Here is a 65981-nt window from a genome sequence, read left to right as displayed (position 1 = left end):
CAAATATCTACCTAAATTAATAGGCAAATAATTGTATGTTTTACTCACAAGTGCACAAGGTCAACATAGTAGTATATGGTGTAAGTACAGGATCATTCCCACGAGGATTGCTAAATTTTGCTTAAAATAAATTCCATAAGTAAAACAAAACAAAGATTAATTTTGAGTTGATAATAATAAAAGGTAGGGCTTTGATATGCACCACTAATTATATTTAGATATTATAACAATATGCCAATGCTTTGATCATGTTATGTATACTTAATGTTTGTCAACCTAAGGGTTTAGGTGTCTATTCCTTAAGCTATTGATTTCCCTAAGCAACGAATTAGGCATGGGTGTGTACTAAGTTGTTCTTTAAGAAAGCATGAATTTGTGAAAATCGACAAACACATGAGGCCTAGGGTATGGATATTTACTCTCGGTTCCCCATGTTGATTAACCTAAGAACCCAGCGTGGATTTCTTTTGTTACTTTTATTAAACCCAGGACTCGGTCATCCAAATTGATTTAACTAACTAGTCCATACCACATGCATATGTTGATCAGGCAAACACATATGAGGAATTCATGAAAACTAGAATTAATCAAGTTATATATCACAACATGATCATCACAAAGGCGCCAATATTGAATATTAAATAAACATAATTAGGGCTTCAATCTAACCCTACTAACAAAATTAATTACACATGAGTTTGATGTTAAACATCTTCCTAAAATAAAATAGAAAGGAAAAGAATAAACCCGAAACTTGAACTGGAAGATCTCCAATTCTTCTCCTTGAAAATTTTCTGTCTATTCTAAAGGTTTAAGGGTCTATTTATAAGCTTTAGGAATACTATAGAAACCCTAAAAAACGTAGGGTTTGAGCCCTAGTTCGCACAAAGCTTCAAAACCCTAAACTTAACAATTTCCATCACAAGGCTGGCGGCTAGCTTGCTCCTCACGCACGGGTGCGCTCGATCGCAGCCCGTGTGCGATCGATCGTAGGACTGCGATCGATCCTCCGTGCTGGGTGCTCGATCGCAGGTGCGATCAAGACTGTTGCTTGTATGCACGAGCACACGCCTGGCGCTCGTCTTGGTCTTTGCTTGTAATGCACTCGATCGCAGCTCCCCTGTGGTCGATTGCACTACCAGAACCTCCAATTTTCTCCAAAATAACTCTTTAAGCCCAAAACTTCTGTAATTGCTTCCTTTTCTTTCAAAAGCATACAAAAACAGTGAAAGCACATAAAAGAGCTAAAATGGCAGAATTTAACCAAAACTAAAGGATTAACAAATGTAAGTTAAGGGCTAAAATATGAATATTTTGGCTTTTAACACTGGCCTCGTTGAGTAATTAATTATTTGAGAACAAAAGAACATGCAAAATCAAAACCACATTTAGAAATGCTAGGTTTCCTCTTCAACCAAACATAGAACTAACATAGAAAAAGCCAACAAACCTAAAAGTGTCCAAACTAACAAAGAAAGTCCACCAAATTTACAGAAATTATTGATGCATGTAAAGCAAATGATCCAATCATTGGGTTTTTTCACAGATGATCAAACAGAATAATTTCTCTTTAGGGTGTAAATCCAATGGACGACTATGAGAAAATAGATGGGATACAGTTAAAGGAAGAGTACGTAAAACTAATCCCATTGTACTTTATTTGTAGAGTCCAACACAACTCTTAGTCAGAAGTTGTGTTGGTTCTCTTTTCAGATAACCTCTACGAAAGTTACTATCTTTCATGTGGACAATTGGGTGTGGGGATGACCACACTCCTTTTGGTGTGATTACCACCACATCATCATCTCTCACTTAATCACACTATAATATGTGGTAATAAACTCTAGTTGCACATGATTCCCTTGGTACAAAAAAAAAAAAAAAAAATCACATCAACTCTTATCTGTGAGATCTACAGATTAGCGTCAAATCATGATACGCTTGATGTGTGCACTTTTGTTTTCATTTTATTTGATTGCACCCTTTACCATATGTGTCTTATTGGCACCATAATAAGAGTGACTTCATTTTGCTATGTTTTCAAACAAATGGCATCAATTATCCGTAGTTGGGAACATAGTCCACACCCATTCCACAATTGACAACTTCAGCAGTACACAAAACCATGTATCAACCTCCAGCGTTGAACTTTTGATCAAGTACTCCCTCAAAAAGCTATTATTCATAAGGTCTTTCTTGATACACATCATCAACGTTCTTTTACACTTAACAGAGCATATATATTAAACCAAACTCATCATAATGCCTTTTAGTGGACTTTGCATTAATGTGAGTTGTAATATTTGTAGCTCATTAGTTTCATATGCCTTTAACAGGCTATATATTTCCTATTAGTCAAAAGTGCATATGATTCATCCATGCTATGATGCCCCAAATTACTAAAGAATGATTTATTTAAAAATGACCATTCATTTGAACCTATAAAACCTTTTTATAACTTTCAAAGAAGTTTCTTATCCCTAATCTAACACTCATTTGAAAAATAGTCCTAAAAAAACCCAACCATAACTCTCTGGCCAAATGTTCAGTAGGGGGCCACCGAACATTTTGACCATGTCCTTAGTGCAAACGTTCAGTAGGGGACCACACCGAATGTTCATTTACCAAAGTTTGACCTACTCTGTACTAACCAAACCTTCCACCTACAACCCTAGAATCATTGTGTAATAGTACACCAAACATTTGCCCAATAATACCAAACGTTTGGTGACAGTCTGAAAAGCATTTTTAACCTCTTTTTCACCCTTGCAAAAGGTAGCATGCCTCTATACCCTATAAATATCTCCCCTTCATCCCTAAGCCTCCCCTTACATTAGAAATACCAACCCTAGAGTGAGAGGGGATTTTCTTGAGAGAGAAGGAGAAGGCTTTGGGGAAGTTTGTCATCTTCAAGGTAAACTATTGTCCATTCACCCATCATTCATGTTTGAAAGAACAACTAGGATTGTGTTCTACCCCCAAATCAAACGCATAAGTGATTTATATAACCAAAACAATCGCTTAAGTAGTTTATATAAAGAAAATAAATAGTTATGCTTAAGAATAAACCAACACAACAATAAAGAATATTTACGCAACCACAACACAAGATTTGTTGACGAAGTGGAAAAAACCACTTTGGGGCAGCGAAACCCGAAAAATCATTAAATGAAAATTTAGAGTTATAGACCAAATGATATTCACTCCCTGTAAGACCTCTAGACTTAGTAAGAACAACAAGCATCCTAGCTTGTCTCTATCATGACCATCTTCATGCAGTGCATCTCCTTACCAACCCTTCGGTAGACTTCTTTGCGGTTGAGTGATGTGTATGGTGTGGTTTGAAATCAGCACAAAAACCCCAAGTAAGCGAGAATGCACAAAGCCTTTTAGGCAGCCTTACTTGGTACAAAGAACGGTGAATGGTATCATTTCCATGAGTGATAGTAGCAACCATTTCTTCACTAGGAACCTCCAAATTCAAAAGAGCATAAATGGAAAATTGAGAGGTTCAAAGAGTTATGAAAATAAGACAGGTATTATAGATCTGGAATTTTACTTCTTTCTGTCTTAACGGGGATTATCTTCCGTTAGGACGGGAACGCCAAAATAAGATATTTTGAGCCATCCTCGTCATAACGGGAGTTAATCCTTGTTAAGACACAAAGAATAAAATTGTAGATCTAAATACCTGTCATGAGCCTGTCCTAACGAGACTTCTGACGAGAAAACAGTAGCTTCAGCTCTGATCCCGTTACATCCCTGTCCTAACGCAACTCTTGACGAGGAAACAGTAACTCCCCATTACACACTACAAGAAATTTGGTCATTAGCAACCAAATTATTAGTGGCGACCCAAATGTTGCTGCTAATGAGCGGGTCATTAGCGGCAACTTTTAAAGGTTGCCACTAATGAGCTCTCATTAGCGGCAACAACCAAGTCGCCGCTATTAGCGGATGCTGAATACTAAAATAATTGATATTTAGCAGCAACACCAACAGCAGCAACCATTATTGCCGCTATTTACTACTCATCAACGGCGACATCCGATGGTCGCCGCTGTTAGGCACTCAATAGCGACGACACACGTTGCCGCTATTTTAACACAATTAGCGGCAACAACATATTGCCACTATTATGAGCGTAACAGCGGCGACTTTCAATAGTTGCCGCTATTAATGGGTGAATAGCAATGACATTTAAAGTTGCCGCTAATGGTCCTATAAAAAAACAAATAAAAAAATGGGCCTTATTAGCGGCAACATAAAGTTGCCACTATTAAGTGCATAATAGCGGCGACTTTAATAAGTTGCCGATAATGAAGAGTCAATAGCGGCAACTTTTAAAGTCGCCGCTAATCGACTTGACGAAAAAACAAATAAATAATAGGCCTTATTAGCGACAACATAAAGTTGCTGCTATTAAGTTGCCGAACAATTAAGTGCTTAACAATGGCAACTTCAAAAGGTTGCCGCTATTGAGGGGTCAATAGCGGCAACTTTTAAAGTTGCTGCTACTGACCCTGACAGAAAATAAATAAAAAAATAGGCCTTATTAGCAGCGACATAAAGTTGCCGCTATTAAGTTCCTAACAGCGGCAACCTTAAGGCAACCTTTAAGGTTGCCGCTAGTGGTCCTGACGAAAAAAAAAAAAAACAAATAAAAAATAGGCCTTATAAGTGCCTAACAATGGCAACTTTTGAAGTTGCCGCTATTAAGGGGTTAATAGCGGCAACTTTAAAAGTTGCCGCTAATGGTCTTGACAAAAAATAAATAAATAAATAGGCCTTATGCTATTAAGTGAATAACAATGACGACTTTAAAAAGTTGCCGCTATTAAGTTGTCAATACCGGCCACTTTAAAAGTTGCTGCTAATGGAACTGACGAAAAAAAAAACAAATAAAAAATAGGCCTTATTAGCGGCAACATAAAGTTGCTGCTATTAAGTGCCTAACAACGGCAACTTTAAAAGGTTGCTGCTATTGAGGTGTTAATAGCGGCAACTTTAAAATTTGCCGCTACTGACCCTGACAAAAAATAAATAAAAAAATAGGCCTTATTAGCGGTGACATAAAGTTGCCGTTATTAAGTTCCTAACAGCGGCAACCTTAAATATTGCCGCTAATGGTCCTGACGGAAAAAAAAAAAAAAAAAACAAATAAAAAATAGGCCTTATTAGCGGCAATAGAAGTTGCCGCTATTAAGTGCCTAACAGCGGCAACTTTAAAAGTTGCCACTAATGGTCTTGACAAAAAATAAATAAAAAAATAGGCCTTATTAGCGGCGACATAAAGTTGCCGCTAGTAAGTGAATAACAGCGACGACTTTAAAAAGTTGCCGCTATTAAGTTGTCAATAGCGGCCACTTTAAAAGTTGCCGCTAATGGTCGTGACGAAAAAAACAAATAAAAAATAGGCATTATTAGCGGCGACATAAGGTTGCCGTTATTAAGTGAATAACAGCGGCGACTTTAAAAAGGTTCCGCTATTGATCCCTCAATAGCGGCAACCTTTTTAAGTTGCCACTAATGGTCCTGACGAGAAAACAAATAAAAAATAGGCCTTATTAATGGCGACATAAAGTTGCTACTATTGGTTAACCGATTAACCATAATGGTTCTGAAGAACAAAAAAAAAAAAAAAAATAGGCCTTAGTGTATTAGTCTGATCGATCATGATAAGATCAATTGATCAATCATTAGTCCGATTGATCGTGATAATCTCAATTGATCTATCCAAGTGCATTAGTGTGATTGATCGTGATACAATCAAATGATCGATCCAATTTAACACAATTGAATGTTCGATCGAACATTCGAGTACTCTTAGTATATTAGTCTAATTGATCATGACAAGATTAACCAATCGACCCAAGTGCAATATTAGTGTGATTGATCGTGATACAATCAAATGATCGATCTAATTTGACAAAATTGATTGTTTGATCAAACATCTGATTACTCTTAGTGTATTTGTCTGATCGATCATGATAAGATCAACCGATCAATCATTAGTCCGATTGATCGTGATAATCTCAATCGATCGATCCAAGTGCAATATTAGTGTGATTGATCGTGATACAATCAAATGATTGATCCAATTTGACAAAATTGATTGTTTAATCGAACATTTGATTGCTCTTAGTGTATTCGTCTGATCGATCATGATAAGATCAACCGATTGATCGTGATAATCAAAATCGATCGATCCAAGTGCAATATTAGTGTGATTGATCGTGATGCAATCAAATGATCGATCCAATTTGACACTATTTAATTATGATACATCATATCATAATTACTTTTTCAATCATGACCATCAAAACATTGCTTTTAATTTATTATATTTTGATTCTTAATTTCTTTATATATGAAGTGACCTTAATTTATATATATAAGATGTTTTCAAATGTATATATATTTCATTTATTCCTACGGTTAATTAATTAACAATTAAATAGATTGTTTTAATTTGTCAATATTCATTAAAAAAAAAAATCAATTTTCTTCATTATAGGAAAAAGGGACTCTAATTAATCTCTCACAAATACAAGAGAAGACTAAACCAAACTTTTCAAGTTAAGGTGAATCTAGAAGAAAATTAGGAAGACCCCGCCATAGATTACAATCTTTTCATGATATATATTTTTGTGTATATGAACATCCGATCGATCCTAGTGAATTAGTTTGATTGATCGTTATTTTTATTTTAATTATTGGTGAATTTCTTTTTATATTAATTATTGGTGTATTTTTTATTTTTATTTTAAAATTTTAAGCTATTAATAAATTATAAAAAAATAACTTGTGAATTATATTTTTCCTTAAAAATGACTTTTATACCCTTATAAATGTTATAGAATTTCAAATTTTTTATTTTTAAAAAATTAAAGTAATTAGCTGTTGTCGCCGCTGATGTGAGTGCGAAAAATAGAGCACCAACTAATGGCGCGGTTCTGAAATTTTCGGGCAAAAATTTCATACATCATGTCTTTTTTTCCCTCAAAACACCAAAATCCCTAACACTCCCTCTCACTCGATCACCTCCCTCATCACACTCACTCTCAATCTCACTGTCACTCTTGATCTCTCTCCCTCAAAAACACCCCCCTCTCACTCGATCTCTCTCTTGCTTCTCTGCTGTCTTCAACGGAGTGAGTTTTCTTGATTTTTGATTGGGCGATTTTTAACACTGAACCTTTCTCCACTGACTTCAATTTAAAATCAATCCCAGTCTCTCTAGGACTCTCCACCGACTTCAATCTCTATATAAGTGATCAACCAAGTTTTCCCCACTCTCCACTGTCTCTTGATCTCAGGTTAGTTTCTTTGAGTGATTTTGATTACTGAGAAATATATATATATTCACTTTGAATATATTTTCAGAGATGGGTTTTATATATTAAATTTGTATTCACTTTGAATTGTATTCGCTTATCTGATTGTCTAAATTCAAATCACATATTCTTTAATCACGTGTTCTTACTCTGTTTTTCTAATGATTTTTATGTTCGACGGTACTCTTGTTTAAATGTTCTTTCGTTTTCTTTGAGCTTTGTTGATCATTTCTCATAGCATTCAAGAATCTTACACTAGTTTTAGGCATTTATACAATTGAAGGTAAAAACCAACGTTTCATGCCTACTTATAGGAACTGATCATAAATATACAACACTGCTCCTAAGATGATTAAGGGAGTCAGTAATTCAATCAACAGAACTTTGTGTTCTGTCGCTACAAATCCACAGGATATACAAAAAAAAAAAAAAAAATGTTGAATGTTTCTCAGTATCTATTTGTTTTTCCAATATAATTGAAAATCAATCCCAATATAATACTTGTCAAAGTTATTGATTATGGTTTATTGCTTATGACATGACGAGGTAGTTGTTTTTCTCAAATGAAGCTGCTTGCTTCCCATACATATATGATTTTTGGTTGTCGGTGATGGATTGTTTCTCCATGTACTGGGCAAACAAGTAAAGATTATTATTTGACTTTCAATTGCTTGGTCATAGTAAAATGTTAACTGTGGAAAGAAAGAAGTGAATCGTGCCTAACGAGTTGTTCTGCTTCACTAGTGAGAACATGTGGGTGACGAATTGATGATATGAAAGAGTTTGAATTATAATTGAAGTAAAATAGTTACAATGCTCTCATTGATTGTAAATTTATAGTATCTTATACTTTCTGCTCTTTATGGCAAGCCAAAATGTTGGGTAAACATCTGTTATTGGTTGTGGTCTTAGTTTGGCTTCATTTGGAATAGAAGCAGAGTGCATCACTTCATTTGGATTAGTATGGTTATTGGTTTAGTTGTTAGTTAAATTCATATCCTAGTGTGGGTGACTTTTCTCAATAGTTGATACGTGAGGCATTAGGTCACTCTTGTAGGCCCATCTATAAGATATTTTGAATAGAATGTATCATCATTTTTGCATGAGGTTTCTTATTTCTACCAATTGTTAGGATTGTCAGAACAGCTTGCAGAATCATCATGATATATTATGAGAGTTTTGTTATTCTAATGTATGTTTACAGGCAAATCTGCAGAAGTTGATAGCATTAGAAAAGAAACCTGGGCTCCCTAATGTTTTTGTTAGATGTATCTGTACTTTGCTTGATGCAGTTCCACACTTCAACTTCCGGGAGAGATTGTTAGGTGTTGTTTTCAGAAACTTAGGTTCCTCAGATGATGTCGTAAGGTTTTGATCTATTTTTAGCTTTTGCTTGTTACTTTATCAAATTCTTATTTAGTAATCACATGAAGTGCTGTTATGGGTTACCATAGAAATCAAAATTTGAAAAAGCAGTGTATTTACTAATTGGAGAATTCAACTTCATTCTAAAGTGAAGTAATGTATATAGGACAAAGGGAAAGTCACTTTCAATGTCAATTTAGTTGTTTCTCATTCTCAATTTGAACTTGCTAATGGATTTGTCTACTACTTGGACAAGAAACACTGCTGTGCAACAATTAAGTCTCTTTTTACCAATGAAGGAAAACATGGTGGTGAAGCTACTATGGAGGCTGTAAGGCTGATTGTAGATCACGTGAAAGATAATAATTGCCAGTTGCATCCTGATTTTGTTGAGGTACAAGTTTTTTTTTTTTTTTTAGTTTTAAATTGATTTGTAATTGATGCTTGTGCTTGAGTCAATCCTTTGTTTAGCTGATTTGAATTGGTTTTGCATTCACTAGAAGTGAATTACTTGGGAAAGAAACTTTGGTTCATGCTCCGAATCGAGCTTTCTTTCTAGCTGTTGTATAGATAGATTATAGCTACAAAGAGGTTTCCCTACTTATACAATCCAAAGCTATACAAAATAGACTTATAACTGTTCATACCTTTGGCTGTTTTTCACTTGGAACCCATGATCAGCTATTAAGAAAGCTTATTCTTGGGTTATAGAGTAGCTTATTCTTTTAAAGTCTTGGGTTGTATAGCTTCATTGAGATTTTTCTGATCTTTGCTGTTTATACTTTTATGCATTCATCACTGTTGATCTTTTGGTTTCTTATTGATCCTGTGTATTGACTGAGCTGACGACCAGACACACCTAGCATGTGTGGAAAGTGAGTTGGTTGCATACCAAATTAAGTTTTCTGCTTGGAAAAAGTTTTTATATTCGCACTCCAATTTAATAGATGTAATTTGGAATAAATGCTACATCCTTCGAATAATGACTAATGACATGTATTCATTAGTTATTATTTTACATAATTTCGTAAACTGAAGTCAAGTTCTCTTCCATCTACCCAATGTAAATGCAAATAAGCTATCTTAAAATGTTAGGTATCTTTTAAATAAATTTTTCAGGATGCTAAGAATTATCTTGGATTTTGGTTTGTGGTTGGTTTTTCATGATCCGGCAAAGATTTATGCAAAGTTATCCAAGCCAAGGAAAGATGCGAGCACAAGAAATTTATGTCTTTCTTATCGCTTGGTTTCTCTTTCTAGTAGTGTCTTTCTTGATTTTTCTTTTAAGTTATTTTAGTTCTTTCTTTCTTTTTTCCTTTTTTTTTTTAGTTATTTCTTTTGAAAGAGAAATATGAGCAGTACATTACTATATTTTTGATGCATGATTGTAAAAAGCTTGGTCTGTCCTAGGGGAGCTTGTAAACAGCTTACAATGGTTTCTGTCTCTAAAATATTTTCTCCATTGAAATCCCTTAAATATACCAAATTTGCTCAAAATTTTTGACTCATAGTACTGGATGCAAATATGCCAGGCAGTTTTTGAACCAATTATGTTCTAAAATTTTAATATTTCATACTAGGAAAACCCAGTCCTTTATATTCATCAGTCTAAAGCTTATATAGTAGTTGTCAATGTAAAAGTTGTGCTATGATGTGCAAAAGGACTTGCCAATGTTCTTTGGACAAAATGCTAGCTCCTTCCATAAAACAAGGGGTTGGGGTATCATAGGTTCAATCCCATATAAGTGTATGAGTGCCTACCTATTGAAGAAAAAAATATTGATGTACAGAAAGTGTTGGACAAAGTAACTCCTAACAGGTTGATGCGTCTTGTGGAACAAATTTGTGTGTGTGGTGACACTGGGTTTAGATGGTCAAGTTGAAAATCCCTGATACATACATTCATAAGAATCATAACATGTGCCAGGTTCCAATTGAACTTCTTAAAGTGATATGGTTGTGGAAGTTATCTGATTATTAAGGTAGTAGGATTAAGATGATTGGAAGAAAATGAAAGAACCTGAACCAAACTAGGGGCATTACTGTAATTACGATTGTGAATGTCTACAAAGACGAAAATATTCTTATTCCATATAATCATTCGCACCATATCTTGCAATGGAAGAAAATCTTTGTGATTCTTTGACAACTTATTAAAAATATATGTTAATTGGAAGTCAAGATAAAGATATATAAGATATGTAAGAATTGTTAATATAGTATTTCTCTTATTTGTTTGGGTATATGGAAGATCAGAGATATGGATTTTTTTTTTTCTTTTTTATTCACATCTACAATTTGGGTGGGTGAGAATTCTCAGTATGAGTGATATCCTTGACGGTGGGAACTCTCAAGATCAGAATTAAAAGAATATAAGCTTTTAATTCTGGTTTTTGCAAGTGCATCCCCCACTCTCATTCTCTCTCTTTCTTCCATTTCTTACATTAAGGGTCGTAATGTTGCAAATTCTACCTGTCGTGATGTGTGGACTGAATACCATGACATGGGAATTGAGGGTGTCAGAGCTGTTGCAGAACATAAAGTTTACACTGCTGGTTCAGTTTTTGAGAAAAAGAAAGTCAAGAATAGCTAATCTCTTATATATATATATACATGAAAGTATATAATATGCACATCTATAAGAAATATTGTTCTCTTCTGCTGGTGGGGTCATAATTATCATTTTCTTTTAGGAATAAATGGGCATAACAGTTTTAGGGTGAAGATTTTTGTGACTCTTCTTTCAAATATGGTTGCTAGCCTCTTTTCACTATTGAGTTTAAAGGGGTACAAAAATTGGGCCACTTAGCTCTCTTATATAGTCATAACTCGATTCTTCGCTTCTCTTATAAGGCATGGTAGTGGCCGTTTAACTTCGCTAAGTCATTCTTGATACCATGGATTCTGCCTAATAGATCAATTTTGGCCTTTTAAGTGTCTAAGTTTGTTTGTGTTCGGACTCATTGGGTAACAGACTTTTGTAATACTGGTGTTGAAAGCATATGGGGCTTTGCTAACATGTCAAAATTGTTAGCAAAGCATAATTTGACTGGTCCAGCTTTCATGCTTTATTCTGTCCTCGTTTAGGTTCAACAATGGTGAATTTCTTTTCCTTACTTCTGAATAATATGCAGCAATTTCAAATGAGGTAAATTTTTTCTTGGTTGGGAGGCATCCTTGACCCTTTTCTACCTCGCCAATTGTATTGTGTGAAATTCAGTGAATTGCTGACTATATATATGTCTTTTAATATAACTAATACTTATCACTGAACAAATATTTCAAATAAAGTAAATAGCATGTTAAATTGTGTAGAATTAATCTAAAAATTTGTAGGATACTGAGTGATGTTTGTTTAAAGTAGCTGTGACACTGCAATTTCTATAAAAAAAAAAAAAAAGAGTTATATTTCTTGCAATACCCATTCTTATTTCTAGATAATCAATTAATCATCATTGTATATCAAACGCTCCCTTAGAAAAAAAAAAAAAAAAATACCTTCAACCAAGAATTGAAGGTTGTCTGGGGTGGCAATTTGCAGAATTAGTGTCTTTCCTTTTTTTAAATGTCTTGTTGCAATGAGTTTGAATTCTGAAAATTAATTATATTAATCCTATTCCCACCACAAAATTGGGTGGATTTTGAATGGCATGATGGCCTTTTGCTGCAAAGCTATGACTTCTTAGAGGAGCCACTGCTTTATTAATTTTTCTTCAAAGAAGACATATTTCTATTATAGTTTCATGTAGAAAAGTTTGTTGGTGATTCCAAATTTCTTGTGCACCAAACAAAAAGCAGATTCCCGATAAGATCCTTGTCTTTAACTTACTCAAATATGATTGAATTTGAGTGGTATATACAGTATTTAGCCGGATGTCATTTTCGTAAAAGGTTAATCAGTTGGCAAAATCTTGGTTTGTTTCTTAGCTTACCCTTAACCGAAGTTTAAAAACTTTCGGTTAAGGATATCCAACTTTAAATTACCCAACTCTATTAAATGTTTTTGTGGCGTAGCATCTTGATCACATAAGATTGTGGTATCAAGTCTTATTAAATGTTTCTACTTCTAAAGCATAAAACAGTTGAACAAACATACCAAATTTTCGTGAACTTATTCAAAAATTGAGAAGTAAAATATAATTTTTTACTCCTATTCTAAAAAAATGTTGTGGCTGGTGTGCTGTCGCAGGCACCCAAAAATAAAACCTATACTTCTAAAAATACATGTAGTAGTGCGAGTAAGGGTCGATCCCACAGAGAGTATTTAGCCTAATTTTATGCTACGTGAACAAGGATGGGGGATTTTAGTATAACGAAAACAATTTTAAGGAGAACAACTAAGGAACAATTCAAATTAAAATATTGAAATCAATCAAAAGAACAAACATTGGTCTAAGTCAACATCCACCATCGGAATTTTATGACTGATCATCGATGCAAATATATATCAATTCATACTTTGAATATTCACCGTTGGAATTATTTTCCTATCTCTCCTTAGTCGCAATTAATTAGAAAACAAATGATTTAATTAACCTTAACTACTAAACAACCCAGGACAAGCGCTAAGGGTTTAATCTAGTAGCAGCTTTAAGAATTAGAGAGATCGATGAAGCTAAACAACACAAGCACAAGCGGTTGCATTTAATTTCGTCAAACGTTCTTCCTAAGATCTAATAATTTCTGACGCAGCAAATCATTAAATCTTAGTTGCTTCACAAATTGGAGGGATCAAACAATTACGGATTTGATGTCTAACCTAGCAGTAGATTGCAACGAATAATAAACTAGTAGGCCTCCTAGTAATTAAACGTGACAATCATAAAAATAGGCACAGAAGAACATCCAATACTCAAAGCATAAATTGTACAATAAAAACAAATTAGATCTCACAGTTTTATTGATTCCGAGGCTTCCGTTTCCTTCGACCAATTATGAAAGTTTAGCCGCGCAAGGCCATGATTAAAACTCAAAGGAGAAGTTAGAGAAGAGGGGAGAAGATGCTCTTCTAGTCTGATGATTCCCCTCTTTATACACGTTTATGCCCTATACTAGAAGCTTCCAAAATCTCCTAAAAAAATATTCTAAATATTATCCTAAAATAACAATGTCCAAATTTGACTAATTAAGGAAAATATTAAAAATAAAATAAAGTACTAATATAACTAGGAAGGTGGTATTTGCAGCTGGAATTTTCGTGCACCAGATCAAAACATCCGCAAATAAACTGCATCAGATCCACATATTAGATTTGCATGCTAAGGAACATTCCAGAACGTCAACAGTGTAGATGCCGCAACTTCAAGCCCGATTTCTACCTTGATGTGGTCAGTATCTCTCAAAACTCAAAACATAAAAGTTGTAGAACTTTTTCTTGGTGTTCCATAAAATCTTGAATCATCTTAATCGGAGCTTGGATGAGAGAGTTAGGCCTAGATTACGAAGCGATGTCGAAACTGTCCAAAACCGCCCAATTAGCTTTCTTTTGCATTTAATGCCGCCATTTGCATCCTAAATCAAAATAAAAGAATAATGAGTACATTTAGGCACCAAATAAGTATAAAAGACTAAACATTAAGGGAGAAAAGTTTAACATTTTGCATTCTCATCAGTGGCCAACACACGTAACATTTAGGTTGTTTATAATGTGGCCGAAACAACCACATGATATCAGATTGGAAGATTGCACAATTAGTCTAAGCTCACGAGCATACCTCATATAAAGTTTAAGTATTGAAGAATGCCTAAGAGTTCAAATCTTTTATTTCTCTTGATTATTTCTGTCTTGCTTAGAAACTTGTTGGTTTTGTAAGCAATGCATGGTATGTAGATCTGCTAGGAATTATTGTTTGAACTTCTGGAATTATGCTTATGTTTCTTGTTACATCCCTTTTAGTTCTTCAATGTATATAAGATCATAGACACTTGAGTTTACAAAAACTTGGTTCACTATTACTCCATTGTAGCATGATAGAATCATCTGCTTGTCTAAGTACAAAACATGGAGATGTACTACTTGCACATAATTGATTCACTATTACTCATGCTTTGCAATTTATGCAAGTTATTTATTTTTTAAATTCCATTATTTACAGAGGGAAATGCACAATTTTATGCTCCCTCTCTCTTTTCTTGTTCAAAAAAGCATATAACTCATCTTTTTACTGTACAAACATATCAATTTATCTTGAATCACATATGTTGCTAAATGGAATAATTCAAGTTCTGTAGAATATGTTGATACTATACTTTGAGTTTTGATTTATAGCAAGTTATGATTGATATTGTTATAATGCAATTATGGAGATAATGTGGGATTTATATCTTGTCCACCTGAATTATTACTACACTTTCTACTATGATACAAAGCTTGCTGTTGTGTTTGCAGATTCCTCATTTGAGAGCTGCTGAGTATAAGAGGTCTAGGTTATTGAGGAATAGGACGACTGCTAACCGGGCTTATGGTGGAGTTCTTTCTGGTGGTGCTGTAAGGAAAAGGTTTGTTTTTCATAGACACAAGAATTTACAGTTTATCCATCTCTCTTTCTCTTGTGTGTGCTTGGGTAAATGAGCATCTGTCCCAATTGTTTTGTAGGATTGTTCGAGCCTTTTTGGTGGAATAGTTCTATGATTCTGTGAAGAGAAAACACATAGAACTTGGGGTTTTGCAAAGAACGAAGACTCTATTGACAATCCTTGAAGCTCAAGTAAGGCTTCTAACTTGATGAATGCTTTAATTTTTATTAGCTGTGAAGTTCTGCAGTATGTTATATTGTCTATGCTTGATTAGCAACTTCACTCATAAAAAGATTTCTTTTACACCTAAATTATTGGCATTGCTTGGATGTACCTCTCCTCTACTCACGCATGTTACTCATGTCTTTTATATGATTAGACATATAATTGATCATAAAGTAAAAGCTTTTATATATGCAAAATGAGGATAAAGTTGCAGATATGTCATTAGAGCAGATATGTCAAAATGAGGATAAGGTAGCTATGTAAATAGTAGCCTCCTACCACTCCTTTTATGCACCACCTTTAAACTTTATTTGTAGCTATATTTACTACATATGAGACACATATGATATAAATGTGGTAGAAATCCTCATATGATTCAAGTGATCCCTATATAAACATGTTGAGAGATTAATCAGATGATACTTTGAGCATTAAACCAAAATTAAGTTACAAACTAAAATAATTTATCAAGTGTCCCTATTGTACAACTACCTCTTGGGAATAAAAAAACGACTAAAAAACTTAAAGAGAAGGAAAGACAATTAATAGGATCTCACTATTGAAAACCTAGCTAGCTCCTAAAGATGGCAAAAATGATTGAAAAGATTAAGGAGATCCAAGATATTGACATGAGAGGGTTTGACTAAGGGTGGAACTAAAATTTTTTGCGTGAAAAAATCAAAATTCAAAAGGAATTGTTTGTGAAGTTAAAAATTAGTTTAGGTCACTTCATAGAAAACAATTTTTTTTTTTTTAAAGGACTTCATAAGAAATTAATCCTAGTACTAGTACTAGTATTAATAAGTAAGACTTATTATTACTTTGCATATATATCTTGAATCTTGTACTTAAAAGCTTTCGTGAGTGACTTATAAATTTGAAAATTTGATAATTGTGACAGAAAATTAAAACTTCTCTAAACACGCCTGTGATTAAATGTAGATAAGGAGTAACTTGTGATAGTGAATAGAGATGGATAAGAGTTGGATGCAAGAACCTACTCGATGTTCCGTTCGATATCTAAAAGGTGTTGAAGAATTCCTTAGAATGGTGCGTCAATGTGTGGATGTAAATGGTATTATGAGGTGTCCATGTCGTGATTGTGCAAATCGATATTTTCGTCATATTGAATTGGTGGAGAGTCACTTGTATGAACATGAAATTGATCGCACATACAATCTATGGATATTTCATGGTGAAGAAGATCCGTATAGTATAAACGTGACTGCCAACTTACACACTGATACAAATGTGAGGATAGAGATCAAAAGAATTGTTAGGCGATGTTCAAATGGGACATTTTTTGAAGCCAACATAGGTGAGCCTCTACTACTCCAGGTTTGACAACTAACGGTCACGAATATAGAACCCCTTTTGGTCGATTATGGGAAGATGGCATGGGTGAACTTTATCCAGGCTGTAATAAATTTACAAAAGTAGCTTCCATTTTGAAGATGCTTCATATAAAGACAATTTGCAACATGAGTAACAAGGCATTCGATATGATAATTAAATTGTTAAAGGAGGCCTTTCCTGATAGAGAGACATTGCCACGCTCGTACTGAGAAGCAAAGCGATTTTACCGAGACTTGAGTTTTGGTTATGAGTCGATACATGCATGCAAGAATGATTGTGTGCTTTTTTGGAAGGAACATGCTGATAAAGTAAAATGCCCAACATGCAACACTTCAAGATGGAGTTGTGTTAAGGGTAGTGGCAAGAAAATTCCTCAAAAAGTCTTGCTGTATTTCCCAATAAAACCGAGGTTGCAACGATTGTTTACGTCAAAAGATATGGCCAAACATATAAGGTGGCACAAAGATGAACAAAAAGATGACGACAACACTCTAAGACACCCAGTCGATGGTCTTGCGTGGAAAGAGTTTAATAAAGAACATTAATGGTTTGCTTGTGATTCCCGCAACGTGCGACTTGGTTTGGCAAGTGATGGTTTCAACCCATTTAGTAATATGAGTACCACATATAACATATGGCCAGTAGTAATAATGCCGTACAATTTACCTCCATGGATGTGTATGAAGTATCCAAATATGATATTGTCATTAATTATCCCTGGTTGCACATCACCTGGAAACGACATTGATGTGTATTTGCAGCCTCTAGTTGATGATTTGCATGAATTATGGAATGGAGGTGTAACCACTTATGATTCTGCAACTAAAGAGACATTTCAGTTGTATGCAGCATTACTATGGACTATAAATGATTTTTCCGTGTATGGGAACTTGTCTGGGTATTCTACAATGGGAAAGCTGGCATGTCCGATATGTAACAAGGATACAATGTCTTATAGGTTGAAGTATGGGTCTAAAGAGTGTTACATGTGTCATCGCAGGTGGCTTCCTCGAGACCATGTGTGGTGCCAAGAAAGAGAATTGTTTGATGGTACAGAGGAGCATAGATTGGAACCTGAAGAAATGCCTAGAGATCAACTGTTGCAACAACTAATACATGTTGAAAATGTGCAGTTTAGGAAACATAGTGGGAACAAGAGAAAGCATCGTACAAGTGGTGTTGATCTAAATGAGTCGAATTGGAGGAAGAAAAGTATTTTCTTTAAGTTGCCTTACTGGTCAACATTGAAACTACGACACAATTTAGATGTCATGCATATTGAGAAGAACATATATGATAGTATCTTGGGTACTGATAAGTGCTAAAATATTCATATTTTCAGCCCTTAACTTGCATGTTTTAATCCTTTGATTTTAGTTAATTAGGCCATTTTAATTCCTTTTTGTGTTTTTCATACTTTTGTAGGCTTTTGGAAGAAAATGAAGTAAATCTAGATGATTTGGGCTCAAAGAGAGAAGATGGAGAAAATTGGAGCTCCCTGACACTGCGATCGATCACAGGGTACCTGTGATCGAGCGCAGTACCCGAGAGGATTAAACACAAATCAGGCTAGGAGAGATCGAGCGCATGCCAGAAGAGGATCGATCGCAGACCTGCGATCGAGCGCACACGAGTTGCGATTGATCGCACCCATGTGCAGGAGACACATCAAGTGGCAGCCAGAGTGTCCCTCTTTCCATATTAGGATTTTCCAACTCCCAATTGTAATAGGTCTCAAAACCATACGAAATCCCTAGATTTACTACTTTGCCAAGGACTTCTAAAACCTATAAATAAACCCTTAAGCCTCTAGAATAAGGAGGCTTTTGTAAGGAGAAGAATATGAGCTCTTCAAGTTCAAGTCTCGGGTTTATTCTTTTCCTTTCTTTTCTTTTATGAAGATGTTTAACATCAACTCTATGTGTAGCTAATTTATTTAGTAGGGCTAGATTGAAGCCCTAGTTATGTTCAATTAATATTTCAATATTCGCGCCTTTATGATGATCTTGTTGTGCTATTTAACTTGATTAATACCTGCTTGCATGAATTCCTCATATGTGTGTGCCTGATCAACATATGCATGTGGTATGGACTAGTTAGTTAGATCAATTTGGATGACCGAGTCCTGGGTTTAACATAAGTAACAAAAGAATCCACACCGCGATTCCTGGGTTAATCAACATGGGAAACCGGGAGTATACACCCATGCCCTAGGCCTCGTGTGTTTGTCGATTTCCATTGAACATATGCTTTTCTAAAGAACAACTTAGTATATACCATGCTAAATCCTTTAGGAAAGAAAAGAGTTAGAGTATATACCCATGCCTAACTCGTTGTTTAGGAAAATCTATAGCTTAATGAGTATATACCCATGCCCTTAGGTTGACAAACATTAGATATGCATAACATGATCAAAGCATTGGCATATTATTATATTAGCTGAATATAATTAGTGGTGGATATCAAAGCCCTACATTTTTATCATTACCAACTCAATCAATCTTTGTTTTACTTAAGGAATTTATTTTTAAACGAAAATTCAGCAATCCTCGCTGGAATGATCTTGTACTTGCACCATATTCTACTATGTTGATCTTGTGCACTTGCAGGTAAAACGTACAATTATTTACCTATTAATTTAGATAGATATTTTGCACATCAGGTACATTGATGAATATTCCTGGGAAGACAAAGGACACAACCAACGCACGAAGAGATTTACATGAGATGGGTAAACGTAAAGAATTGCACTTGCGAACAAACGGTGCCACCACCACGATGCCACTTGCGGCGTACGCTTTGACAAGAGATGAGAAGAACCGGTTATGTGAGTGGCTGAAATGTGTGAAATTTCCTAACGGGTATGCGTCTAACATTGGTTGATGTGTGAACAAGCAACCTGGCAGGATATTAGGAATGAAAAGCCACGATTGTCATGTCTTTTTACAGCGCTTACTTCATGTTGCAATCCGTGAAAAATTAATGCCTGAAATAGAAACAACATTGATTGAGATGGGTAATTTTTTTAAGCAGCTGTGTGCACGTACATTAAAAGTAGATATTTTGAAGCAAATGAAGGTTGACATTGTCGTCATTCTATGCAAGATGGAACAAATATTTCCACCAGCATTTTTTGATGTTATGGTCCATCTAGCGGTTCATTTACCTCGAGAGGCTGAGCTTGGGGGAGCAGTACAAAACTGTTGGATGTATCCAATGGAAAGGACGCTTGGTAAACATAAGAGGAGTGTGCGGAACAAAGTGCGACCGGAGGGTTCAATTGCTGAGGCTTATTTAGTTGATGAGTGTTTGACATTTTGCTCAACGTATCTTCGTGGGATTGAGACAAGATGGAACTGTGAAGAGCGAAATGTTGATGGCTGTTTGGAACAAACGGAACAAGGCCTTCATGTGTTCTCTCAGCGAGTTCGACCGTTGGGTGCGGTAAAATATGTGACACTTGATGAGAACATTTTTGCAAGAGCTCGATGGTATGTGCTTGGCAACTGTAATGAAACGGCTTCATACTTTCAGTAAGTGTATAATTGTGGATTCCTTACGTTATGTTCATTCATGACACTAGATGATTACTAACAACATACACTTTTATATGCAGTGAACACTATCAGATAATCGAAAGGGAAGGCGGCCATGATATTGAGAAGAAGCATGAGGCCACATTTGAGCGTTGGTTTCGAGATAATATATATAGTGGTGGGCGTAATGCATAAAATGTCCCAGAACAATTATATCATCTTTCACTTGGGCCTGATCGTCAAGTTAGATCCTATAAAGGTTGCATTGTGAATGGGGTTAGGTTCTACACAAAAGAATGTGCAGAAACTCGTACTGCCCAGAACAGTGGAGTTGTTGTTAAAGGTGGGTACAACACGTCAGACGATGAGTACTATGGTGAGTTGAAGAATATTTTTGAGTTATGTTACCCAAGCCGAAATTGGGTGTATCTATTTGAGTGCGATTGGTGGGACACTAGGATTAATACGCGGGGAATAAGAAAAGAACAAGGTTTTACAATTGTGAATACTTCTCGTAAATGGTATGAGTCCGACCCGTTCATATTAGCATGCCAAGATGCGCAAGTGTTTTACTTGAATGATCCTAAATTGGGTGGTAGTTGGAAAGTGGCGCAGGTGTTGACCAATAGAAACACATACTACAATCCAACAGTGGTAGGGGAAGATAGTGACAATGATGACCAAAGAACCAACAATGAGGTATAACTGGAAAATGAATGTGCTGGGGGGTAATATTGTCATTGTTGAAAACTCTACTATGTTACATAGAGATGATTCAACAATACCTATTGATGAATTATATGTGCAACTTGATGCAAGCATGTTCACTAACGATAACCCTTCGATTGAGGAGCATAATACTAACTCCGATAATGAAGAAGAGTTAAGTAGCAACTATGATACAGATTCTGAACACACAGAGAACTCTAAACATGAGCAGTCATCCTCAAGCAACAATGATACAGACTATGAGACAAAATGACCAAGTACGAATTGGATTAACATATTGTATGAAGCTTTGCTACTAATTTTTTATTTTTTGTTTTTCTTTATTTAAAAATTGCCCACTTATTTGCAATGAACTAAATTAAGTATATGAACAATTTTTTTCGTCCAAACCATTTAACATGTAATATTATGGTTATATGATTGCTCCGCATTTGTTTTGTGTTGTTTGCAGATCTATCATAGCAACTAGAAATGGTGATAGGCCAAAGCAAAGGTCATGGCCGAGTTCGAGACCAAGGTCGAGGCTTGTGCATGTCGAGGACGATATGGACATGCTATCAATGGTGCCCCCCGGCTCGGCGGTGGCCCATCCTTCCGAAGAGCCTTCTGATCACATACACTCATCAGGAGTTGCATCCACCAAAAGCTATAAGTGAATATACGGTCTTTTTCTTATTACTTTGTTGCATACACTTTGCAAACTACTTCGCTAGATACAACTAACTACGTTTCCATATTTTGATTAATAGCTAGCACGTCCGTTAGATGGCCAAGGGGTAAAAACAAGAATTTGAGGTTCAATGCTATGATAAATAAGGATGGTCTGCTTACTTTGGAATTCAATGATAAGTATCAGGTACCTGTGGGCGAAAATGCCGAGGTGTGGTCAAGGATAATTTCTAAGATTGTGTGGGATCATTGCGACCTCCATTATGATAGTTGGAGCAAGGTCCTGAATGTAATGGTGAAGAACTTGGGAGAACGTGTGAAGGTTTAAATCTCATTGTGTATGTGTATTATGTCGCTACAAATAATGTGACAAATGTTTGACCATTATTTTTGTAATTACTATGTCTAAGGGTAAGTTTGCTTTGGAAATGGTGCTAAAGAAGTACAAGGATTGCTTAAATTATCAATTACGTCTGACCTATAGGAGACATCGCTCCGATTTGCACTTAGATCACTACAAAATTTATTTTGAAAATGTGAACAGCGAGGATTTGGTAGCGGTGGCCAATGCTAAACTTGAGGCGAGGGCCAATGTTCCAGGAGGTATTTCTTCGGAACAATAGCCTGCTATATGTGATTCATTCGAAACCGTCTCGTAGAAGGTAAATGTATCTTATTCAAATAAATAGTCAATTATTATTTCTAAGATTTGTATTTAGCTATAAAAAATGAAATGAATATGTTTGGTTGAATTTGCAGAAAAAATCTGAGCGAAATAAGAAAAATAGAGCAGAGATGCAAACAAATCATAATGCTGGCACCTCGTCATTTGTCAATGCTATTCACAAAAAGGTAAGAATATATAGTATTAAGGTTTTATAGTAATGTTCTTCAATGTACCAACTAATTAGGTGAATTATGTGCAAGCAAAGATTACTAAGGCCATACCCAATCCCATAGAAATCTACATGGAAACGCATGTTAGAAAAAAGGATGGGAAATTTGTGAGTGAGTACGCTAAGAGTAAATATGTAAGTGAATGAAATGAGTACTCATGATGAATATGTCTAATGAATTTGCATGACTTATTTAGTTGAGGTTTTTATGGCTTGTGCAGAATGAAATGAAATGAAATCAATAGATTCCTTCAATTCCGACAACGTTAATATCAGCCAACAAGACATTGTCTTAAAGGTGCTAGGTGGACACCGCTCAGGACATGTTAGAGGACAGTGTTGTGGTGCCATACCTATCTGGTCAAATTCCTCATCAACATAAAACCATGATTAATGCTTGGCTAAACAGCTAGAAACTGAAAAAAAAATTAGCTGAATCATTAGAGAAATGTGAAAAGTTTGAGGAATCACAAGCTGCTATGCAGGAAGCACAAGCTGCTTTGAAGGCTGAAATGAACGAATCAAAAGCATCCCAAACTGCTTTGCAGGCAAAAATGGATAGGCTACTAAAACATCTCGGAGGGTAAGAGAATTTTGCCTATCACTTTTTTTTTTTTTTTAATTTTTTTAATTTCACACACACATATCAAGCAATTGTTAGAAAGATCATTGATTATGATATGAATTCTATTATTCCTAGGTTTGGAGGGAGCTCTTATGGATCTCAAGCAAGCGAAAGCAATGTCTGAGGGGGCTTTTGTTGTATTTTGTTTAAGACTTTGTTTTGATATTATAATGATTATAACAATTTTGGTTTGTATTAGAGGGTAAGAACTTCAAATAGTTTTCTGTTTAAGAACTTGGAGAGAGCTTTTGTTGTACTTTGTTAAGAAGTTGTCTTAATATTACAAAAATTATAACAAATTTGGTTTGTGTTAGAAGGTAACAACTTCAACTAGTTTTTTGTTTAAGAACTTTGAGTTAGTGAACCTCTCTTGACATGTTTATCAAGTTGAGTAAACAATGCAATAGAGTAATATTGTTATATAACAATATTTCATTTTTAAGTGTATACAGGATGGCACGAGTGGAAGATGTGTAAGGAGTTGTAGCGCTAAAGGACTCAAATAACAATGGGTAAGTTATTTCAATCCCATTGTCATCCATGTGTTGGTAGAAGTTAATTCAATTTAATACTAGAATAGTTCATAACTTATGGTTTTAGGTTAGGAATATGTTAATTCATTTTCATTTGTTATCATTTTGTTACTAAAATAACAAAGCATTAAAGACGATACTTGATCATAGAGAGATCAGCAAGTGATGTTTTCAAAAATTGCCCTTGTACTAGATGTTAGGAAACATATTTTCCAAGTCACTTCTCATCAGACTTAAAACTGGGTCAAACTAGGTCAGTATTTACTTTTCTTATAAGGAATTAGTGAATTTCTTTATTTTGAAAGAAATTTCAATTCAAGCTCAAGTTTTGGGATTTTGAATAGAGGTTTAACTAAATACTTGGCTTTTATAGACTGATATATTGGATAGTAATAGGTTTCATATTGTTAGCCCCAAAATCATAAGTAAAGGCAATTGAATCATCGTACTAATTGTGCTTGGAGGGAGCATATATAAACAAATAAAGAAAAATAATGATATATTGATCAATACATGGAATACGCTTCAACTTAATATACCAATGTGGTGTGCTGGACAACTCTGAATATCATAACAAAGTTATTGTCCTCTCTCTTCTCTAAAAAATTATAAACATTTCCCTCCTATGCTCCTCACTCTCTCTCTCTTGCTATGTATGTTTATGTGTTTATATGTTTTGGGATTTTGTATGTGTTTAAAATTAGAATCAATCGCAAGGAAGTCAATGACCTGTTTTCTTGGTACTTAATCATTAAACTACTTTTCTATTTGATACTGTCATATTCTTGAAACACTTTGTTTAACAGGGCTTGTTTATGTTGTTTCTCCTTTTGGGGAGATGTACTGAATGATTTGCACTTTTATTAACTTTGCTTGTTAACTCTGTTTTTTGCTGATGTCCTCCCATGTCCAGGGGTAGTACTTCTGAATATGTGAAGCTTATGTTTAGCTTTCATTTCTTTGCATTTATAACTCCTTGCTCTGTTTTTTTTTTTTTTTTTGTAGGATGAGTAATGCACCCATTATTGAGAGCAAAACTTGAATCTCAGTCAATGGTAAGATTACTTCCTTCCATCAATGTATTGTCTTCATATTAATTTGATTACTGTGGAGAATGGCTTTCATACCCGGTGTAGCTTGATTGGCATTACATAGATGCACTCTTAATTTTAATATTATTTACATGCTTTTGAACCTATAGTTTTGTTGAGTTTCCATGTGTTGCAGCTCATGCCCTTATTGTTGGATTGTGATGCTTGTGCGTGTGTCCAAAAGTTAAATTACTACCCTTGGTCTTTTCCATCATTAAACTCCTCTCCTTACACTGAGAACATAATTGAGTTTTTGAGGTACATATAGATGCTATATCAGTGTATGCTTTCATACAATATTTCTTCATCTTCTTCATATACCTTGGTTCATGTCTCTCTTTCTCTTTCCATCCTGAAATTTTAGCTATAGGAGATTGTTCTTGCCTTTGTTACAATATTCCCTAATTGTCTCTCATGGATTCTATTTGATTTTGTTAATAGGTGTAGTGCCATGTTCACTTATTGGTTTTGGCAATTTGTTTTCTCTTTTGTTTCAGTTTAATGATTATTTCTATTTGTATCATTGGTGAGAAAAAAAAATGCATGTTTACAACCTTTCCGAACCAAGTTTGCAATGTAGAATGTTATTTTATCAATCTTGACTCATTCAATCTCTCACTTAGAATACATGAGGTAGTACTTCACTGTGTTTCTATGTGTGTTTTGTAATAAAAAATGGAGAATGAGATTCACACCAAGTACCAAAAATAATTTCAGGTGTGCATACATGTTTACCTTTCTTTGTGTTTATGTGCGATAAGAAAATATTTAGAGGGTGGGATTCTCCTCAACTATAAAATATAGTTTGAGGTAGTAACTAGATGATCTCCATGGTGGTAGCATCCATCTTGCTGGAATTTTGAGTTGGTTAATCTATGTTTAGTATGAAGAGGTCTTAATTTGTGTGCAGTGATGTTGATATCTACATAGCCAAACCTTCTACTAGCCCACTTTAAGGACATTACTTTTTTTTTCTTTAGATATCAATCATTTCCTCCTATTAACAATAGAGTATACATGATACTTAGCTTTGAAAAAAATATGACCTTATAATATGTCCAATTCGACCTTATAATATTTTCACTACCAAATTATTTGTATAGTGAAACTTGCAGCATCCAACATTGCATTACAGATTATATCATCATTCCATACCGTGAATCAGGCTCGTGTTTGGAGTTGCTATCTTTCTTTGTTGTCAATCTTGAGTGTTTCATTTTAGCTAAGTAAATACTGTATCATGATAGAAAGCTTGTGCTAATTGTAGTTTCTAATAGTTTGGTTGTATCGAGTTAGTTGCATGCTTTGATGGTGCATACTCTTGGTAGTGTTTATAGACAAGTTATTATCATTGTTGAAAAGAAAATATAAAAATAGATGTGTTATTATGGTGATAATTCATACATGCATGCTTTTAAAGTTTTGCTATTCATGGCAACATGGTTTACTCTAAACTTAATACATTTCCAAGGTCCATGATGTATTATAATCAAGAAACATTTGATGGAAAACTATTTTATGTACCTATAGGTTGGTTGAGATACACACCATGAACATGAATGTGTGCTATATATTTTTCAATACCTTTGATTTGAAGTAACAACTTATGTGTGATATCTAAATTAAACCTCTTTTGTTTTCTTTAGGTACATCATTTTTACTCAATTTTATAGTCTTACTTTTCAAAAAAGTTTATGCATACTTGTTCAATAATCTAGACATTAAATCTATTTATAGGATAATATATGTATATTATTAAAATTATAATGGTAACAATTATAGTGATACATAATATAGGGAATGAAGCACGTGCATTGCACGTGCCATCCCAATATATATATATATATATATATATGCTTTTTTTTTTCCCCAATAGTGAGCCAGCTCAATCTGCAGCAAACAACAAGAATCAAAAGAAAAAGGCAACACCAACCATATATTATGCATCGTAAAGTTTTATCCTAATCTCTTTAATTGGGAGCTTCTATTTATTTGTTTGTGTTGTTTGTTTAGTCAGGTAATAGGTTGTGGAAATTTGTGATTTCAGATGGACTATTTCTTTATAAAGTAATTGTGAATATTTTAGAAACTTCACATAAGCACTGGACAGCCCACTTCATAAAGCCATATGTTTAGTGAGAACAAAATATCTTAATATTTGTATATACACTGAAATGTAATAGTTACAAAGTTTATGTTAAAATACTGCAGTTTATGACATTGGAAGCATTGCAGTTTTCAACTATAATTCCCTATGCTTGGGCGGCTAAATTAGTTATTTAGTTGTAAGGTTTTGTTTCTGACACTATTGCACTTCAATGCCACAATAAGGATTGCCTATCTTCTCATGCAAAGTTATAGTTAAAAATTTTCATATTACAACTGATCCCCTATCATATGCAATTCTAATTTGATCTGAAAAACTAAGAATTATAAAGAATTTGGGTCATATGATGTCAATTATTTTTGTAGTTTCCATAGAATTACTTGAGAAGTTTAACAGAAGATTTTACGAGCTCCCAAGTATCAAGACATTGATATTTCGTGTTGTCAAATGTTGAATTCATTTCTTAAATGGTAATCAACTATTTTTTCTGTATTTTAAGGAGGACGCATTCACAAATTTCTCAAGTGATTCGTGAATACCGGAAAACTGCTTATCGAGTGCCAATGGCGGTTTTGGTATCTTTACTTATTCCTTGTCAATTCATGTTTTACAAATTCCTAGGTATTGTACAACGGGAATTTGTGTTAACCCTCGTGATAGCTTGTTGTCTTTATATTGACTGTGATTTGGTTATCGACTTATCGTCCCAATAAAACTAATTATTTGGGAGTGGACCATTCAATCCTGATTTGGAGGGCATGTTTAATGATGCATGCTAATGGTTAGCGTCTTATATGGATGTCTCTCAAGTCTCATGCCTCACACTCCCATGCATTTTTTTAGATAGGTGCTTACATTTAGAAATTGAATAGATTTTTTTATTGCTTAACATATATTGGACCACTCGGATTTGTCCAATTTGCTTGCTTTGTAGGTCATCACAGCATAGAGTGCTTGTCTCCTTTCCTTCTATTATCCATATTGTAGCCAAGTATAATTAACAGTAAGAGTGAAAATAATTCCTAACCATTTAATCATGAAACATGTTTTTCATTGGTACCAGTTGTTGAGTGAGCAATTATAAAAGGAATCTTTTTTACCGTAAGAAAATTTCTCAATGGTTAATATGTTGTTGTTGGATATGTGGGTGGAAGTTGCACTCTTCTACTCCATGAGGAGGTATATAGCTGTTTGAACAGGACCCTTTTTAAGTAATGTATTTTTCTTGTATTCTTGCTTTTGAATAATGTTATTCTGGAGTTTTTTCTTTCCTGGTTCAAGCGTGTAGTGTTTGCATATGAATTCTCTCTCTCTCTCTCTCTCTTCCAGGCATCAGAAGCATTATGCACTTACAAGCACATACGCAGGAAAGAGAATATTGATGAACAATGGTGCACTTCTGACCCATATGGCTTTTTTGTTATTTTGTTTTTATAAATAAGATTCCTTTCATTTTTCATAACCGAAAATGGTTTTGGAAATTTCCAGCAAGTTGCTTTTGAGTAATCGAGAAGTAGGATGCCCTGAATTTAAGTGAGTTATATCTATTGTCCTAGGTTATCATTGTTTACACTATAATGTATTGCACGTGCTATCCCAATATATATATATGCTCTTTTTTTTTTAATTCATTAGCGGCAACCTCTAAGTTGCCGTTAATGAGATAAATAGCGGTGACTCTATGTTGCCGCTAATGACAGACGAATAGCGGCAACTACAGGTTGCCGCTAAAGATAGCGGAATAGCGGCAACTCCATGTGGCAGCTATTGACTTTTTTTAATTTTTTTAATTTGTTATAAATTTTCTTATATCATTAGCGGCAACTCAATGTCGCCGCTAATGACATACAATTAGCGGCAACTTGGTGGTCGCCACTAATGATATACCAATAGTAGCGACCGTGGAACCATTTTGAACCCTTTTTTCCAGCAAAAACAAATTTCATTAGCGGCGACTTAGAGTGGCCGCTAATGAGTTGTCATTAGCGGCAACTTTGAAAGTCGCCAGTATTTAGCTTTACCGTCGGCTTACTATCAACCACCAAATAGCGGCCGCGTGTTGTCGATATTTGTAAATAGCAGCAACTTTTTGCTCATTAGCGGTGACCCAAGTCGCCCCTAATGACCATAATTTTTGTAGTGACATGTCCTGTCCTGGCACAACTCCTTACGAGAAAACAGTAACTCCCTGTTACATGTCTCATATCGATGGCACTCCTAACGAGGAAACAGTAAATTCCCATTACATGTCCCGTTCTGACACACCTTTTGTAGCGCCCCCAAAATTAGCCTTGGCTAACCTGGCAGAGTTATTAGCAATTACCCAGTTCAACCAACATGTGGCTAAATGAGGAATCACCCCTTTAAGCATTATTAGAGTTAATGCATAGGAAGGTAATATAAATCTGAGAAAACTATTAAATCATCATATGGACAATCATATTCCTCAAAATTAAGACATGGAGTAACTAATGATAATAATAATCAAATCTGTCAGCATTATGAAGATTCTAAAGCAAGATTCGTAGTGGCAATCGTGCCACTCCTGGGTTCTAGTGACAACTTCCTAAAATGTAATAACAATGTAAGTCTAATGACTTAGTAAGTAAACCTCACAATTAGGCATGATTGAGCCAATTTAAGCAGAAATAAACATGCAGTTTTAGTAAACATTCAAAAGAGGTGTTGTCTTCGTTAATACACCATAAAAGTATTGTTTGGTTAATAAAAGTGGGGTGTACTCCCGGCAGCAATTGACTAAGTATATTAATGCATGAAAAACTAGTGATTTATAGGTCATAACTCTCATGTATGGTCTACCCAAGATATTACCTCCTCTCAGCAAGGTTGGCACTGTCTCGAGGGACCTGTAATACAATGTTGGTGCCCCAACCATTGTATGCTACCATACATAACATTAGTGGCATGACCGAGTCCGACCTCGGGTGGCCCACACTGATAAGTGCTAAAATATCCATATTTTAGCCCCGTAATTTATATTTGTTAATTCCTTAGTTTTGTCAGATTGTGCAATTTTTTTTTTTTTTTGGTATTTTCTTTGTTTTATAGGTTTTTGGAAGCAAATGAAGCATTTTTGGAAGTATCGGGCTTAAAGAGAAAATTTAGGAAAAGCTAGAAGTTTTGACAGTGCAATCGATCGCATTAAACCTGTGCTCGAGCGCACTTCCAAAGAGTTCCAAGCCAAGAAGTGAGTATAAGGCGTGCGCTCGCACTCACAAGAAGAAGGCTCGATCGCAAACTTGTGATTAAGAGCACACGGGCACGATCGAGTGCACCCATGCGTGAAGAACAAGGCAGCAGCTACCCTATTCTAGAAAGTGCCTTTTTCCACCCCAACTAGGGTTTTCAAAGTCCTAGGTGAACAAAGACTCAAAACCTACGATTTTTAGGGTTTTTAGAGTGTTTTTAAGGCCTATAAATAGACCCTTAAGCCTATAGAATAGACACACAATTTCAAGGAGAAGAATTGGAGTCTCTTCAAGCTCAAGTTTTCGGGTTTATTCTTTTTCTTTTTATTTTATTTTATGAAGATGTTTAATATCAAACTCATGTGTAACTAAACTCCTTAGTAGGGCTAGAATAAAGCTCTAATTGCGTTTCTTTAATATATCAATATTGGCACCTTTATGATAATCATATTGTGATGCTTAACTTGATTAATTCATGTTTTATCGAATTCCTCATATGTGTGTGATTGGCCATTATATGCATGTGGTATGGATTAGTTATTTAAATCAATTTGGATGATCGAGTCCTGGACTTAATAGAGTAATCACGGGTTCTTGCGTTAATCAACATGAAAAACCGGGAGTAGACACCCATGCCCTAGGTTACATGTGTTTATCGATTTCCATAGATTTATGCTTCCTTAAAGAACAACTTAGTAAATACTCATGCTAAATCCTTTAAGAAAGAAAAGAATTAGAGTAGACACAAATGCCTAATTCATTGTTTAGGGAAATCAATAGCTTAAGGAGTACACAGCCATACCCTTTGGTTGGCAAACTTTAAGTATTCATAATATGATTAGAGCATTGGTATATTGTTATATTATTTGAGCATGATTAGTGGTGGATATCCAAGCCCTACCTTTATCTTTATTAATTCAAAAATCAATCTTTGTCTTGTTTTAATTACAAAATTAATTTTAAACATAATTTATGTCAATCATCGTGGGAATGATCTCGTACTTGCACCCTATACTACTGTTTTGATCTTGTACACTTGCGAGTTAAAATGTTCATTTATTCGCCTATTAATTTAGGTGGATATTTGCACAACAAGTTTTTGGCGCCGTTGCTGAGGATTGCGTTAAATTCTATTTAGAATTATTTCCTTTTAGTTTGTTATTTTTAAATTTTTAGTTAAATTTTTTTTTTTTCCTATTTTTTGTTTGTTTGTTTGTTCTGTTTCAGTTCTGTGGACAGCTTGCGTTCTGTTCGTGCGATTGAGCGCATACCAGAAGCAATCGAGTGCACGTCTGCGATCGAGCACGTACCAGGAGCGAACGAGCGCACTTCCAAGAGCGATTGAGACAGCAGAACTGAAGCTACTGTAAGTACAGAAACTAATCCCTTTCATGCAAGGGCTTCGATCCAAAAATTCAACCATCCTTCCAATCGATCCAGAGATTGAGAGGACCATTCAACAAAGGCCTAGAGACAACTTCGACACAGAAGAAGAAGAACAAGTTGAGGAAACAATGGAAGATCTTCTAAAGAACCCGCCGCCAGCGTGAAGACCCATGAAACAGTCTTTCATTCTGCAAAACCTCAACTAGCCATCATGCATCGCCTATCAACCGGAGGCGGAAAGCAATTACTATATATCCCCGCAAATACTCAATGCTTTGACTCACTTCAAGGGCACAGCTACTGAGGATCCACACTTGCACCTTAGGGAGTTCTTTGATCTCTACAAGTTTCAGCACATCCAGGGCCTAACTCCAGAGGGAATCAGGTTAGTCCTCTTTCCTTTTTCCTTGAAAGATAATGCTAAGTTGTGGTATAATTCCTTGCCAACAGATTCCATTCATACTTGGGAAGAGTTGGCCACTAAGTTCCTAAAGAAGTTTTTCCCAGCTCAAAAGACAAGGTAGCCTAGAAGGGAGATTCAATCATTTCAACAGAGAAATGGAGACCTTTTCTTCAAAGCGTGGGGACACTTCAATGAGCTGCTTCTCAACTGTCCCCATCACAATCTATTTCAAGATGATCAGATACACGCTTTTTACGAAGGTTTAAATGACATTAACAAGGGTATTGTTGATTCATCTTGTGGAGGTGTGCTGATGGAAAAGAGTAGTGAGGAAGCCATAGAGCTCTTCGAGACATTGAGTGAGAACTCCCAACAATTCTTATCCAGAGGGAGACAAGGAATAAAGAGCAAGGGCATGTATGAAGTCAACACAAATGTCAGAATTCAAAATCAGATGGCTGCCATGACTGAGAGATTAGATAAGCTTGTAAAAGCCATGACTACTCAGAACATCTCTCCTATACCCATTTAGCAAACTGCACAAATTCAGGTATGTGCCATATGCTCCAATTCTGATCTCACCACTGAGACTTGTCCTATGTGTTTATTTACAAATCAAGAGCAAGCAAACTATGTGGGACATAACAATTATCTTTCCAAGAACAATCCATACTCCAACTCCTACAATCCAGGGTGGAGCAACCACCCTAATTTCTTATGGAGTAACAATCAGCTGAACCCTCAAGGATAGCAGAGGAAATCCCAACAAGTAGTACAACCAGTTCAGGAGTCAAAGAAGAATGACCTAGAAAGTATTGTATTCCAATTGGCGACTTCACAACAACAAATGATGGCTTCGCAACAAGAGTTTATGACTGAATAAAGACAATTCACGATTGATCAAAGACAAGTCAATGCATAGACCAGTCAAGCTATCTTAAAACTGGAAGCACAAATGGGGCAAATGGCCAGGGAGCTGAGTGAAAGAAAGCAGGATGAATTTCCAGCTCAAACAATACCCAATTCAGGGGGTCACCAACAACTAAAAGCTATAACAACTCTTAGAAATGGCAAGATTATAGGAACTGAAGAGGCAGCTCAAGCATCTCCAGATGAAGCCTCAACATCCAAAGTAAGTAAAAGGGAGAAGGTGAACCACCCTTCCCTCAAAGGTTAGTAAAGCCAAAGAAAGAAAAACAATTTCTTGACATTTTTGAGACTTTGAGAAAGTAGAGATTAACATTCATTTATTAAATGCAATTAAACAAATCCTTCATATGCTAAATTTTTAAAGGATTGTTGCACTCATAAAAAGAAGTTTCAGGAGCATGAAACAATGGCTTTAACAAAGCAGGTAAGTGCGGTGTTGTTAAGAAAACTACCACCAAAGCTAAAAGATCCAGGTAGTTTTATCATTCCTTGCAGGATAGGAGACCATCTTTTTGAGCCTACATTGCTGGATCTAGGAGTAGGGGTCAATTTGCTGCTATACACTATATATGAGACACTAGGTTTAGGGGAGCTTCAACCAACTTTTATCACCTTGCAATTGGCAGACAGAAGCATCAAAAGACCAAGAGGTATACTTGAGGATGTCTTGGTAAAGGTAGGTGAATTTATTTTACCTGCTGATTTTATTGTATTAGATATGGAAGAATCACCTATGCCATTGCCCCTACTTATTATCTTAGAAAGATCCTTTATGAGAATTACTGATACAAAAATTTGTGTAAAAAAAGGGTACTATAAGTATGAAGCTAAATGGTGAAGAGATAGAATTTAAAATATTTGATGCGTTGAAATTACCCCAAGATGATCCGGAATACTTTAATGTCTGTATGATTCAAGGTGTTGTTGAGAAAGTTTTTCAGGTCCATCACATAGATCCATTGGAGGCCACCCTCACTCACAGTTTCACAAGGCAGGACATTAAGCCAGATTTTGAAGATGTTACTGATGACATCATTAAAGCTATGCACTTCCTTGAGGCCTCTCCACCACATTCACACCCCTCCCTTTGAAACTCTTGTGCCTACTAATACTACTCTTATCCCTTCAATTGTCTAGGCACCAAATTTGGAATTGAAGCAATTGCTAGAACATCTGTCATATGCCTACTTGGGAGAGAACCAGACACTACCTGTGATAGTTGCTGCAAATCTTCAATATTAGTTGAAGGTTTTAGCCTCTCATGAATACAAAAACCATCATCAAATGAATTTAATTCATAAAAACTATTAACATTCCAAAGAGAATCGAGTTCCGAGCTTCAAAATGACAAAAACTCGAAGTTCTAGACTGAACGACTCTCCCTTGGTGCGTTTACAATAAAAAGAATGATATTTATAATGTTAATTAGGATTTCAGCACTGTTGTGCAAATTTATTTAACTCGCAAGTGCACGAATCGATTGTAGTTACTAGATTGCAAGTGCGAGGTCAATCCCACAGAAAATCATATTCTTGAAAGAGCAATTTATATCTAAACTAATTAAAACCTAACCTAGTTCCAAAAGGGTTTTGATTTTGGTTTTGAAAATTAAAAGACTAAACATAAACTAAATAAACTAAGTAAATTAATAGATAAAGGCACTAAGGATGCGGAATCTACACTCACCAAATCATAACAACATATTTTATATTCATCAATATTAATACGAAGTTCTCATAATTTAAATCTTATGTATGTTTTACTATGCTTCAAAGAATTAATCAAAATCATCTCATGTATCTATTCATTAACCAAATCACAAAAGGAATCTAAATTTAATTGAAACACCAGATGTATCCGTAGAACAAATCACAAGGGATATCCAATTTTTAGGAGTTAAAAACCAAGCAATCAATTATGTGAAATTATCCTGAATCATCAAGTGTATCCTTGAATCGCAACAAGATATCCAAGAATCATGCCACATATTGAAAAGAAGTAAAACAATTGAAATAATAAACCAATAAAATTGGAGTAATAAAAACTTACAATAAAGGGATGTTGTTCTTCATCGGTGAGGCTTCATCCCCAACCTTAGTTAAAAATTTAGCTCCACATGACTATGAAACTAAAACCTAAACCTAAACCTAAAGAAAAACTAAATTAAAAGAAAAGCTGTGGATTACATTCTGTCTCCAAAATTGTATCCCAAAACTAGTCTCTGGAATTGTATATCTTTTCTTAAATGCAAAGAGGTCTATTTATAGTCTTAGAGAAGTCCTAGAAGCCCAAGTAAACCTATATAATTTGGAGGTCTGTCTCCCAATTAAAATAGAAGTCAGAAATCAAAATAGGATTCGTCCAAATTTGTGTCCTTTTATTGCGGGGTAATTTTGGCATAGTAACCTTCCGAATTAGGAAAATCCTATTTCACAATGAACTGTATTATTTTGAGTTAACTTTCCAATGCTACTTGAATCACTTCAATCTGATATTTGAGTAGAAAGTTATGGTCAAAATACTAAGACATGCGCAGAATCTGAATTTGAATCCAATCCGACATTTTATCAAATCTGAACTTTAATCAAATCTGATCTTTAATTCGATTTAACCTTTTCTTGGATTTGGTTAAACTTAACCACATCATCTAGGTCTTCTCAAAGTATGCTTTTTTCCAAACAAATTTTCCCTTTAAAGCTGCAGTTTTTCTTCAACTACCTACAAAATACTAAAAACACAAAACATTAAATAACGACACAACTAAAGGATTAACTAATGTAAATAAAGGGTTCCAAATATGGAATATTTGACACTTATCAAACACCCTCAAACTTACATTTTGCTAGTCCCTTAGCAAAACAAAACAAAAAATACAATGAAAGTAAGAAACATAAATCCTCTTTCGTGGGAGAGAAGATTGCAATTAGCATATGCAACAAGCCTTTTAAACCCCTAGGTATCTCTAGTGGACGAGTGAAGTCTCGTGAGGGCTTAACATGAATGATACCCACAAACATTGTGCACTATGTTGTTAAAAAGAAAGAATTTTCACATAAACCATGGTTTTTATTCATGAGCAAGCTTAAAAAGACAAACACCTTCATCACAGTCAATAGAAAATCCAAAACCAATTCACTCATAAATGGACAATTTAGACCTCACATGTTCTAAAAAGTGTAAAACGTAATTAGCATACAATCATGAAGCTTTCAGTTTATACTCAAGACAAGTTCCATAAAATTTGTAAAAATCTCTATCAAATGAAACAACCAAGACAAGATATGCATTTTTTTTTTTTTTTTCTATTTACAGGCTCTCCAATGTCTAACTTCCTTAAGCATTCTAATTGACCCAAGTAACAAGTGTTAAGCCAATGACTCCCAAGCCAGGTGGCTTTAGGGTACTAGATGTAGAACATCCCTAAGGACTTATTAACTTAAATAAAAAAGGCTACGAAGCCAGATTAGCCATATCATAAATCAACACTGAACTTCACACATTTTGACGTGAACACTCAATGCTTAATGAGACAAGATGTCAGGTTACTCACCGGAAAATTCAACATGATCTTTCTTTTCCTTTTCCTTTTCTTTTTTATTTATTTATTTTTTTTATATCTTGCAAGCCAATGGTTATTCATCAATAGGTCATCCAACAAATCTCAAAGAGAACAAGCTTAAACTCAAACATCATACCTCACAGAAAACATGCTAATGTGTTCATAAAAAATTATCTCAAAATAAGTGAAATCTCTTTTACTCAAAAATAAGTCAAAGGACTCAAACTCCTAATGACATAATGATGTGTTCAACCCTTTAAGCAAGCTAATGAAATGCAAATCACGGTTACAGTTTAACTCAAATTTGACAACAACATAGCACAATAATTTTATTTATTTATTTTTTTCAACACAAAAAGACAAATAAAAATAAACAAATAAGAACAAAAATAAACAAACAAAGTGTTTTTTCATACCCCCAAACTTGAATTACAGATTGCCTTCAATGTGTAGTACAGAAATACATTACCAGAAGTAAGGAAACATCAAGGTGTGAAAAAGGGGTAGGGCATCCTCCAAACTCAAACACCAAAACACCTGTCATCAAAACTAACAACAATATTATCATAGAAACAAACATCAAAAGATGAATTGCTGTTAGAAACAAAAACAAATAAAAAAAAATGTAATGGAAAAGGAAAGAAAGAGTTTGTGGAGTGAAGTGCAGAAAATAAACTGGAGGAGAAAACTTTATAGCGCTTTCCCCTATCATGCAGATGTCCAACCAATCCCTTCCATCCCTTCTTCTACAAAACTTCATACCCCTCAGGAAGGATGTTTCGCCATCTTATGTAGAATTTCTTGCTTCGAAGGATCTTCTTAGGAAAGTGGTTCCTAGATTTGTTTGCTTGTGTGCACAAGTCCTTGAGTATCTTGACATAAGATGGCTCTTTGAGACATTCAGGCGATGAAGCTTTGGGCTCTTGATATGTCTCAAGAGGGATATTGATGCTGGCATGAGCTTCAATACTCACTTCCATGTCACTGGGTAAATTAGGATCTGTTTGTGGCTCACTGTTCTCATGGTGCTCAACTTACTCAGGGTGCTCAACTACTTCTTCTTTTTCTTCCTCCTCAATGTTGTCAACAATTTTCTGACTCTCAAATGTGGTGGTGACTTGAGCATGCTCAACTTGCTCTGCGTGCTCCTCTTTGTTATCCACAATTTCCTTCTCATCAACCATGTAGTGTAAAATGAATGGACATTCGCTTTGGTGGTGAGTCGGATTATAACAATATTCACAAACTAGAAATAGTCCCCACTTATTTATAGTTCTGATATAGGCCGACCTAACTGCCTTTAGCCGGGCTATTCTCAATTTTAAGTCATCAATGTGAGCAGTTGGACAAAATTGAAATACCTCATCTTTAGGAAGATAATTTCTTGTAGCACTTTCCTTTCTTTTAAAGTTGGTGGTGGCATGGACATGCTTATGATCAGAATTTCCAGACTCATCCTCATCAATCATGTAGTGTCCTTTAGCCATCAACTGACTTTGAAACTCTTCTTCCTTATTGTTATCATTTATGCTCTCATTGTCCCAATATTGAGTCGTTGGGTCAAGTTGATGGTCATTCACACTTTGGCCAATCCATTCTTCCCTCCTTGCGGTTGCTTGAGTGTTAGCATCTTTGAGCTTTTGATTGAATTATCACAGTTCTTGTATGGTCTAGGAGTTGGAAGTCTTGAGCTCTTGTATAACTTGATTCATCTCTTGCATGTTCTTATCAATTGATTGCATGAATGCTTTCATCATGTCTTCCAGTGATGACTGTGGTGCAGGTTGTGGCATTTGAGTAATTGATTGATCCATAGGTGGTTGAGCATGGTGATCGAACTGCAAATATTCTAAATTGTGCAATTCATCAAATTGGTGAGCATAATTTTCTGTAGCCTGAGCTGACCATGAGAAATTAGATTGGTTGCTCCAGTATGGTTTGTAATATGGAATTTGAATCAAATCCTGGACTGGAGAAACTAGTGTTCATTTGCTCATATGGAAAATTAGAAACTTGTGCCCATAATGGACAATCACTATAATGATGATAAGGATTGGAGCAGTATGAACATGGTTTATGTGGGTAAAAATTTGAGGATAGGTGGTAGCAGCTAGTGTCCTACAACTAGGAGATGCATTAAAATCATTAAAATGAAAATCCATGCTTCCCCCTCACTTTTTAGCATGCAAATATCCCACATCACATAAAATATTAAAAAAAAAACGACTAACACAATTAAAAAAATAAATAAAAACTAAACTTAAAAACTCATAGAAAAGGACCAAAATAAATTTTGGCAAAATTTTTCAGCTACTGCCAGTCTGCTGGTGCAGACTCTGGGGGTGCACTCGATTGCATGTGCGATCGAGCGCAGTAGCTCTGATCCGTAGGTGCGTGGCTGTGAGTGCGCTCGAGCCTTCAGAGGCGATTGTCGAGCGCAGGCGCGCTTGACTTGTTGTCTTGGCCCCGAGTGCACTCGATCGTAGCAGGGCAGCGATCGATCGCACTAGTAGGGGCATCCAGAAGAGATCTGCGGCAACTGTAAAACAAACCCAAAAAAAAGAAGGAAAAATCTTTTTTATTTATTTATTATTAGTAACAAGATTAAAACAAAACAAATTGCAGAAAAATAAAATCATAACTAGTAGAAGAATAAAACTAATTTAAACATAAATTGTTTTCAAAAACTGAACAATTCCCCGACAACAGCGCCAAAAACTTGTTGTGCAAATTTATTTAATTCACAAGTGTATGAATCGATTGTAGTTAATGGATTGCAAGTGCAAGTTCGATCTCACAGAGAATTGTATTCTTGAAAAAGCAATTTATATCTAAACTAATTAAATCCTAACCTAGTTCCAAAAGGGTTTTGATTTTGGTTTTGAAAATTAAAAGACTAAACATAAACTAAATAAACTAAGTAAATCAATAGATAAAGGCACTAAGGATGCGGAATCTACACTCACCAAATCATAACAATATATTTTATATTCATCAATATTAATCCGAAATTCTCACAATTTAAATCTTATTTATATTTTACTGTCACGCCCCCGACTTAGGTAAATAGGGGAACGCAAACTTAAAGGAAAAACACAATAACTAAGGAATATACTTATCAGATATCAATTCATTAATACTAAACCAAGGGAAGATAAGAAGTCAAAAGCTGTATAGAACTAGTGTTTTACTATGAGCATTTACAAAAATCTCGTTTACATATGAGCTGGGAATCCAAAAACAAACATTTCAAGCCCTGTCAGGAGGCATAATCAAAAGCGACCACTCTAGGGGGGTTATAGCATCCCCATGTGTCAAGTGTTCTCCTATATATATACATAACAAAAATTGTACAGTCTACAAAAAAAAAAAAAAAAAAAAAAGTCTGCACATCAATGGCTTGATCCTTGCAATCCATTGGAATCCCAAGCTCTAAAACTCCTACGGCTCCGCAAAGCAGTAGGTCTATGTGTCGCAAGCATAAGGCCATATAATCGGGTCCTCAAGAATGAGAACACCTACGGGCAGCCCCATTCTCAACACTATTATGTATAACGGCATCTGAAAAATTTTGAAGGGAGAAGCGGTGAGTTCGACAACTCAGTAAGTAGTCACAACACCAAGATGCTATAAAACATGCTATGCAGATGTTATGCTATAATCTCTGTTATGCATAAATAATAAAATAATTTACAATTAATACAAGAATAGCAAGTAAAATGTACAAGCACTTCCTTTTACTTTTCTTTCAAAACTATTGTTTTACCCTTTTGACCCGACTCCACAAATTTACCGTGAGCAGCGCACGTTGGCTTGTCCCGAAGGACCTATATGCGCATCCTGTCATCACAGGGGAGAGCTACCAGGTTGGGAACTTCCCTAGGTGAAGGCCACCTAGCCGGTAGCATACACCTTCTCGTAACCGTCCTTCGGTGTGCTTGCCATGCTACCCTATGCGGTACCAATCGTCACTATAATCGTGTCTCGGGTTAAACATTTATAATCATGAATGCACATATAATATTTCATATGATCTGTAAACTCATATGTAACTGTATACTGTGCCATGAATGCACATATAATATTTCATATGATCTGTAAACTCATCTGTGCCATGAATTTTGAGAGCTCTTTTCATTCATACTTGCAGTTATGCATAAATCATGGAATAAGGTAACTGTAACATGTAAAATTCTTAAACAATGACATATGAATAAATAAAACTTGTCATTAAAATATGGAAGGAAGTGCAGTTGAAAATCATGTAAGTGGATTCTTTATAAAATCTCCAACATTTTTCTAAAAGATTTATAATAAAATCTGTTGGGGGTTTTTGGTGTTGTGTCCCCTTACTTGGATTTGACACTGGGTTGGGTCGAGTCGTCATTTCACCTAAATAAATTGTAAAGATGAACTTAGAAGAGTATATTAAAGTTTTAGTTAAAATTTTAAATAATATATATATATATATGTGTGTGTGTGTGCACGGACCCACATGTGTAATTGCACAGGTATATATATATATGTACATATAATTCTCGTGATATCCATTTTCCCTCCCAATTATGCTGTACACATGTATATATATATATATATACAAAAAAAAATGCTACATCTATATATTCAACGTTAATGTAAAAATTTCACAAACTCAATAAATGTGTAAAATCTGACTAGAAAGACATCAGGCAATTAATTAAGTTTCCGCGTTAGTTAAGTGCAATAATCATTTAAGCAAACAAAAGACATGGTTTAATAGGCATTAACAGAAATGCAGAATAATATAATGACATCACCAAGTATCTCCATAAAAACACACCATCACTGAGGTTCTGCTTTTAATCTAATGCTCAATTGTTCACATCAAGAAAATATAGTAATAAATTGACTAACATGTTTTTACTGGGAGGATTCCCTTTTTACTTACGTTCTTAAACTCAGATACATCAGCCAAAGCAACAATGCCGATGAGCCAATTTTCCATTCAATTGAATTTATGAGATTTTATTCTTGGAAGAGAAAACTATAAATAGCTTGTAATAGATTCCAGATAGTAGTTGGCTGAGGAACCGAATAGAAAACATGTACGATTCATTATCACTGTTAAAAAAATATATATGCACTACAGAAACCATAATCATGCAGACCATAAAATAACATCTTTAACAAACAAAACTTAAAGAATCACTATATTACATGACCAGAAAGAGCACACAAACTACTCACAGAGTTGACATATCAAAGAAATTAAAAATAGGGAAAGGATTACCGTAGTTGAGGGGAGAGAAAGCTTGAGGCAGTTCTTATTGGCTTAAAAGAGGACGTGAGAAAATGAGGAGAGGCTTGAGTTATTTATATTGGTACTCAAGAAGAGGGAAGAAGGTATGTGGCTTTCGTTGGTTTACTGGAAAATGCATGGATTACAAGTGCCAAAAGAGGAAAGGATAGGAAGACACGTGATTACCAGGTGTCAAAAAGAAAATTGCATGAACCAAGGTGTTTGAAGGACACGTTGGTTTCCTATGGGCTTAGCTTTTTTTTTTTTTTTTTTTTTTTTTTTTTTTTTTTTTAAGAAAAATAAAATAAATGAAGTTTAAATCTTTTGGATAATACCCACGGTAGTTAAAAACATCTCTTCTTATATTCTAGGAGATCTACTAGTTATCTAATTTGAATAAAATCTCACCTAAAATCTTAGTGGATATATACAAATATATGCACTCCAATAAATAATCTCATGGATTAAAACCAATAACTACATAGATATTTTTAATAGATAAATAATATTAATATCACTTATAAAAGCATTAATATATATAAAGATGCATTATAACTCTATTTTTAAATCTATAAAATCTACAGGATGTCACATTTACTATGCTTCAAAGAATTAATTAAAATCATTTAATGTATCCATTCATTGACCAAATCACAAAAGGAATCCAAATTTAATTGAAACACCAGATGTATCCGTAGAACAAATCACAAAGGATATTTAATTTTTATGAGTTAAAAACCAAGCAATTAATTATGTGAAATTATCCTAAATTATCAAGTGTATCCTTGAATCACAACAAGATATCCAAGAATCATGCCACATAGTGAAAATAAGTAAAACAATTGAAATAATAAACCAATAAAATCGGAATAATAAAAACTTACAAGAAAGCGATGTTGTTCTTCATCGGTGAGATTTCATCCCCGACCTTAGTTGAGAATTTAGCTCCACATGACTATGATACTAAAACCTAAACCTAAACCTGAAGAAAAACTAAACTGAAAGAAAAGCTATAGATTATATTTTGTCTCCAAAATTGTATCCCAAAACTAGTCTTTGGAATTGTATATCTTTTCTTGAATGCAAAGAGGTCTATTTATAGTCTTAGAGAAGTCCTAGAAGCCCAAGTAAACCTAGATAATTTGGAGGTCTCTCTCCCAGTTAAAATATAATTTGAAATTGGAATAGGATTCGTCCAAATTTGTATCCTTTTATTGCGGGGTAATTTTGGCATAGTGACCTTCTGAATTAGGAAAATCCTATTTCACAGTGAACTGTAGTATTTTGAGTTAACGTTCCAATGCTACTTGAATCACTTCAATCCAATATTTGAGTGAAAAGTTATGGCCAAAATATTAAGACATGTGCAGAATCTAAATTTGAATCCAATCCGAAATTTTATCCAATCTTAACTTTAATCCAATCTGATCTTTAATTCGATTTAACCTTTTCTTGGATTTGGTTAAACTTAGCAACATCATCTAGGTCTTCTCAAAGTATGCTTTCTTCCAAACTTTGTATTTTTCATTTTAAAGCTGTAGTTTTTCTTCAACTACCTACAAAATACTAAAAACGCAACATTAAATAATGAAACAATTAAATGATTAACTAATGTAAATAAAGTGATCCAAATATGGAATATTTTGACACTTATCAAACACCCCCAAATTTACATTTTGCTAATCCCTTAGCAAAACAAAACGAAAAATACAATGAAAGTAAAAAACATAAATCCTCTTTCATGAGATAGACGATTGCATTTAGCATATGCAACAAGCCTTTTAAACCCCTAGGTATCCCTAGTGGATGAGTGAAGTCTTATGAGGGCTTAACATGAATGATACCCACAAACATTGTGCACTATGTTGTTAGAAAGAAAGAATTTTCACATAAACCATGGTTCTCATTCATGAGCAACCTTAAAAGGACAAACACCTTCATCACAGTTAATAGGAAATCCAAAATCAATTCACTGATAAATGGACAATTTAGACCTCATATGTTCTAAAAAGTGTAAAATATAATTAGCATACAATCATGAAGCTTTCAGTTTAAACTCAAGACAAGTTCTATAAAATTTGTAAAAATCTCTATCAAATGAAACAACCAAGACAAGATATGCATTTTTTTTTTCTTTTTTTCTTTTTACAGGCTTTGCAATGTCTAACTTCCTTAAGCTTTCTAATTGACCCATGTATCAAATGTTAAGCCAATGACTCCCAAGCCAGGTGGCTTTAGGGTACTAGATGTAGAACATCCCTAAGGGCTTATTAACTTAAGTCAAAAAGGCTACAAAGTCAAATTAGCCATATCATAAATCAACACTGAACTTCACACATTTTGACGCGAACACTCAATGCTTAATGAGGCAAGATGTCAGGCCACTCAGTGGAAAACTCAACATGATATTTCTTTTCTTTTTCCTTCTCTTTTTTATTTTTTTTTTTTTTTTATATCTTGCAAGCCAATGGTTATTCATCAATAGGTCATCCAACAAATCTTAAAGAGAACAAGTTTAAGCTCAAACATCATACCTCACAGAAAACATGCCAATGTGCTCATAAAAAATTATCTCAAAATAAGTGAAATCTCTTTTACTCAAAAATAAGTCAAAGGACTCAGACTCTTAATGACATAATGATGTGTTCAACCCTTTAAGTAAGCTAATGAAATGCAAATCACAGTTACAGTTTAACTGAAACTTGACAACAACATAGCACAATAATTTTTTATTTTTTATTTTTTATTTTTATTTTTTTAACATAAAAAGAAAAATGAAAATAAACAAATAAGAACAAAAATAAACAGACAAAGTGTTTTTTCATACCCCCAAACTTGAATTACACATTGCTCTCAATGTGTAGTATATAAATACATTACCAGAAGTAAGGAAACATCAAGATGTGAAAAAGGGGCAAGGCATCCTCCAAACTCAAACACCAAAACACCTGTCATCAAAACTAACAGCAATGTTATCATAGAAACAAACATCCAAAGATGAATTGTTGTTTGAAACAAAAACAAATAAAAAAAAAATGTAATGAAAAAGGAAAGAAAGAATTTGTGGAGTGAAGTGCATAAAATAAACTGAAGGAGAAAACTTTATAGCGCTTTCCCCTATCATGCGGATATCCAACCAATCCCTTCCACCCCTTCTTGTTCAAAACTTCATACCCCTCTGGAAGGATGTTTCGCCATCTTATGTAGAATTTCTTGCTTTGAAGGATCTTTTTAGGAAAGTGGTTCCTAGATTTGTGTGCTTGTGTGCACATGTCCTTGAGTATCTTGACATAAGATGGCTCTTTGAGACATTCAGGCGATGAAGCTTTGGGCTCTTGATATGTCTTAAGAGGGACAGTGATGCACGCAAGAGCTTCAGTGCTCACTTCCATGTCACTGGGTAAATCAGGATCAGTTGGTGGCTCACTGTTCTCATGGTGCTCAACTTCTTCTTCTTTTTCTTCCTCCTCAATGTTGTCAACAATTTTCTCACTCTCAAGTGTGGTGGTGACTTGAGCATGCTCAACTTGCTCTGCGTGCTCCTCTTTGTTATCCATAATTTCCTTCTCATCAACCATGTTGTGTAAAATGAATGGACATTCGCTTTGGTGGTGAGTAGGATTATAACAATATTCACAAAATAGAAATAGTCCCCACTTATTTATAGTTCTGATATAGGCCGACCTAACTGCCTTGAGCTGGGCTATTCTCATTTTTAAGTCATCAATGTGAGCAGTTGGACAAATTGAAATACCTCATCTTTAGGAAGATAATTTCTTGTAGCACTTTCATTTCTTTCAAAGTTGGAGGTGGCATGGACATGCTCATGATGAGAATTTCCGGACTCATCATCATCAATCATGTAGTGTCCTTTAGCCATCAACTGACTTTGAAACTCTTCTTCCTTATTGTTTTCTTCTATGCTCTGATTGTCCTAATATTGAGTCATTGGGTCAAGTTGATGTTCATTCTCATTCTGGCCAATCCATTCTTCCCTCCTTGCTGTTGCTTGAGTGTTAGCATCTTTGAGCTCTTGATTGAATTGTCGCAATTCTGGTATGGTCTAAGAGTTGGAAGTCTTGAGCTCTTGTATAACTTGATTCATCTTTTGCATGTTCTTATCAATTGATTGCATGAATGCTTTTATCATGTCTTCCAGTGATGACTGTGGTGCAGGCTGTGGCATTTGAGTAATGGATTGATCCGTAGGTGGTTGAGCATGGTGATCGAACTGCGGATATTCCGAATGGTGCAATTCATCAAATTGGTGAGCGTAATTTCCTGTAGCCTGAGTTGACCATGAGAAATTAGATTGGTTGCTCCAGTATGGTTTGTAATAATTGAAATTTGAATCAAACCTTGGACTGGAGAAACTGGTGTTCATTTGCTCATATGAAAAATTAGAAACTTGTCCCCATAATGGACAATCACTATAATGATGATAATGATTTGAGCAGTATGAACATGGTTTATGTGGGTAAAATTTTTGAGAATAGTTGGTAGGAGCTGGTGTCCTACAACTAGGAGATGCATTAAAATCATTAAAATAAAAATTCATGCTTCCCCCACACTTTTTAGCATGCAAATATCCTACATAAAATATTTTTTTTAAAAAAAAACGACTAACACAATTTAAAAAATAAATAAAAACTAAACGTAAAAACTCATAGAAAAGGACCAAAATAAATTTTGGCAAAATTTTTCAGCTACTGCCAGTCTGCTGATGCTGACTCTGGAGGTACACTTGAGCGCAGGTTAGGTGCGATCGATTGCAGTAGCTCTGACCCGTAGGTGCGTGGCTGTGAGTGCGCTCGAGCCTTCAGAGGCGATTGTCGAGCACAAGTGCGCTTGACTTGTTGTCTTGGCCCTGAGTGCACTCGATCGTAGCAAGGTTGCGATTGATCGCACTAGCAAGGGCATCCAGAAGAGATATGCGGCAGAACCGTAAAATAAACCAAAAAAAAAAAAAGGAAAAATCTTTTTTTATTTTTTTTTTATTTTTTTATTTATTAGTAACAAGATTAAAACAAAACAAATTGCAGAAAAATAAAATCCTAATTATAACTAGTAGAAGAATAAAACTAATTGAAAAATAAATTGTTTTCAAAAATTGAATTATTCCCTGGCAACAGTGCTAAAAACTTGTTGTGCAAATTTATTTAATTCGCAAGTGTACGAATCGATTGTAGTTAATGGATTGCAAATGCGAGGTCGATTCCACAAAGAATTGTATTTTTGAAAGTGCAATTTATATCTAAACTAATTAAATCCTAACCTAGTTCTAAAATGGTTTTGATTTTGGTTTTGAAAATTAAAAGACTAAACATAAACTAAATAAACTAAGTAAATCAATAGATAAAGGCACTAAGGATGCGGAATCTACACTTACCAAATCATAATACCATATTTTATATTCATCAATATTAATCCGAAGTCCTCACAATTTAAATCTTATGTATATTTTACTATGCTTCAAAAAATTAATCAAAATCATTTCATGTATCCATTCATTGACCAAATCACAAAAGAAATCCAAATTTAATTGAAACACCAGATGTATCCGTAGAACAAATCACGAGGGATATTTAATTTTTATGAGTTAAAAATCAAGCAATTAATTATGTGAAATTATCCTAAATCATTAAGTGTATCTTTGAATTACAACAAGATATCCAAGAATCATGCCACATAGTGAAAAGAAGTAAAACAATTGAAATAATAAACCAATAAAATCGGAATAATAAGAACTTACAATAAAACGATGTTTTTCTTCATCGGTGAGATTTCAACCCCAACCTTAGTTGATAATTTAGCTCCACATGACTATGAAACTAAAATGTAAACCTAAACCTAAAGAAAAACTAAACTAAAAGAAAAGTTGTCGATTACATCTGGTCTCCAAAATTGTATCCCAAAACTAGTCTACGGAATTGTATATCTTTTCTTGAATGCAAAGAGATCTATTTATAGGATTAGGGAAGTCCTAGAAGCCCAAGTAAACCTAGATAATTCGGAGGTCTGTCTCCGAGTTAAAATAGAAGTCTGAAATCGGAATAGGATTCGTCCAAATTTGTGTCCTTTTATTGCGGGGTAATTTTGGCATAGTAACTGTCCGAATTAGGAAAATCCTATTTCATAATGAATTGTAGTATTTTGAGTTAACTTTCCAATGCTAATTGAATCACTTCAGTCCGATATTTGAGTGGAAAGTTATGGTCAAAATACTGAGACATGTGCAGAATCTGAATTTGAATCCAATCCGAAATTTTATCCAATCTTAAATTTAATCCAATATGATCTTTAATCCGATTTATTCTTTTCTTGGATTTGGTTAAACTTAACCACATCATCTAGGTCTTCTCAAAGTACGCTTTCTTCCAAACTTTGCATTTTTCCCTTTAAAGCTATAGTTTTTCTTCAACTACCTACAAAACACTAAAAACACAAAACTAGCACAAAACATTAAATAACGACACAACTAAAGGATTAACTAATGAAAATAAAGGGGTCCAAAAATGAAATATTTGGCACTTATCAAGCGCTGCCAGGTCGGATGAGTGCACTCGATCGCACTTGGGCATGCTACAGGTCTTCAGCGGCGCAGTTGCGCTTGTGCGCTGATGTCTAGGCTCGAGCGCAGATGCGCTTGAGCGCCAGTGTAGTGCCCTCGATCCCAACTCCAGATATGCTCTTCTTCAATTTCTTTGCATCTTCTACATTTTACCCCCAGTTTTCCCTTAACAACCTGCAAAACAGTAAGACACCAAAACTGACACAAACATCAGAAAACAATAAAGCTAAAGGATTTACAAATGCAAATTAAGGGGCCTAAATATGCAATATTTGACACTCATCATGTGATATAATGGCCATAGACTTACTATATAAACTTAATTCTGTGGTCAAATGTGTGTGGATGTGATATATGAGCCTTGGATCCAATTATTATTTTGTGACCGCCGTAGCCTTAATTAGCGGGTCACTACATGACATACATCATTAGTAGCGTGGGCCACCCGAGGTCGGACTCGGTCGGGATGATAGTGTTAAGGACAGTAGCGTATAATGGTTGGGGCACCAGCATTGTATTACAGGTCCCTCGAGACAGCGCCAACCCTACTGAGAATGAGTAATATCTCGAGTAGACCATATATGATAATTATGACCTAAAAAAACATTAGTTTTCTGCATTAAAACTCTTAGGCGATTGCCGTTGAAAGTATACATCTTATTCCCAACAAAATGATATTTTTATTGTGTATTTACAAAGACAAAACCTCTTTCAAATCTTTGTCAAACTGCACATTATTTTCTGCTCAATAATAAGTGCCTCATGTCGTACCCAACCGTAAGGTTTACCTACTAAGGCTCCGTTTGTTTCGACATAAAACATTTTCCGTCGTAAAATATTTTTAGGAAAGTCATTTTGCAGGAAAATGTTTTACGATGAAAACATTTTCGGGCGTTTGGCGCGTGCACAGAAAATCACAATTTTTTTTTTATATATATTTTCATTTAATCATATTAACCTATAAATATAATTTTATTCACAACATAAAATACAAATATACAATAATTTAAAAAATCAAACTAAAAATTATGTTTAATTAAAATATACAAATTAACTAACAATAATCATAGAATTTAAATGTAAAAGATTCATAAATAACATTCAACAATACATTTAGGCTCCGTTTTTTTCGACATAAAATGATTTTGCGTACATACCAAATACCAAAAAATGTTTTTTAGGAAATGTTTTATACTAAAAACATTCTCCGACATCGAGGACCCGACTGGGAGACGCTTGATTTTCCGTACATGCCAAATACCGAAAAATGTTTTCTACCGAAAATATTTTCTGACGAGTCCCAGGTGGGTTTTGGGCGAGTCTTGGTCAAGTCCCGGACGGGTCTTGGGCGAGTCCCGATCAAGTCCAGAGTGAGTCCCGACGGGGTCCCGGTCAAGTCCCGGGCAGGTTTGGTTAGATCCTAGTCAAGTCCCGGGAGGGTCCCCGTCAAGTCCCGGGCAGGTCCGGTTGGGTCTCGGCGGGACCAAGTCAGGTCCCGGTGGGGTCCCAGGCTAGTCCGGTCGGGTCCTGGCGGGGTCTTGGGCGGTTCTTGGTCAAGTCCAGGCAGGTCCCAACAGGGTCCTAGGCAGGTCTCGGTCAAGTAATGGGTGGGTCCTGGGCAGGTCCGATCGGGTTCCAAACGGGTCTAGGTCAGGTCCCGGCAGGATCCCAAGTAGGTCTGGTCGAGTCTCGAACAGGTCCTAGGCGGGTTCTAGTCAAGTCTCGGGCAGGTCCTGGTCAAGTCTCGGGTGGGTCCCAAGCGGGTCTTAGTAGGGTCCTTCAATTTGAGAATGAGATGCTCAAAGTCGGAAAGTGGTTTATGGTTTTCAAAACCGTAAACCATTTTTCGAAAATTAAAGAAGAATTTTCGATCAAAATATTTTCTCTTGATTATTATTTTACGTCGCACCAAACACCTGAAAACGGAAAACATTTTCCGTAAATCATTTTACGACGAAACAAACGGAGCTTAAGTCTTTAGACTTACGCGGTTATTATATCCTGTAGGAAACCTCCTCCTAGGGAGAGGAGGGTGGCGATGTTGCCACTACGGACTTACTTAAAATAGAGACCTTCATGTTGACGCCAGGCTTAATCATGTAATTATTTCTATTAGTTGCTTTGTGTCTATGTTTCGAGGATAACATATGTTTCCTTTATGGTTATTAGGTTTCTCAGATTTATTTCACATTTCTATGCATTAACTCTGATTATGTTTAGAGGGACGGTTCTTCAGTTAGCTACCAGTTAGCTATATTAGGGTAATTACGAATAACCTTACCAGATTGGTCAAAGCTAGTTTTATGGGCGTTTCTGTGAGACACTTGGTGGAGGCGCTTGACTGATTTGGGTGAAGATAAACTTGTCCGGTGGGCGTTCGAGAGAGAGAGAGAGACAAAAAATGCAGAGGGTGAAGCAGAGAGATTTGGGTGAGAAAACTGAAGGCGTGAGACAAGAAAAAATGAAGTGGGAAAGCAACAAGTGAAGGTGATAGGAAAAGTGAAATATTAAAATAATGAATGGTTAAAGAAAAACTCACTTAAAATATAGGGAGATTCTGACAATAGCTAATTTGGAGGAATGTTGGAGAGTTTGATAAATGGTTTTTTTGTGAATATTCTCTAAATTTTGCCTAATACCATATAATAAAGAGATTGTTGAGGATGCTCTTAATTTATAAAGAAATTATAGTAAAAATTGCATTACATCGCATTATCTAACAAAATATGTAATATATATGGAAAAAATTCACATACTTCCCTGAAATTACCACTTAATTGATAATGTTTCTCTTAAACTACCAAAAATTGTCATTGACATCCCCAATGATGAAAATACCCTTAATAAAAATAAATGAAAAACTTCACTTTACCCCCTTGAATTGTCATCACTTTTGCAATGCCCTCCATAAAATTTAATTTATCTCAATTTAGTGTATCCATCTTTCAATTGATTGCAATTTCACCCATCCGTTAACTTTTTTCAAAATACCCCCATTTGTTTTAGGAAAAAAAAAAAGAAAAAAATTGCAAAGATTAAGGCGTTCGTCAGAATTTAACTGTATTTGTAAAAATACCCATGCCTCAATATTTGCAAAAAAATTTAAATATTTTCTAAAAAATGGATATTTTGGGAATTTTGTTGGGATTTCACGGAAAATCCTAACAAAGAGTAGACATTGAAAAAAATTAAAAGTTCGATACACTAAATTGAGACGTTTTGAACTTTAGGAGGTACATTACAAAGGAAGTGACAATTTAAGTGGGGTAAGTGAAGTTTCAAAAAAAAAAAAAATGATAAAAAGGGAGTTGAATTTTTTTTTTTTAGAAAAATCATTTTTGTTAAAGACAAAAATTAATTAATTATTTTAAATTAATTTTGCCTTACTGACAAAAATTCAATGTTATTTTTGTTTTTTGGCTGGCCTTAGAAGAAATATTATCAATTTTTTTTGATAGTTTGGAGGGAATTATCTTTTAGTGGTGGTAACAGAAAGTGAGAAACTAGACCCCCCCCAAAAAAAAAAAAAAAAAAAAAAAGACATTGTTTGGGTTGAATTCATTCATTCATATGCGTTGTATTGGATAATACTTATATACAAGTATTTATACATGAATGTAAAACTAAGAAATCTAACAAACATAATTGACTTTACATCACGTGTCAATTACTCGATCTAGTCTGTCTAGACTAACAAATTCAATTTTCAATCTAATTTAATTTGTTAGTTTGAGGATGTATTTAGACTTTTCTATATATATATATATAGGGAGAGGAGTAATGATATACTGCATGCTCGGCGTGCATCAATAGTGATGCATGCCAGGCATATATATATATATATATATATATATATATATTTTTAAATTAAAATAATAAAATAATAATAAAAATTTTTTTATGCCTGGCATGCATCAATAGTGATGCATGCCCTGTTGATGCACGCCGGGCGTGCAGCATATCACTACGCATAGGGAGAGAGGAGAGACTTTTATACCAATTTTTGAGGTGTGGCGTCTCCAACAGACATTTGTGAAGTAGTTGTTTGGTTAATGTCTTATGGTTGGAAATCATAATCTTAATTCAAGGCATTGAAAATTAACGTTGACTGATCAACTCGTTGTGTCTGAACCGGTCTACAAAAGGAGGCACAGACCATATATGTGGCGAGCTACAAGTCTACGTTATCCAAGGACCAAATTCCACACCTTTATTTCATTCAAAAAAATAATTCCACCCCTTGACTTTTTCCCACGTCACTGCTTTGTCTACTTGTTCCCATCAACTTTTTCCCCCTTACTTTTCTCGCTTCGCTTTCGTCCCCCGATGCCAAGAGCCAAAAGCATTTGCTTTTAGTACAAGAAGAACTAAAACCACAGCTTGACACATAACCACTTGTGTCCACGTGTCTCCACCTGATTGGTTGGGTTCCAACAACAAAAGTATTAATGGTCAATTTTAATAGCAGGTGAGCGACGCCCCGCCAATCCAAAGGAAAAAAAAAAAAAAAAAAAAAAAAGAATCGTATTCCGTATATAAAATGACCCTAAAGACCCTAAATTCCAATCGTTGCGAGAAAGTATATCCATTTTTATTATCACTCCCCTTCCTTTCTCTTTTTCATTTTTATTTTAACTTAATCCCTGGTTTTAAAATTTTTAATTTTTAATTTGATGTAATTTACTTTATTGATCTTTTAAAATGAGTGAAAATTCGAGTAATGTTAGGTACTATCTTTTTATCTTTCTAAATCTTCATAAAGTTGATGTAGTTTTTTTTTTTTTTTTTTTACATGTCTACATAAAAGAAGGAGAGAGATTCGAACTAGTGACTCAGCTCATTAAACTACTTTTTGGGGACAATCTGATGTAGTTTTCAAAATTACTATTAAGTCAAAATTCAAGTATGATTCATTTAAAATTTAATGACGATTTTAAAAGTTATATTAACTTTAAGAAGATTTTAAGAAGATAAAATGATGATACTCAAAATTACTCGTGAAAGTTCAAGACATTTACCAAGTTAATCCATTTTTTTATATGCATGCACGCGAAGAAAAAAAAGAAAAAAAGAAAAAAAATTAAACTAATTACTTCCGCTTGTGTGATCTTAAATAGCTATCAGTTGGACTATTTCTTATTCAATCGAGTCAAATTGTTCTTTTCTATTTTAAGGAATGCAAAATCCACGTTCCAAATAGCCCTTGAAATTTCCAACGATCAACAACATAAAACAGACTTCGGCTATAAACAGATTTTCAAGTTCATTTTATTTGTGCTTTGTTCCATGGGGTTGGCCGGTCAAGTTGTTGTACCCGGCATAAAATAAAAAGAAAAGAAAAGAAAAGAAAAGGAATAACTGCAGCGTTTGAAAGGCAAGAAATTGCATCTTTTTCGTCGCACCTTTCTCTATCTCAACGTTCTCCATCTCATCCTTGTAGCCATAGTTGTTCTTACTTAAGAGAGAGAGAGAGAGGAGAAAAATGATTAGTTCGAATCTCTTGGCCAAATCTCCCAATCCGATTGGTTGTTGACCGAAATCAACCCACAGACTGCCCAGTCGGCCTTCTCTGACCCCGAAACCACCGTGTTTGGCTCCATAACTCGCCGGAAAGCTGAAATCCTGGCCAAACCCGTTAACGTCACGCGACCCGACCCGGTGAATTTCATAAGTTTTTCCTCAATTGATCACTTAGAGGTATGCTACCTGATGTGTTCTTTCAGTTTATGATGTCAATTTGAGGAAATTCTAGCTAGATTCTGGTGTATTGAGCATTTTTAAAATTAGGGTTCCATCATGTCGAATTTGGGGATTTTGATATGTTGGCCTTAATATTTCGAAATTGATGAATGTGTGTGTGGTTTTTTTTTTTTTTTTTTTTTTTTTTTTTTTTTTTTTTTTTTTTTTTTTATAGATGTTAGAATTACATATAGGTTCATTTCAATTGCAACGGGTTCGATTTATTTGAGGAAATTCGGAATTTAAGGTTGATATACATGGAAAAATTGGGGATTGGGTTTTGATTTCTAATTGGTTTTATCTTGATGGGTTATATATGGAATTTAGGTGTTAAGTCAATGTTCTAATGCATAAACGAATCTGTAGTAAGGGGGATTTGGATTAAATAAGAGGATCAAACTTTAGGGAGTATGTATCAAGGAGTGATGAGGTTGTATTTCGCTTAGGTGCTAACATTGATTTTATATTTCAGTAAGGAGTACGAAGAGATTCTTGGATATTGGAATTCGCGTTAGGAGGTAAGTAGAGTTTGTTAATTTGGGTTATTTTCAATTACCGACATTTTGTGGGCCTTGGAATTTGTTTTAATGGAACTATTATTTACTCTCGCTGCCCTGTTGTATTTTGGAGATTTTGATGTTACAGCTGATATCATGTCCTTTTTGGGTTTGGGGTGTGACACAAGTGGTAAGGACAAAGTGGTCCTACCTTGGAGGGGTTCCTTGTCATAAAAAAGAGAGTTTATTTGTGCTTTGTACACTGCATTGATTGACCCTGTCAATGCTGGATTGCTTGGACCCACCTTGTGTAGAGCTTGATCATTTCTGTTTCTTCTTTCTTTAGCAGAGATCTGTAAACTTAAATACATTTGACTCCATTTTAGCTATCACCGATGGGGTGGGGAAACATCTACAGAAGACGCATGAGAGTATTCACAGTGGCTTTAGTAATATACCTAGATTATAAGGTAAAGTTTCTTATTGTGGTTCATTGCTTTATATAGATGGAACACCTTATTAAGTTCTTTTTTTGATCTTTGAAGGCTTTACAGCAAAGAGAGAAATGGACTAGCAGAGCTAAGAAATCTACTTTATGGGAAAAAGCTCATGAGCGCAATGCTAAGCGTGTTCTCAGTTTGATAATAGAGTTGGAAGGCTTGTGGGTGAAACTCGGACAGTATTTATCCACTCGTGCGGATGTGCTTCCTGAGGCATATACATGCCTTCTCAAGCAGCTACAGGACTCTCTTCCTCAACGTCCCTTGCAAGAGGTTTTGTTTATACTACATAATTGGAAAAAGTCTGATTAATGGACCTGATTGGCTTTTTTCCTAGACTAGATTTGTTGAAGTTTTTTTTACTTGTTTTTGTTCATCATTTGTATGTGTGTCATTGGTGGTATCAGAAACCATGAATGTGAAATCTATAACATATTGCATAATGTTATTGGACTGACAAATCTGACAAGTTTGCCACCATTTTTTTTTTTGAAATTTTCATTTGAAGTAGTGTAAAAGTTTTGGCAAATGTCAAACAATTTACAGAAGAATGGTTTGAAATCATCATCTGATTTCAAAAAGTCAGAGTTCTTGACTTTTGATTCTCTTGTCCAAGAATAACATTCACATGTCCTGTCACATAAATGGAAATATATGGATATTTTACCATTTGATCTCTCTTGGTATTATGTGCCCATGTTTATGCAATTTATATTTCCTGTATCAAGATAACTCCAGGTATATCATTGGTTGACTGGTCAATTTTGTTTATACAGGTTTGTCGGACTATAGAGAAAGAGTTGGGGAAATCAATGAATGATCTGTTTTCAAATTTTGTTCAAACTCCCTTGGCAACAGCATCTGTAGGATCCTCAGACTCTTGTTGGTTGTCTGCGTGTATATGTATTCTTAGACTGCGATCATCTATAATTGATTTTTGTTTTTTTTTTAAAATCTTTAAGGGTGTAGCAAGCTTAAGTAGATTCTGGGATAATCTTATTATTTACTCATTCTATTCTGTGTAGATAGCACAAGTCCATCGTGCAACTCTGCTTAATGGGCAGGAAGCGGTTGTTAAAGTTCAGCATGAGGGCATCAAGAGAATCATATTGGAGGTTTTGCATGCTTTGGCTTTTGAGATACTGGGATGAAAAGTAAGTTGAAGTTGTTTTAAAGTTTTGTGCATACTATTGTGTGACAGGACTTGAAGAATGCGAAGTCAATTGTTGATTGGATAGCTTGGGCAGAGCCACAGTACGACTTTAGTCCTATGATAAATGAATGGTGCAAAGAAGCTCCCAAAGAACTTGACTTCAATCGGGAAGCTGGTATGCCCCAACTCTTTCCCGTATTAGCCATTTTTTCAACTGATTTTAGAAGGTCTTTCTAATTGAGAGGAAAATGACTGTGATCTGTTGATTGCTTGCTTTATTAAGGTTCTGGCAGATGAGGATTATGGATTTACTCGAGGTTATTGGTTCAAAGGGAATGACAATCCCATCATGTCAAAATTTTGTTGTTGGGATAAATATTATATATTATCAGATATGTATGTATCAATTGTACTGAATACCTCTCAATGTGTGGGTTTCTCATATTATATAGGAATTGTCTAGCTAATTACAGGCTGTATCTCAGCGATTACAGCAATCTAGGAGAACAAATAAGGCAACTAAAATCTACCGATTAATTACAAGATAGTATAGCTATAATACAAAAATATACCATAACTAGAAAAGACTAGTTATGGCTAAATATATATATCATATCTGACTGACATCCCCCCTCAAATTGAGGTTGGTCGATCAAGAAGCATCAATTTGCCCACAAGGAACTGATGACGCGGTCGTGTCATTGCCTTTGTGAATACATCAGCTATCTAGAGATCAGTGGAAACATGAGGAAGAGAGATAACACGAGTGTCCAAGGCTTCCCGAATAGAATGACAGTCTACCTCAATATGCTTCGTACGTTCATGGTAAATAGGATTAGCAGCTATTTGAATGGCACTAGTATTATTTGCATGGAGAGGAGTAGAATCAAATTGAGAAAAACCAAGCTCAGCCAGAAGCCAGACAATTTCAGAACAAGCAGTAGACATTGCCCGGTATTCGGATTTAGTAGATGATTTAGAAACGCGAGCTTGTTTCTTACTCTTCCAAGAAATCAAAGAATCACCAAGAAACATACTTCAACCCGTGACAGACCGCCAAGTATCAGGACATCCGGCCCAATCTGTATCACTATAAGCAACAAGGCGAAGAGGAGAGCCGGTTGGAAAAAACAACCCACGGCTAGGTGACCCTCGAAGATAGCGAATGATACGGCGAACTGCAGCTAAATGAAGATTGCGTGGAGTTTGCATAGATTGGCTAACCTGCTGGACAGCGAAGGAAATATCAGGCCGAGTAATAGTCAAATAGTTCAAGCTGTCTACCAACTGTCGGAACACAGTAGGATCAGAAAGAAGATCACCCTCCTCATTTCGATATTTCACATTAACCTCCATAGGAGTATCCACCGAAGAAGAATCCTGAAGACCAGCCAGGCGAATCAAGTCCTCGGTATATTTGTGTTGATTCAAGAATATACCTGAAGAATTGGTATGCACCTCCAACCCCAAAAAATATGTAAGAGGACCAAGGTCTTTCATATGAAAAGAAGCCTGAAGCTTCTGCTTGAGATGGCCAATCATACTGGAGTCAGTGCCAGTAATGACAATATCATCCACATACACAAGTAAAAGAACGAGACCAGTCGGAGTCTTGCAAAGAAACAAAGAGGAGTCATATTGGCTTTGGACAAAGGAGAAGCGAAGCAGCGTAGACCTGAATTTTTCAAACCATGCCTGGGGAGCCTGTTTTAAGCCATAGAGAGACCGCTTTAACTTACACACAGCTGCAGATAGAGAAGAAAACAAACCCAGAGGAGGAGTCATGTAAATATCCTCTTTGAGATCACCATGAAGAAAAGCATTTTTGACGTCTATCTGGTGAAGCGGCCAGCCTTGGGAGGCGGTAATAGAAATAATCGTACGCACTGTGGTCATCTTCGCTACCGGAGCAAATGTCTCCTCATAGTCCACCCCATATTCTTGTGTTCCCAAGAGCAACTAATCGTGCCTTATACCGATCTAGAGTCCCATTAGAGCAAAGCTTAATCGAGTAAACCCATTTACAACCAATGACTTTAACATTAGAAGGACAAGGAACCACCTCCCATGTCTAATTGTCCTGGAGAGCCTGAAGTTCTTCATCCATCGCTTTTCGCCAACATTCATGTTTAACGGCCTCGGAAAAACATGTAGGGATGGAAATAGAAGACAAAGTAGCATTAAAAGAAGTGAGAAAAACCATACCGATCAAGAGGACGTGATACTCGGGTAGATCGTCGAGGACCAGGCTCAGGAGGCGTGGGAGAACTGATCAAACCTGTCTCGGATGACAAATTAATCTCCGGAGAAGTTGTTAGAACAGGTTCGGATGAAGGGTCAGTCTCGGGAAGGGGCAAAGTTGGTAGACGTCGAGTATACACAATTCCAGGTTTGAACTGTTCAGGGAGAGGAGTCAATTCATCAAAACATGGTAGAATACTAATTTCAGGCAATGACTCAACATGTGTAGAAAAGAAACATTGATTCTCAAAGAAAACAACATTACAAGATATACGAAATTTGTTAGAACAAGAATCATAGCAAACATAACCCTTGTGTGAAATACTATAACCCATAAATGCACATTTAACAGACTGAGCAGATAGTTTGTGACGTTCATGAGAAGGTAAATGAACAAAACAAACACATCCAAAAGTATGCAGATTAAGATAGCTAGGATGCTGATGATATAAACGATAGTAAGGAGAATCAAAATTCAAGACCTGAGAGGGCAGTCTACTAATTAAGTAAACTGCAGTAGATAATGCCTTAACCAAAAATTTAGACGGAACGGATGACTCAAGCAATAAGGTGCGAACAACGTCCAAGAGATGTTGGTTCTTTCGTTCCGCCACCCCATTTTGCTGAGGAGTATAAGGACAAGAGCGCTGAGAGACAATTCCTTTGTGGTGTAAGAAATCATGAAATTCGTGGGACATGTATTCTCCACCAGAATCAGACCTCAAAATCTTAATACCTGTAGAAAATTGATTCTCAATATATGCTACAAAGGTCTTAAAAACGGACAGGACCTCAGATTTAGCCCGAAGAAAATAGACCCAAGTATATCAACTGAAATCATCTATGAATGTCACAAAATATTTATATCGAGCATGAGAAATTACTAGAGAAATGCCCCATACATCACTATGCACAATATCAAAGCATTTTGTAGCACGACTACCATGAGAAGAAAAGGAAAGTATCTTACTCTTACCAAGTTTTCAGACAGAACAGTCAAATGACAAATTTTTAGAAACTCGTTCTTTATTGCCTAACAAACCAAAATTTAACATATGAGACAAAATAACAAAGTTTGGATGACCTAAACGTTTGTGCCATATTTCGTTTGGAGTGTTAACTGTCATACAAGCCAAAGATAAACAACTAAGAATTGAAAAGTACAGTGGAAATAGTCTGCCAACTTTAGGCCCCTTTGCGAGTATCTTCCCCGACACCTGATCCTGCACAAGACAACCATCACGAGAGAAATAGACATCATTGTTTTTCTCAACTAATTGGCCAACTGAAATAAGATTATTAGAAAGTCCAGGAGACACATAAACATCTCGGAATGAAGGATTGATATCTCCTACTTCATTAATAGCTAAATGACTCCCATTAGCTACTTGAATATGAGATGAACCAAGATATGGATGAACATTGCAAAGAGTATCAGATAATCTGGTCATATGATTGGATGCAGCAGAATCAATAAGCCAAGACTTACACAGAGTAGTACCATTACCTTGGAGCCTTAAGGCGGAAAAGGCTGATATAATCATCTGCTAGACCATTTCAGGAGTAAGAACAGACGATCCGGCCGCAGAAGAAAACGCTGAGGACGGAAGAGGTGTTCACTGCAGCTTGATAGGCGGTAGCTTGGCGATTTTGAGGCCGAATGGGACATTCTTTGATATGGCCTTGTTTCTTACAGTTGTCGCAAGATTTCTTTGCACAATTGGCGGCAATATGACCATACTCCTTGCAGCTGAAACACTGGACCTTGCGCATATCCTTACCCTTCCATTTCCCATAGGCTGCATAGGCTACTGGATTTGGGTTGGAATCGTGCTAGAACGTAACTTATGTGAGAAGACGCTGCTCCTCGTGAAGTAATTCTCCAAAACAAATATCCAAAGATGGAGAAGGATCCTGGTTCATTAAATTTGAGCGAGTAATCTCAAATTCAGGGCGCAATTTCATCAGGAATTGATCTCTCTTGCTTTGCTCATGAACAGCTTGAACAACAGAGATAGATGCAGCAGGTACCTTCGCATAAATCATATCAGAAAATTCTCCCCACAAATTCTGAAAACTAGAAAAATACTCCTGAATGGAGAGATTGCCTTGAGTGTAACTAGCAATCTCATATTCCAACTGAAAACGACGTGCGGTATTATTTTGGTGATAAACCTTCAACAAATACTCCCACATAGTCTTTGCAGACTTATAGGGTCTCAGATTGAGCACAATAAGAGGATCGACAGATCCTAAGATTCACGACATCACACGTGCATCTTTGACCTTTCACTTAGTCAACTCCTTAGGTTTTGAGGGGCTGGATCACTACCGTCAATATGGCCCCACAACTCGTTTCCCATAACAAACAATTGAAACTGGAATTCCCAAGTAGAATAATTTTTTCCAGTAAAACGGATCCCGAAAGGCTCGCTAGAAGACATGATGAAACCAAAATAGAATCAGAAATGATAAAACCTGATAAAGGAGTAACAGGCCCACCAGATTTGTTGGACAGCAAGCCCAAAGCTCACCAAACAGCAACCTGCAGCAGTCCACAAGCAAGCCCACAAGCCCACAGATCCGCAGCCCAGTCCACCAGCCCAGTCTGCACTCACACCACACTAGAACCTGCAGCAGCTACACCACAAGCCCAGTCCGCACCTACTCTCAACACCACAACAGAACCTGCAGCAGCTACACCACGCTGACCGCACCACACCTAAACCTGCCGGCAGCACCAAAATTCCGACAGCCCAGTTCCCCGCAAGCCTAAGTTTGCCTCACCGCACCACACCAAAATAAAATCAGCCACACCTGAACCTGTGACAGCGCCAAAGCTCCGTCAGCCCAGATCACCGACAACACCACAGATTGCCGAAAGCCCACGTCTGCACAGAATCTGCCGACAACCACCACAGATCGCCGGGAACGCTCCAAGATTGCACAGAACCTGCCGACAACCACCACAGACCTTGCCGACAGCCACCAAGGATTCTCCACAAACAAAGAAACTGCCGAATAGCAGTTTAGAACCCACCAGAATGATCGACATATCTCCTAAAGTTATCGACCGCCACAAAAAACAACCTAGTCCCAACCCAAGCTTGACAATTCCTACGCCCCTCAACAGGTAATTGAAAACAACCCTAATTTAGATAATGGCTCTGATACCATATCAATTGTAGTGAATACCTCTCAATGTGAGTGTTTCTCATATTATATAGGAATTGTCTAGCTAATTACAGGCTGTATCTCAGCGATTACAGCAATCTAGGAGAACAAATAAGGCAAACTAAAATCTACCTATTAATTACAAGATACTATAGCTATAATACAAAAATATACCATAACTAGAGAGACTAATTATGGCTAAATATATATCGTATCTGGCTGACAGTATGTTACTTGATATTTTTTCTGATTGAGTTGGTTGAATAACAGGGTAGTGGTATGTTGGCTATGCTAGGCTCTATTGTCTCACCAAACCATCTCAGTCTGTTATAGCCATTTTCTTTCCTATTTGGCTTACTCTATATTTAGTCTCATATACTGGATTCTTATCTTGTTTATCTGGGTTGAGGCATTTATCATGCTGAAACTTTATGTTAGTTATGCTTAACTTGGCAATTTCCCCTTCCTATTGTTTTTAGTAATGGTCATTATTGACATTGTCTTTTGTCTGTAGAAAATACTCGTGCAGTATCTAGAAATCTTGGCTGCAAAAGTAGTAGACTTGATGATAACACGAATGCCAATCAAGTGGATGTTTTAATTCCAGAAGTTATTGAGGTATAGTTTCCCTGAAATTCTTAACGCTGTATGTCTGCATCCAGGAGTGCGTTGGACTCGGTGTTATGTATTTTAGCATATAGGGATTTGAGGCCTTTTTTGGTTTCTCTTGAGAAATATGACCCCAAACATTTTATTGACTCTTTGAAAAACTTGAAGAACCTAGAAGTCATGAGAAGTTTTAAAAATTTGACCCTGTTTTGTAAATTTTTATCAGGGTCTTATAAAAGAAATGTTATATATTTATTCCAAATTATGCTTCTTAAATTTTCAATAGTTTACTTATCAAAAAAAAAAAAAAAAAAATTTATTCCAAATTATAGTATTAAAAATAAAGAAAATTAAAAGTAAATATAAAGTTTCTTTATTACTATGAGTACATATGAAATAAGACGGAGTAGCCCAGTAGTAGAAACATCTATCCAACAAATCCACTAAGCCAAAACTCATATTTTTTGGCGATAACTATGCAACGTTTCCCCCTGCCCTCCTGTGCAAGCTTTTTAGGTGGTCCCTGGAATTATTTTCTATTGTGTCCTCATGTAATGTTATACATTTGGAATAATAGAGATCTTGAAGTGGGTTAAAGAAGTGCTTCCTTTATTACAGTTCACTTGAGTTGTATGGATGATTGACCTAATTATTTCTTTAGATTTTATTTTGTCTCTCTTATAGTCGAAAATGTGGCCTTTTTCTTTTCATGTATCTTACTCCGCATTGTATTGCTTCAAATGATAGTCTACAGAGAAAGTCCTTATTTTAGAGTATATGGATGGCATTCGTTTGAATGACTTGGAATCACTAGAGGCTTTTGGTGTTGACAAGCAAAAGCTTGTAGAAGAGATTACACGCGCATATGCCCACCAAATTTATGTTGATGGATTTTTTAATGGTGACCCTCATCCTGGTACTCTCGCTCTCTCTACCTTTTTCCTTCTCTTCAGGTGGAGCGTGTTGAATTGTATTTGTTAAAGTATTAATTAAATGATTAAATTCATCATTTCCTATTAGCTTAAGTTTTTAGTGCAAGTAGTAATATTCCATGTGTTGTCTGGTCCTTCACACGAGGGCAGTGTTAAAAGTATTAATTAAATGACTAAATTCACCATTTCTTATTGGTTTAAACTTTTGGAATAAGTAGTGATTTAATGTTTTTAAGTCATTCTTTTAGTGAGAGAAATTTCTTTGGAGCATGTGTAGTGTGAACTTCTCCTGAAACTCCCCTTAAAATCTGAACTTTTGATGCATACTTTTATACACGCGCTTCCTAGGTCGGTAGATCTTAAGTGGGTTGTATTTTCAAAATTTTAGATCAAGTCTTTAGAATGGAATCATATTGCCCGGTTTATAATTTCAACACATTTTCTTCATTGCTAAGTTGATCATGTTTCTTTATCACATTGCAATAGAGTGTGTTGTCTGATCTTGAGAATCTTTACATATTTATTGCTTGTGAGACAAAAGTTTATGCATGGAAAATGCCATGCGGCACGTGTGACTGATAGAGTTTATGCAATCATGGCAAAAATAAGAACCCATGACAATGTAAATAAGGGCGCCCTCATTGTAGCTGGAATCTATTCTTTACTATCTAGATGCTCATGAAATAGTGCGTTCTGCTATATGAACTGCTTTGTCGGGAACTTTATTGCAGGAAATTTTCTTGTGAGCAAGGAGCCTCCTCATCGTCCAATTTTGCTTGACTTTGGGCTTACAAAAAAACTATCAAGCTCTATCAAGCAAGCACTGGCAAAGATGTTTCTGGCATCTGCAGAGGTTTGTACAGATCTTTTGTAATCTTTCTTTTTCTAACGTGCTGACCTTGATTTCCTGAGCCTTTATGAGTCTATGCTATCAGACATGAAAAAGTGCTATTGTGTTTTTCTCCTTGCCTTTTCCTTTGAGGGAAACATAGTTCTTTCCTCTCTTTTTCTTTCCCCCTTTGTGTTAGTTTAATGTGTATGACTCGGTTGTCATGATGAGTGTTAAAAATTAATTCAAATTAATCATAAGAAACTGTGTAAGAATAATTGAGAATGATCTGTTTTCACTCACATGACTCAATTGAAGTGTAGCGTTGTGCAGTTTTCCATGTGAAGTATATTTGAGAATATTACTTATCATTATGATATTGATTGCACTGGTATTCCACTTTAAATTATAGTGGTTTTAATAGAAGTGGTTCATTGCTGCTGACCTTTGCTTTAAGGTTGCTTCAAACTGTTCTCTTTGAATGATGAAATATTTTGTGATGCTTTTGCTACAGGGGGACCACGTGGCACTTTTGTCTGCTTTTGCAGAAATGGGACTTAAGTTGCGCCTGGACATGCCAGAACAGGCAATGGAAGTAACAACTATATTCTTTCGTACTTCGACGCCAGCAAAAGAATCTCTTGTAAGTATACAAAAAGCTCTTCTGAGTTTGCAGTTCTTGCTTCTTACATTGTTTCTGCAACTTTGGTAAGTCCCACTTATTTATTCACTTATTTGTTGGTTCTTTAAGCAATCCATGAAATCATTGTCGGAGCAAAGAACAAAAAACATGAAGGTGATACAAGAAAAGATGAAACTCAACCAGAAAGAGGTTAAACGTTTTAATCCTGTAAGTTCATGTCTTCTCTCCTATCCTTGTTTCTTGGATATGTTAATTGACCATTTTCATCAATGTTCAATTCGGTAATAACCTTTCTTTCCAGGTTGATGCATTTCCTGGGGATATCGTAATCTTTTCACGGGTCCTTAATCTTCTAAGAGGTCTGTAATTGAGATACCTATTGTAAATCGTTGGCTCAAATGATTGTGAATTTTAATTATGATTGTTACATGGATTTAGGGCTTTCTGCTACAATGAATGTTAGCATCGTATATCTAGATATCATGAGGCCATTTGCAGAATCAGTTTTGCAAGGGTGAGTCTATCCTGAAGCTTGGTGGGTCATTAGTTTTTATTATTGTTTCTGTTGTAATCTCTGATTGAACTCAGGATGCCTTCTCAGAAATATTAATAGGGGACCTGCAGTTAATGATCGGTGGATGTATGACACACCTGTGCGCTCTGATGTGGAGGCCAAGTTAAGGCAGCTCCTAGTTGAGCTGGGGAATAGTGATAAAATACTTGGAATCCAGGTGTGCAGTGTTATTTAAATATTAATGTGATAGGACAGTAATCTGAACAGTCTGTTTATGTTTTCCATTTATCCTGTTCTGTACGTTAGACTTTATTTATTTTTAATAAGTAATAACCAGTCTTATTAAAAGCGTAAGGCAGTAATATTAATGTGTACATTAGACTTTTCCAGCTGCAAGTGTTGTGTATTTTCCTTGAGTGTCGACTTTCTTTTTCCCTTAAACGATGAAATGATTGGTTTTGTTGTAATCAGTTATTTGCATGGATTTGAGATTGTAGAGGCATGAATTTTATGTTCCTTTGGAATTCTCCTTATTTTGTTTTTAGTATGCTTGTATATGGATTACGAGCTTTTTCATGTTAGGCATGCTTTCCCTATTGCTATGGTCATTTTTCCTTCCTCTATTTGGTTAACAAGTGTCGCCATCTACATCTTTTTGTATGTCATTCCATGACTTTCATTATGGCATGCAGGAGGGCTCAGTATCACTTTTAACTGCTGGCAGAATTTTGGTGCTTTAGTAACTGCTAAGAACGTTTCGAGGCATTTTAGAAATGACAGAATTTATAAATTATTAACATCATTTGAATGGAACTATGATTACTGAAGT

General features: G+C 35.5%; 1 protein-coding gene and 3 long non-coding RNA genes across 19 annotated transcripts in view; 3 read left to right on the top strand and 1 right to left on the bottom strand.

The window, feature by feature from the left end:
* The first annotated feature begins 6945 nt into the window (after nt 1–6945).
* Nucleotides 6946–23603, top strand: LOC132189262 (uncharacterized). 14 transcript variants are annotated; one of them, XR_009441021.1, is made up of 13 exons: nt 6946–7154; nt 7235–7319; nt 8542–8705; nt 9002–9096; nt 15091–15200; nt 15298–15409; nt 19462–20332; nt 20416–21321; nt 21516–21716; nt 21814–22395; nt 22493–22585; nt 22851–23212; nt 23330–23603. It is a non-coding gene; the product is annotated as an uncharacterized LOC132189262 (long non-coding RNA). The 14 variants fall into 14 exon arrangements; XR_009441025.1 differs by having other exon boundaries at nt 21516–21727; XR_009441022.1 differs by having other exon boundaries at nt 21516–22055; nt 22144–22395.
* Nucleotides 23604–23690: 87 nt separating this feature from the next.
* Nucleotides 23691–30670, top strand: LOC132190173 (uncharacterized). The gene is made up of 5 exons (XR_009441098.1): nt 23691–23766; nt 24793–24842; nt 27485–27560; nt 28315–28376; nt 30055–30670. It is a non-coding gene; the product is annotated as an uncharacterized LOC132190173 (long non-coding RNA).
* A 9017-nt stretch (nt 30671–39687) lies between these two features.
* LOC132191128 (uncharacterized) lies at nt 39688–41783 on the bottom strand. Its single transcript, XR_009441181.1, has 3 exons — nt 41742–41783; nt 40239–40423; nt 39688–40033 (listed from the first exon to the last, which is right to left on the bottom strand). It is a non-coding gene; the product is annotated as an uncharacterized LOC132191128 (long non-coding RNA).
* An 11721-nt stretch (nt 41784–53504) lies between these two features.
* LOC132188991 (uncharacterized) overlaps nt 53505–65981 on the top strand; it is an 18771-nt gene continuing 6294 nt past the window's right edge. Inside the window, exons 1-15 of one of the 3 annotated variants that reach the window (XM_059603452.1) lie at nt 53505–54018; nt 54533–54578; nt 54944–55027; nt 55103–55330; nt 55834–55920; nt 56083–56172; nt 56259–56385; nt 62140–62243; nt 62982–63150; nt 63898–64019; nt 64510–64638; nt 64747–64845; nt 64940–64997; nt 65077–65152; nt 65240–65369. In XM_059603452.1, the coding sequence (XP_059459435.1) occupies nt 54953–55027; nt 55103–55330; nt 55834–55920; nt 56083–56172; nt 56259–56385; nt 62140–62243; nt 62982–63150; nt 63898–64019; nt 64510–64638; nt 64747–64845; nt 64940–64997; nt 65077–65152; nt 65240–65369 (1494 nt within the window). In that variant the 5' untranslated portion in view covers nt 53505–54018; nt 54533–54578; nt 54944–54952. Of the gene's footprint in view, nt 54019–54532; nt 54579–54903; nt 55028–55102; nt 55331–55833; nt 55921–56082; nt 56173–56258; nt 56386–62139; nt 62244–62981; nt 63151–63897; nt 64020–64509; nt 64639–64746; nt 64846–64939; nt 64998–65076; nt 65153–65239; nt 65370–65981 lie in introns of all 3 variants that reach the window. The other 2 variants (XM_059603450.1, XM_059603451.1) reach the window with 2 other exon arrangements.

Source organism: Corylus avellana, chromosome ca8 (genome assembly GCF_901000735.1).
Source record: "Corylus avellana chromosome ca8, CavTom2PMs-1.0".
NCBI classification, from domain to species: Eukaryota; Viridiplantae; Streptophyta; class Magnoliopsida; order Fagales; family Betulaceae; genus Corylus; species Corylus avellana.
Note: the sequence above shows the minus strand (reverse complement) of the source record. Positions and strands in the feature narration are given on the sequence as shown.